Genomic DNA, 70,292 nt, shown 5'->3' on the forward strand with positions numbered 1-70,292 from the left:
GGAGACCTCTCTGGGGGCTGAGGGTCAGGTGGGCAAGGATGGCAGAAAGCAGGGGAGGGCAGACGTAAGAGGCTGGGTTGGGGTGAGCATCATTTATAATTTGAAAGTGAACAAGGTGAATGGTCAAAAACATGTCCGTTTTTGTTTTTTTTTTTTGGCTACACTGCATGACACATGGGATCCTGGCTCCTTGACCAGGGATCGAACCTGTGCAAGCATGGTCTTAACCACTGGACCGCCATGGAAGTCGCAATTTGGATTTTTGACTAACTTTGGATTTTTGACTAGCCATGAACTCTTATATAAGCCCAACACCTGGCCTTTGCCCACCACACCCCCAGAGTCCTCCCGAGGGCAGCTATTCCTACTATATCCCTCTTCTACCCCTGCTCAAAACCCTCTCCCTAAATTCACCACATGTACTTCCACCCCAGGGCTCTCCTGCCCTCCTGGAGGACTTCAGTGCCTGATTCTCTCTATGTCCAGCCCACCCTCATACTCTCTTCCAAAGCCCTGGTGCAAACGTTCCTCTGCCAACAATTCTAACAGCTCCCTTCTCGCCGAAACCTGAGCCCCCAGAGCACTTGGGACGGTTTAAACCCATGGCAATTTGCAATTCTACATCCCATCCTCAAGTCAGGCCTCAGGAGTGTGTGAAGTAGAAAGTCTCAGTGAGTGAAAACTGGAAGACCTGCCCCTGTGACCCACGGTCTCTCCACCCAGCTGTGCACACAGAGGCAGGGATTAAAGGAAACAAAAGAAACAAGAGGCAGGGCAGTTTCAAGATTTATTGAAGTGGGTGAGAGGACAAGATGCCCAGCAGAGACACCTCCAACAGGAACTCTTGGTTCTAAAAGTTACACCAGGAGCAGAGAGGGGGACATGGAGGCCACTGGAGGACCTGGTCCAGATGGAAGGAAACCAGTCTTCTGGGTCTGCCGTGCCCTGTGGCACCTGCTGAGGGGCGGGGGCAGAGCCAGCTGAAGGTCTCCGGCTGTGAATCCCAAGGTCCCAAGTCCCAGGGTCTCAGGCCTTAGCAGGCCCCTGACCTGGTCACATGGGGCCAAGTCCTTCCATACTGTGCTGAGGCAACAGGAAAAGAAGGTCTGGCGGTGGTCATGCAGCAACAACCCTCTTCAGTCTGCTATGCCAGTGTCTGTGATCAGACCCAAAACAACCTAATGGAGGAAATCAGATGAGGCTGGCAGCTTGCAACGTCTGTCTCAGAAACAGAGGCCGACTTAGCCCCTTGGCAGTAACTCACCATGAGGAGGCTCCTCCAGGGGAGTTGGAACCCAGGTCACCATCCTGAGAGGCCAATGCTCCCATCCCCGAGGTGTCCTCCAAGGCAGCACCCCCAGCGTGATGGGGAGGTCACAGGGCAGGAGGTCACGACAAGGGTTTGCTCTCCAATGTTACCTTGCCTTTCTTCAAGCCAACATCTGTGAGAATGCCTCCAAATAGTCAGGGATGCGCTGTGGCTTTTTTCACACCAAATTCAGCTCAAAAAGGAAATCTCAAAGCTCCCAGAGAAGAATCAAAAGGAACACTGTCTTTTAAAAAATGCACCTTCTGAGGGCAACAGAGCAAATGTAGGAACTGGCAGAGAGATGGCTGGAGAGCCTGCTCTCAGGAGGTCCTCGTACTCGGTCCACCCACCCTGTATGTCAGAGGGGGACCACCACGGCCCAGCAGCCCTCCCCCCACACATTCATTACCGGCCTGCACACCTGACTCCCAGGTGCGCACACTCACCCTGGCCTCAGATCATCCTCATGTTCCTCCCCCCACCCGAAGTCCCTCCTGTGGTCTATCACGTCTCAGTCCTTCCAAGGCCGGTCCACCACTCCTCCAAACAGCTGATCCCCTTGACAATCTTACAGCAGTCCCCAAACACCCCCCCCCGCCCCGACATCACGCGTATTCTTTATGCGTAATGCAGCCTGGCTCCTTACACCCTCTAACATCTTGAAGCCTGACACGGACATGGCCTGGCTCTGGTAACAGGAGGCCATGCTGAGATGGCCTCACTGCCCATCACAAAGGAGCCCCCAGCGCCTGAGGGGGAAGCTCGGGCAGGGGTGGAGCAGGGGTGAGAGGAGCAGGGGTGTGGGAAAGCGCCAGCATTTGAAAGGGACAGGTGCGGACCCTCCAAACTCGGGAAATTGCTTTCCACAACTTCTCTCCCTGCATTGTCAATGACCAGAGCACGGACAGCCCGTGGTCTCTTTTGAATGCAGGTGCATACGGGGCAAAGAGCACTCTGGAAAGAGAAGGCCAACACTGGGCAGAAGCACTGGGAAAATACTACAACTGGAGGTTACAGGACTCACGTGGTCTTGGGTACCATAAAGTCACCCCCGACGTAGCTGTGGTTTTTCAAATGATGGAAACAAGGTTCTGAATAGGATGCTGACTGAGACGGCGGTCAAAGGAGACTCAAGCCCAGGGGCAGAATCTCTGGCGCCCAGGTTCACGTGCTTCTGCCTACACTCCGGGGAGGAGGGCAGATACCCCATAACTCTCAGTGCCCTAATGGGACTCGAGAGGTGCCATCCCTGCAGCAGCCACTGAAGACAGTGACGCGCCACATGTGACCCAGGCTGCCAGGGGCTGGGGTAGTGCGTGGACCTGGGGACTCGTGGATGCTGCCTTCATCCCACCTCTCAGCTCCCCTACATCTTCACCAAAGCCCCTGGGGACACACATACGACCACTGTGTGGGAGGACCCAACACTCTAGAGAACGGACCAGAGATCTTACCTCAAGGACAGTGCGGTCTAGAATGCTCCTGACATGACAGCTTCCATGACGCCTCTGCACGCAGTGGACTCGTCTGGAACAGACCAGAAGCAAAGGGTGAGCGCTCGACTTGCCCCTGCTCACAGGAGGGCAAAGGCACCAGGAAAGGCCTTAGCACTAGAGTTACCAGACAGTAAACATCCCCCAAGTGTCGGCTGTTGTTATTTCCTGATAAGACATGCTATTTCTTCACACAAAAAACAGTAGTTAACTCTGAAGAAGGAGACAGTGGATGCTCTGTGGCAGGGTGCCAATGCCAATGGATGTGTAATTGATCAGGGACAGGCAGAAAAGGATGTCATCGCCAGATTTATGGGAATGTGCCATGGCTGACTGACAGCAACTGAAGCAACTCATAAAATGAGCCTGTTTCCCAACAGCAGGAGCCAGAAGGACACGCCCCAGCAATGACACTAACACACCCGAGCAGACCTGAGGCCCTGGAGGCCCAAGGGGTGGGCAGAAGAGACACAGAAGTGTAGAAATCTCCCAGAACTAGGGAGCAAGGGTGCGAGACAGCCCTACTGCGTTTCTTCTGTCTGCACTACCAATAAGCAAGCCACGGGCAGCCCAGCATCACTTCCAAGTGCAGCGGCAGCAAAGGACAGAGGGCTTACTGAAAACGGAGGCCAGTGGCAGAGGCTCAGAGCAGTCAGCCGAGTTGAGCATGAGAACCCAGTATCTGCTTCTAGTCATGCTTTTTAAAAAGCCTTCCACATGGCCCAGAAGGGACAGACAAAGGGAGGACACCTCTGAAAGTAAAGTGACAGAGTTCTTAGGTTGTAACAGCCAGGGATGACATGAGCTGGAGACAAATAGCCTCACTGCAGTCCTGCTTTCTGGAGGATGAAACCAGAGACAGGAGAAGGTCCCAGAGTCAGGAGGAGACAGAGAAGTGACACACGAGTACAGATGGACATGTCAGAATCCTTTCCCTGCTCTACACATTCTGCTGCCAAAGTGACAATCTGAGGAAGGGCTCCCCAAGGGCTCTCAGGACCAAGCACACAAAGAGAACTGGGTGGGTCCTCAAAGACCCCAGAGAGGGTGAAGCTGAGTGCGAGGACCAAGTCACCCTTGTCTCTCTCCTATCTCTTCCCAGACCACATGGGGACCTCATGCACCTTGCGGGGGGCAAAGCCCCAGATCTCCAGGGAACAGGACTCACCTGGGCCAGCTGTCTCTTGACAGGATGGGGACACCTCTCAGGGACCCCTGTGCACCGTGCTGCTTCCTCTTCAATGATCAAGAAGCCCTGGATGAGCAACCTGGATGCCACCTGGTCACCACGTGTCCTGGAATCCAGGCAGAGTGCCTGGGTTCTCGGAGATGCTGGCTGCTTCACAAAGGTGGGCTGTGTTCCCAACCCACGAGCCACACCTTTTATTCCCAGGACAGAAGTTCATTACTCCACACAGGACAACAGCTCATCTGCACCTGACACAGAGACGGCTTTTCAGATATCTTTTGTGCAAACTCAGATGACTCCATACAGATTCTGGAAGCTGGATCCTGAATAGAAAGAGAAAGTCCAGGACAGATTTGCGAGTGTGTGGCACCTGACAGGCCATGCCTGGCCTGGGCAGGGGGTGGGGGCTTACGGGGTGGTGGTGTGTGTGAGGAGGTAAAGGCACCTCAGGCCTCCTGCAGAGGTGAGGTCTGGTGTCTCTTTAAGCCTTGTCCAATTGCATTACTTCTGTGATTCCTGTTATATAAGCCTTGTCCAAGGGCATTACTATTCTAGTTCCTGCCACCGTAACCACAGGTCATGGGGAAACTCTCCCTTAGTAGACTGGGCTCTGTCTCACGCCAAGGAACCTCCAATGGATAAATACTGGTCAACAGGAAGAACAACTCCAAGAAAAGAAAACACAGGAAGTACCTCCACCTCTCCCCAGGCTGGCTGGCCACAAGCAGTCTTTCTCTGATTCTCCATGACATGATGGGCCACACCACCTCACTGGGATGTGTCTGTCCTGTCCTCTCCTGCTGGGCAATTGTTCCACAGCTGCTGCGCACCAGACACCTGCCAGGCACTGAGCAGATGACACTCAGGTACTGGCCTTGAGATCGGAGCAGAGAGAGGCAGAAAAGACAAGAAAACCCATGATTCCCATGAAGTATGATTAGTGTCCTCACCACTCTCCAGACCACAAGCCGGACTAAGGACCTGGAAACGGGGAAGAGGGGAGGTAGACCTGGCTTTCTAGAGGGAAGCTCCTGGTGAAAATTACCCAGTGGCTCCACAACCAGCCCCAGCTTCTAAGAAACAGCCCATGCTTTATCTTCCTTTTTTTTTTTTAAACACATTATTGACCAGAGACTTATTATTAATACATCTTTTTTTACCCAAACATTTTTGACCACCGATGTATCAATATCACTTCCATAACAAATCACTGGCACCAGACATTAGTTTCCTGAAAACATCCCCTGGTCAACAATGAGTTAAAAGCTTCTCAGCAACTAGCACTGAGACTGGCATAGGGAGCGCTTAGTAAGCTGCACACCAGGTGCCAGGAGGCAGATCTAAAAAGGCAGCTCCCGAGTTCAGAAGGGACAGGACGGACCCTCCAAACACGGGGAAAACGCCTTCAGCAATTCCTCTCCCTGTGCTATCAATGACCAGGGCACCGGCAGCCCACGATCACTTTCGAATGCAGGGGCAGAGAAGGGCAGATGGGGAATCAGGCAGAGGAGCCCGGGGTTAGCAGCTGGCTCTCCACCCAGGCAGGGGAAAGCTGCCTAGCCAGGCCCAGGACCCCAGGCACTAGCCTCACTTCCTGAAAAGGTTCCACCGCCCCCCATCAAAAGAAGCCAGGGGAGACCAACTTCTGGTTTAAAAAAAAAAAGCCTCAATTACTCATCCACCCCACAAATACCAACTTAGCACTCACTACATGCCAAGTACTGTGAGTTCAAATAAAAAGAACACAGACCAGGCCTCTGCCCTTCCGGAGTGATTGCCATTTTCCCCCTTGAAGGAAAGGAAAGCTCAGGAGAATAAAGGAACTCACCCCAGGTTCCCCGGCTAATGAGGGGCTGACTCAGGATCCGAACTCTGGCCTTTCTGGCCCCCAAACCCACCCCCATCCTCCTGCACACGCGCTTTGCAAGGCAGGTCCCAGAACCCTCAAGCCCAGGAACCACCCGCTCTGCAGTAGGGCAGGAAGGCCACAGCTCCAGCACTGCCCCAGGGGACAGCTCAGTCCCTGGACACTGCGGGAGCGCGGGTCAGGGTCCTGCAGGAGGGGAAGGAGCGCCGCCTGAGGCAGGGTCTTCAGCTGCGCAGGGCCTGGCTCGGCAAAGCGAGGGGAAGGCCTTCAGTGCGAAGCAGGGGCCCAGGAAGCCAGACTCTGCTCTCCTAGAGCCCTGGGGCGCCCTCAGTTAAAGTGGAAGTTTGAACACTTTTACCTTAGAAGTTAACCGAGGGAAAATGGGCTAATGGTCACGAAGATATTTGCCCGGCAACCGACAAGCGGCTTCAGGGGATGAAACGTTGGAGTCGGAGGTGATGGGATGTGATCGGGGGCCTCTGGCGCAGCGCGGGTGCGGTTCACACCGGCTCCGCACGAACTTCCCTGCGAGACCTTGGGCCCACGCATCCCCGGACCCGCTTCTCGCCGTCGGTGGGCCCAAGTCTCCCCACCGGGCGAGTCCCGGGACCCGACGCTCCAAAACGGCGCCGGCCGGTAGTGCGGTGACCCGAGGCCCCTTTGTCAAGAACAGGAGTGCAGAGAGGTCCACATGCAGCGGAGGGAACCGGCTCAGAACCCAGAGTGGGCCTGGGCTTGGAGCTGACCTGCACTCCCCGACCCCAAGGGCCTCAGTTTCCCTCCTGTCGGGGGCAGGCGGGGACGGAGAACCTTAGAGGCCTGCGGGGGTTCCGGGGCAGCGAGGTCCTGCAGTGACTCACCCGGGGCGCCAGGAATGTCGGCTGCAGGTCAAACTGGACGACGTGAGAAGATGCTGGACGGTTCCCGGCGACTCGGAGACAGGACCCGCCCTCCATCTGTTGGGCGCTGGCGGAACTGCAGTTGAGAGACGGGCTAGGGCCTAGAGCGGCGAATCCCCGGATGCACCCCGCGCAAGCAGTCTCTTCGCGCCCCCTAGTGGATCGGAGTTGAAACTGACCCGCCAAGTATTCAAGCATTCTTTCATCTCCCCAACCATCCATCCGACTATTAAATGGTTAGGATGTCTGTAGTTTTGAGCTGTCTATTCTTTCTCTCTGATTTTCTGTGGCATTCACTCTTCCTATTGAATTCAGTCTTGCTGGGAACGTCAATTATGGTGTCCTGCCTTCTGACAAAGTGTGTGTGGGGCTGAAGCTGGGGAAACTATACTTTCTTCTTTAATTTTGCATCTCGAGTGTGAAAGACTGTGGGTCCTAAAGAGCTTGGAGGCTAGTTGTGGGGCTATGAGTAGAATCATACTTCAACCAATTTCCAAATTAAGATGGCTTCATGGTGGAGGTGTGCCTTACTGGGGTTCTGAAGGACTCAAACAGAAGAGGGAAATGGGAAGATGTTCCGAAAAGGGAGGAAGAGAAAGACTAAAAAGCTGATGTTGGGGTAAGGATGGGGGAGTGGATGCATGTGCTGGGACGTGAATAAGTTAGAAACTGGATGAGGCATCTCATTGCATGATCTTTAAATACTGATGCAAGAGAAGAAACAGAAATTTTCAGTGTTGCAATGCGAGAGGGGCTCACTAGATTCCGAAGTGTAAGAAAAATTCCATGTGTCTCAGTCAGCTCCTGGCTCCTGAGGGCTTAAAAAATGAGAAAAAGGACAATTGAAAGGATCTAAACAAAGTGAAAATCAATAAAACAACAAGAGCAGAAACTAAAATAGCAGAAAATGAGCATAATCATATGTAGAGCAACAGAGCCAATTTTAGCAATGAGGAAGTTGGTACAGTCAGAGCAGAAAGTAAAAAAATGAGAGAACAATCTACTTGATTTTTTGCTTGTAAAATTTTAAACTTAGGTAAAATGAGCACTTTTCTGGAAAATATTTAACAGAATTGTCTTAAGGAAAAAATAGAAAACCCAAATAATTTCATAACACTGTAAGCAATTGAATCAGTAGTTGAGTCTTCCCACAAAGAAAACATCATAACCAAGCGTCTTAATAAGTAAGTTCTACAAAGCTTTACAATATTATACAGCCTCCTGGATAAGAGAAAAAGAGAAAACCATTCTAAGTTCACATAATTCCCAAATTAGAAAAGGTCAATAAAAGAAAAAATAAATTATAGGTTAATTTATTTAGGAATGTAAACATCCTAAAAATATATTGGTAAATCTCAGGTAGAACCAGGCTTGGTCAGTGATAACAGGCAGACAAAGGACCCAGCTCAGATTCGACTACCTTTCGACTCCTCTTCCTTTCACTGTTGTTACCCACCCTCCACCCACTGTATCCCTGGGTATGGCCTGCCTGCCCAGTGAGCTCACCCAGGAAGGAGCAGGGTCTTGGCCAAGCATGCCAAGCAAGGCAAGCCACAGAGACCCTGAGATGTATGCATGCTCAACAACTAGGCATCTCTGCACGGTCAGTACCTCCCAAGCCACGGATGAGACACCTCCCAGATGCGTGACTCTTCCCCCAGCTACAGAAAGGTGGAAGTGCCTGTCCTTTGGTCTAGAAAGTAACTGAGAATTGAGAGTTTCAAGATTGTGGAGTTAAGGATTGCATTTCTCAGAAGGTCCCTCTACTTGCAAACCTTTCTCTTATTCTAGTGGACATTCATGGCTTACACTGTCACAGGTTTAGTTATTAATATCTTCCACTTGTTGTCATGAAGCTTGTGGGAAAATTCCCCCCCAGGTGTTTCTCTTTAAAGATATTTCCAGGGACTACTCTGGTGGTCCAGTGGTTAAGACTCCAAGTTTCCTAATGCAGGGACCAAGGTTCAATCCCTGGTTGGGGAGCTAAGATCCCACATGCTGTGCAGCATGGGAGGGGCAAAAAAAGATAATCCCAAGAGTCTTCATTAGAAGGGCCCACCATTTAAGGATTAGAATGGAGATTTTTTGAATTCCCCCCTCCTTCAGGATGGTAAAAAATAGGGTGACTCTGCTGGGCCAGAGAAGGATGTGCTAGGAAAACATCAAGTGTTTTCTATGTTCAACCAAGCATCCCTAACATCTCTGCTTCTCAGCAAGAGACTATAATATGAATGGCATGTCCATGAGTTGGACAGTGCATGACCATATGTGGCAATCCTGCCTCCCTTCGGTGGAAGGTGGATGGATGTGCACTTCAGGGCACACCCAGCATGTGTCCACCTGCTACCTCACGTGCAAGAAATGGAGTAAATGTAAAGTCGGAAGTCCACACACAGGGAGAGGGGGAGATACAGGACAGAGTGTCCTGGGAGCATTTAAGTCCCTGGTGTTTGTCACCTTGGAAGCTCAGTTCCACCTCTGCCCTTCCTCTTGTTCGATTATATAAGCTTCCCAATAATGTAATTCTTTGTTAGCATAAGTTAGGTTTCTGTCTCCAACACTCCTGGCTAAAAGCCCGTAAGTGGCCGATTATTAAGGTATTCCACCAGTGGCCTGGAGCATGGGAGGTTGGCAGCTGCCTGATGCACTGTGTGTGCTTATCTCAGATGACTTTCTCCTCTATGGCACTGGCCTACCTAACTGGAGACTGCAGCAAATGGCAGCATGTTGAAGTCTCGAAATAAAAGTATTGTGACAACCTTTGCTTGGGGCATTCAGATAACAGTCCATGCTCAGTGGCTTGGCCTTTTTTGTCAGTCAGTGATGTGTCTGCAGATGTTAAAAACAAAACAAAATTTCAGTGCATGCTCTGCAAGCTCCTGAAGGGATGGATGTTTCAAGTGAGTCTACTGCTGGCGGGGATGTATTGAGGACCTATCCAGAAGAGGAGTAGGCTGATGATTAGGTCTGCCTGGAACAAGGCTCTTTCAGGAGTGGACACAGTGGGCTTAAGGAGGCTCTAAGGGGAGGAGAAGCCACCAGCCACTTGCTACTGGTCATCAAAACAGAACAGTCGCAGCAAAAAGGGGGCAAGGGCACTGCTCTGCCAGTGAACCTTCTATCCATTCATTCATTCGATACACGGTGAGTGAGTGCTTCCACTCTGTGCCAGCACTGTGCTGGTGGGTGTGGCCAGCAGATGACAATCGCAGCCTGACTGGCAGGAAATTTAAAAAGGAACAACGAAGACTACCACCTAAACAATTCCCCAAACAACTGTTAATGATTTTTTCCCATAAAGGCACTGGAAAAGCCATGCCCCTTTTCAAATGCTGCTTTTTGTTTTTCTGTTTGTATAATGACTGGGACTTCCCTGGTGGCTCAGACAATAAAGCGTCTGCCTGCAATGCAGGAGACCCAGGTTCAATCCCTGGGTCAGGAAGATCCTCTGGAGAAGGAAATGGCACCCCTCTCCAGTCCTCTTGCCTGGAAAATCTCATGGATAGGGGAGCCTGGTAGGCTACAGTCCATGGGGTCACAAAGAGTCGGACACAACTGAGTGACTTCACTTTCACTTCTTTCGCTTAATGACCGGGAGGTATAGGGATGAATGAAAGAAACCCTTTGTGTCTGCCTCGTTCCAAGCTTATGGTCTAATAATCCACCAATATCAAATTAGCTCTGTCCCACAAATGCAAGCATGGTTTTCTTTTGGGAAGTCTAGTAATTCATCGCAGTGACGGCAAAGTGTGGTCGATATCACAGAATCAGGAAGAAGATAAGATATGATGGATTGAGTTATGACCCCTCAAAAGGTGTTATGTTGAAGTTGTTTAACACCTGGTACCTGGCAATGTGACCTGCCGTGGAAACAGTCTTTACAGATGTAATTAAGAGGTAAGTTAAAATGAGGTCATGTTGCAAGAGGGAGGACCATGAATCCAATACGACCGGTGTCCTTACAAGTAAGGAGAAAGGTACTCCAGGAGAATGCCGTGTGACTCCCAAGGTTGATGGGCACCACCAGAAGCTAGGGAGAGGCAAGGAAGAATCTTGCCCAAAGTTCCAGAGGGAACATGGCCCTGCCGTCACGTTGATTTTGGACTTCTAACCTCCAGAATAGTGAGAGAACACATTTGTGTTTTAAGCCATCCAGTTTGTGGCACTCTCTTATGGCAGCCCTGGGGAATAAATTCAATACACATAAAAAATTTTTTTCTCTTCTACATTTTACCTGTGTTAGCAAGCTACTTAATCTTTCTGAGTCTCAGTTTCTCAACTCTAAAATAGATCAAATATGCAAAATGGAGCAGCTACTGTGTGAAAAAAAATTTTTTTTGGCTGTGCCATATAGCTTGCAAATTGTTAGTTCCTTAACCAGGGATTGAACTCAGACCACAGAAGTGAAAGCGCTGAATCCTAATCACTAGGCTACCAGGGAGCTCTCTGGTGCAGCCGCTAGGGCAAATAGTATGGTGGTTGCTCAAAATATTAAAAATGGAATTGCTGTAGGATCCAACGATTTCACTTATGGATATATCCTCGAAACAACTGAAAGCTGGCTCTTTAAGGGATGTTTGTCCACCCACGTGCATGGCAATATATTCACTATAGCCAGAAAGTAGAAGCCACTCAGATGTCCATTGATGGATGAATGGATAAATATGATGTGGTCTATCACACAATGGAATACTATTCAGCCCTCAAAAGGAAGGAAATTCTAACAAATGCTACAACATACATGAACCTTAATGATATTATGCTAAGTGAAGTAAACCAGTTATAAAAGGACAAATACTGAATGATTCCAGGCTTCCCTAGTGGCTCAATGGTAAAGAATCCATCTGCCAATGGCAGAGACGCAAGAGATGTGGGTTTGATACCTGGTCCGGGAAGATCCCCTGCAGAAGGAAATGGCAACCCACTCCAGTATTCTTGCCTCGGAAATCCCATGGACAGAGGAACCTGACAGGCTGCAGTCCATGGGGTCCCAAAGAGTTGGCCATGACTTAGCAACTAAAGAACAACAACTGGATGATTCTACTTATGCAAGTTTCCTTGATTAGTCAAATTCGGAATCAGAAAGTAGGATGGTGGTTGCCAGGGGCTGGGGAAAGTGGAGTTGCTATTGGATGGCTGTAAGTTTCAGTTTGAAAGATGAGAAGAGTTCTGGGGATTGACTGCATAACGAGGTGAATGTACTGGACAGTACTGAGCTGAATACTTAAAAATGGCTAAGATGGTAAATTTTGTGTTATGCTTATTTTACAATTCAAAAATTTAAGAGGGTTCCCTGGTGGTCCAGAGGTTAAGAATCTGCTTTACAAGGCAGGGGACACAGGTTCGATTCCTGGTCGGGGAACTAAGATCCCACATGCCTTGGAGCAACTAAGCCTTCAAGCCACAGCTGGAGTCAGTGCCCCGCAAAGAAAGATCCCACATAATGCAATGAGGGTCCCGTGTGCCACAGCTGAGACTCGATGCAGCCAGATAAATATATAAATATTTTTTAAAAATTAAAATAGGTAAAATAATGCATTGAAATATGTTAGTACCATAAGAGCTTTTTTCAGTAGTTGATATCTTACATTAAATAGTAAACTAGTAATACATTTTAGCTATTACCATGGTTATCATAATTTGATTAAAAGTTAATATTCATAACTATAAAAATTCTTGGAATTCTAAAAATAGGATATACATCATAAAACATTGTGCTTAGTCACTTCAGTCATATCTGACTCTTTCCGACACAGTGGAGTGTGACCCGCCAGGCTCCTCTGTCCGTGGGATTCTCCAGGCAAGAATACTGGAGTGGGTAGCCATACCCTCCTCCAGAGGATTTTCCTGACCCACGGATCGAACTCTCATCTCTTATGTCTCCTGCATTGGTAGGCGGATTCTTTACCACAGAGCCACCAGGGAAACCGTCAGTCAGTATCATACATAATGGTGAAATCATAGAAGAATTATTCTATTTTTATCCTAGAAGCTCCAGAAAAATAGTCAGGGATGTCTGCTGCCCTTGGCCAGGATGACCCAAGGTCATAAAAATAAAGAATTGGGGACTTCCTTTGTGGTCCAGAGGCTAAGATTCTGCGCTCCCAGTGCAGGGGGCCCAGATTCCATCCCTGGTCAGGAAACTAGATGCCCCACACCACAACTAAGAGTTCACACGACACAGCAAAGACAGAAGGTCCTGTATGCTGCAACTAAGACTCAGCACAGCCAGATAAACAAAGGCATAAATAAATAAATATTTAAAAAGAGTAAAGAATTGATATCATCAACTAGCATGGTGGGAGAGAATGAGCCGAAGTCAAATATTGTTATCCTGGTTGCTCAAGTATTCAGGCAAGATAGTTGATGATTCTCAAGTCAGGAAAGTTTAAGTTAGTTAGCCACAAACATCTCAGTTATTTAGTTAGCAAAGGAGGCCCAAAACTGTTGTTCAGGGAAACAAGTTAAATAGCTAAGACCATCCAGAGTCATTAGTCAAGAAGGTTGTATTCAAGGACTGTCCACCGTCGAATGAAGGAAAGTCCAATGTCACCAACCAAAGTTATCAGTCTTTCTCTTGGACTCTGGTCCTCCAGGGCCCAGCCTGCCAGTTTCTGCAGGGAGAAAGCCATCTCTTCTCCTGTTTGCTCCCATGGCAGAGGCCTGAGCTATATAAACCCTCAGTGAGCTCACACTGACCCCCTCTCCAGCATCAGTGGCCTTCAGCCCAGGACAAAAATGAACCAGAAGCAAGTCTAGTAACAGAGAGGTTTGGGAGTCAGAGAACCCAGCTAGGGGACCCAGGGAAGTGGGGGTGCTGAGACCTCGGTGGGAACTGACCCTGGTGGAGAGACCCTCTGTCTCATCTCAGTCTGTCCGAGCATCCAGTGAGGGCTAGGGGCTGCTGGAGACCCCCAAACAGGCCCAGACCTGGGCCACAGGACAGCAGAGGCCCTGGGCGGCTGGACTGGCCAAGGCTACCACTGGGCCTCAGTCCCAGCCTGCAGAAGCCCAAGCCTATTCCTCCTGAAAGACGTAGTAACAGAGCATCAGTAAGATGATGATGAGGAAGAGGAACATAAAAATAAAAACCGCCAGGATGTTGTTCATTCTTAGTGTGGGGTTGGAGCCTGGAGCTCCTGCAGGGCTCACCAGGCCAGCTGCTGACTTCCGGCCTAGACCCTGGGCATCACTTCCTTGGTACAATCTGTTTAGTCAGCTGAGACCTCATCTCCCCACCCCAGCGCCCCCCCAAGTCCAGGCAGCAGGAATCTCTCAGCCACTGTGAGGTCACAAACTCCAAGATGGCAGAATGTTGGCCTCCCAGTCACAGCCCTATCCTTTATAAATGCGATCAGTATTTTGAAAGTGAGACTTTTCGTATGTCATCGTAAAACATATATATTATATATATATATTTTGCCTCTCTCTTTAAACTTTCTAAATGGAAATATCTTTTCCCTATCCTTGGAAAAATATCAGGCAGTCCTCATAACTTCTCTGATCCTTCTTAGGTAATAAGTATTGTGTTACTAAAAATAGCAAACATGATTTCTATTCCATTAATTTAAATGTTCATCTCATATATTCATCATGCTTTCAGTGACTGTTGATAGTTAAGACTTCTCTGCTCTCCACCGTCTGGGACCAAGCATAGGGTGGGCTGCTGTCTGCTAGGAGGGAATGGGAACCTTCTCCCTTTACTTGGCCAGATGTATTTCTAGTCACCAGTTTCTGCTCAGTCCCCCTACCCCCCCACTCCCAGTACCTCCAGGATCAGGTGAAATGAAGAGTGAGATGGGGGAACATCTCTCCCCAGGCTGGACCTGAAATTAAGGCTGTGCGTTCTCCCTCGGCCCCTGTTTCAGGGGTTCTTCAGCGAGTCTCCTCCTGGTGCCCTTTGAGTGAACCCCACGTGATGTGAACAGGCCCTCTTCTTGGGGGCCCCCTCCCCCTAGCGGGCTCTGTTTAAAGTAGAACCTCTTGGGCAGCAGGTAGCCAGTCCTAGCCCAGATCCTACACCTGCTAAAGGAGACAATGTACCCTTGACTGAGGAAGGGGTTGGTCATGGGTCACCTGGGCTTTCCAACGCTAGGTGACATTAATCAAGTTCCGGGGTGTTCCTGCTGGAGCTCCCAGGTATGAAGTTCACCAGAGCAAAAGGAACTTCCTCCTACTCTTCCTCTTGGGGGCAAAGGAGGAGGGAGTGTTTTAAGACATAGAGCCCATAATTCCCTCTTTTTCATGCCTAACACTGTACTTTAAAACATATATATATATATATATATATATATTTATGACTGTGCTGGGTCTTCATTGCTTTGCACAGGCTTCCTCTCATTGCAGAGAGAGCGGGGGGCCTCTCCTTGTGGTGGTTTCCCTTGTCGCAGAGCACAGCTCTAGGGCATGTGGCTTCAGTAGTTGCTGTGCGCGGGATCAGTAGTTCTGGTGCACGGGCTTAGTGGCTCGGCAGCACGTGGGATCTTCCCGGACCAGGGATCGAACCGGTCGCCCCTGCATTGCAAGGCAGATTCTTAACCACTGGACCACCAGGGAAGCCCCACTATACTGTTAATACCCTCGGATTAGAAGAGAGGAGTGAGTCACAAGCAACCATTTTCCAGTTATTTCTTCCTAAATTCGACATCTAATCCAATACCCTCTTTGGAAGGTAGCTGCCATTTTATCAGGTGGAACCTTCAAAAATTACAACCATGACTTGTTGTTCAGCTATTCTTTCCTGTATTTTGGTGCCTCCTTGGTACCTCGGCTGAAATATCTATTTTAATATCTTGTTACACTAACAACAAGCATCAACCACACCTTTTAGATGGCCAGCCTCCTCTAGAGACTGGGGATGCAGAAATGAACCCGCCCAGATTCCCTCCCTGGCATCACGGGCACAAAGATGCAGATTATCTAGGCTGGAATCATGGCTCTGGCCTTTCCCAGCCTTCTGAAAGCAGCTTTCCTTTACTCTCCAGCTTAGAACTATGAGGCTTCTCATCTGAGTGGTGCAGGAGACCCAGCCCCTCTCAGGCGGTCCCAGGCTCGTGGGTGGGGCCTGCGGAAGGGACTTGCTGTCAGTTTCCTACTTGCTGTTTCTGTCCTCTGGCTCCAAAGGCTTGATTAAAGCCAGATGGCCTGAGACCTGGGCTGATGGACACAGTAGCCACCAGGCACACATGGCCACAGAGCACTGAAAATATCACCAGTCCCAGTTGCAATGTGCTGTCAGCATAAAACATGCACTGATTCCGAAGACTATGTGCAAAGGAAAAGAAATAGTAAATATCCTATTAATAATTTTAAAATATTGATTACATATTGAAATAATATTTTGATTATCTTGTATTAACTAAAATATAGTATTAAAATTAATTTCACCTTTTCGGTACTTTAAAATTTTTTATTTATTTTTATTGAAGTATAGTTGATTTACAATGTTGTGCTAGTTTTTGGTGCACAGCAAAGTGACTCTCTCTCTATATATATATTATTTTTAAAATTTTATGTATTTATTTATTCGGGCTTTCTCCAGTTTTGGTGAGCGGGGGCTACTCTCTAGCTGTGGTGCGCCAGCTTCTCATTGCGGTGACCTCTCTTCTTGTGAAGCATGACTCTTAGAGCACCTGGGCTTCAGTAGTTCCAGCACATGGGCTCAGTAGTTGTGGCACACGGGCTTAGTTGCCCCACCGCATGTGGAATCTTCCTGGACCAGGAATCAAACCTGTGTCCTCTGCATTGGCAAGCGGATTCTTAACCACTGGGTCACCAGTGAAGGGCCCTATATATTTTTTTTTATACTCTTTTCCATGATGGTTTATCACTGGACATTGAATATAGTTCCCTGTGCTATACGGCAGGACCTTGTAGTTTGTACATTCTACACATTTGGTACCTTTTTTTTTTTTTTTTTTTTTTTTACCTTGGTGCTGGTTTAATCGCTAAGTTGTGTCCAACTCTTACAACCCCATGGACTGTAGCCTGCCAGGCTCCTCTGTCCATGGGATTCTCCAGGCAAGGATACTGGAATGGGTTGCCATTTCCTTCTCCAGGGGATCCTCCTGACCCAGGAATCGAACTCAGGTTTCCTGCATTGTAGTCGGATTCTTTACCAACTGAGCTATGAGAGAAGCACCTCCCCCTTTTTAATCTTTCTTTTCTTTTTTTTTATTAAGTTTTATTGGAGTATATAGTTGCTTAACTTTTTTAATGTGGCTCCTGGGAAATTTAAAATTACACATTCAGCCAGCATTGTATTTCTACTGGATAGCGCTGCCTTTAGACCCTTCAAATATGGCGCAGTCTCTCTGCCTCATAAATAATCCCATGGTGTCCTAAATAATCCATGGTGTCCTCACAGTGACAGAAACTGGACTTTTAAAAAAATACTTACGTAGAGCAACTACCACGCTTGGCCATCTGCTCTGCCCTGTGTCCTCGACGTGCACTGTTTGATTTAATCCTCACAGCAACGCTATGGGGAGGGGAGCTCTGACTCTGCCCATTTTCCAGAAAGGAAAACGAAGGCTGGACAAAGTTAGGTCATAGCCAGAGGGAGAGTAAGGGCAAAAGCAGGAGGCAGGAGGACACCAGCGCTGTGTTCTCACCCAGCTCCTTTGACTCGTGTCCTACCAGCCACAGTATCCCCTGACCCCTCCCCTCAGGAGACCCCCAGGGTTCTGACGTCTTAGAACTGCACCAGCTCTTCCCAGCTACAGAAGATGGAGTGTTTTCACCCTCAGAGACCACCCCAAGCCATCTCCCTCTTTGTTGTATCAGTCAATGCAAACATGATTAAGTCCTTCTTGATCAAAAGCAGCTTCAAGGCTAGTTTTACTTTTAGGATGACCTTTTAGTAAAGCACCTGCCTACCACGCTAGGCTTATCTCCTTGTCATCCTCACGTTCCAGTTGCAGGTCATCGGAACACTATTTTAGTCTGGTGAGGTCCAAATGAATACACAGTCAGAATTCATTCATTTGTTCCACTGAGCCAGCCACGAAACTAGGTACTCTGAATACAATGGTAAATCAGATTAAGACCCCTATTGTCCAAACTCAACACAATCATCATGAGCTCTTGCTAATAACAGTTCCTGTCTTAGGCTCCCTGGTAAAGACATCTGCCTGCCAAGCAGGAGACGGAAGAGAAGCAGGTTAAATCTCTGGGTCGGGAAGATCCCCTGGAGGAGGAAATGGCAACCCAGTCCAGGATTCCAGCCCGGATAATCCCAGGGACAGAGGAGCCTGGCAGACTACCAGTCCATAGGCTTGCAAAAGTTGGACACGATTTAGCGACTAAACAACAACAGGTAGAAAAGTAACCATTCCTACAGATTAATGACAAATCAGTGACAACAAACAGAACACAAAGAAAAGCAGAGCAGGTGAGGAAACGTTACTGCCAAAATTCCAGGCTGCTTCTGGAAATTACCCAGTCATGCAGACGCAGAACTTGGACTCCGCTTCACAAGAGGGCGCTGCAAAACCGGTTGCGCGGGATCCACTCCGGGCAACGCCGCTCTAGGCCGCAAGCCCTGCTTCAGCTGCATTTCCGCCGTCGCTGTGCGTGTGGAGGCGGTTCTTGCCTCTTTGTCCACGTTTCGTCGTGGATCCCGCGTTGTCTGCACGTATCCGGGGACATCCGCGGACACCGGCATCTTCCCGCACTGTCGGCTTTGTCTCCGCCGCTCTCCCGCGCCGTCTGGTCGTGGGGCACCCCGGGTAAGTCCTCTGCGGGGAGCGCTGGGCACGTGGTCTGCTCCATCCCCAGCCCAAGGGGAAACAGACCCGAGTGGGGAGCACAGGCCGCAGGTCGCCTCGGAGCCCATAGCCGCTCCCGGTTCCGAGCCCGTCCCCTGAGCGTGTGGGTCTCTCGGGACTCGTCTTCTCGACAGAGGGGCCTCTGGTCGTCTGGCCTCCGGTCGGCGCCGCTTCGGAATATGGGGGTTCCCTGGCCTCCCCATCTGTGGGGAGACTTGGGCTGGCCGACGGTGAGAAGCGGGTCCGGGGATGCGTTGGCCCGAGGTCTTGCAGGGAGGTTCGTGCGGAGCCGGTGTGAACCGCACACGTGCTGCGCCAGAGCCCCCCGATCACATCCCATCACCTCCGACTCCAGCGTTTCATCCCTTGCAGCCGCTCGTCGGTGCCGGGCAGATAACCTTCGTGACCATTAGCCCATTTCCCCTCGGTAATCTCTAAGGGAAAAGTGTTCAAGCCTCCTCTTTGAGAGCCTCCCCAGGGCCCCAGAAGAGCAGTGTCTGGCTTCCTGGGCCCTTGCTTCGCGCTGAAGGCCTTCCCTTCTTTGCCTGGCCAGGCCCTGCGCAGCTGAAGACCCTGCCTCGGGAGGCGCCCCCTCCCCTCCTGCAGGACTCTGACCCGCACTCCCTGCCGCGCTCCCGCCGTGTCCAGGGACTGAGCTGTCCCCGGGGACAGTGCTGGAGCTGTGGCCTTCCTGCCCTACTGCAGAGCGGGTGGTTCCTGGGCTTGAGAGTTCTGGGGACCTGCCTTGCAAAGCCCATGTGCAGGAGGATGGGGGTGGGTTTGGGGGCCAGAAAGGCCAGAGTTCGGATCCTGAGTCAGCCCCCTCATTAGCTTTAGCCGGGGAACCTGGGGTGAGTTCCTTTATTCTCCTGAGCTTTCCTTTCCTTCAAGGGGGAAAATGGCAATCACTCCGGAAGGGCAGAGGCTTGGTCTGTGTTCTTTTTATTTGAACTCACAGTTTTTGGCATGGAGTAGGTCTTCAGTTGATATTTGTGGGGTGGATGAGTAATTGGGGCTTTTTTTAAAACCAGAAGTTGGTCTTCCCCTGGCTTCTTCCCCTCCCTGAGGGGAGGTGGAACCTTTTCAGGAAGTGAGGCTAGTGCCTGGGGTCCTGGGCCTGGGTGGGCAGCTTTCCCCTACCTGGGTGGAGAGCCGGCTGCTAACCCGGGCTCCTCTGCCTGATTCCCCATCTGCCCTTCTCTGCCCCTGCATTCGAAAGTGATCGTGGGCTGCCGGTGCCCTGGTCATTGATAGTGCAGGGAGAGGAATCGCCGAAAGCCTTTCCCCGTGTTTGGAGGGTCCATCCTGTCCCTTGCAAACCCTGGCGCTTTCGCACATGCCTGTCTTTCCCCTGATTTGTGTTGCTTCCTGGCACCCAGTGCGTGTGCGCACTGAGCGCCCCTCTTCCGGAGCAGGCCCCTGCCTTGGGTCTGTGGGCTGCGGGGGAGGGCTCTCCTCCTGGAAGCTTTCTCTGCTTCCTGCCCGCACCCCTTCCCACGTCCTCAGCCCCACCACCCAGCACTAACCCCACCTGGGAAACTTGATTTGCTGGTCGTGCCCGTTATGCTGTGATCTTGAGGGCAGTGCCTCTTTGCGTTGTGTCTGATGCCTGACTATAGCAGCTGATCATAAAAGGAGGGGTGGGGGGACAAAGAGGTAGAGATGCTTATCTGTTGCAAGGAGATCGGAAACCTCCCATTGCAGAGGGTCAGGGCACCATGCCCTCCGGCAAGCCAGCCTGCTGGGTCAGCCTCCTTTCCTTCTCCCCTGGGTGTGTTGTTTCTCTAATGAAAGGTAGACTTACTGTTACCTGCCTTTAACCCTGCTGGGGGTGATTTTCTAGTAATTGACTGGACAGAGTACAGGGTCATCGAGGATACATATGTACTTATCCCTTATACTAGATGGTGGCCCCACGGCCCTCCCTGTACAGCTGTTAGCCCTCCCGGTCCATTCTGGTCGCTGCCAGTCGGCCATGGGCTGCTCCGCAAACCCTGACCGCAGCATGTTGTTTTTAACAAGACGGATGCGCTGCAGATCGATTGCCCCATAGGATGACGTCGGGGTTAGTCCTGTCCCAGATGACCTGCACACCCCTTCTAGAGTCGCCTTGTCCTTGTTCCTGCGACAGTAGTGTGGCCGTTGAGGGACTACAGTGACCGCCGCCCGTGAGGGTGCTGGAGTCCACCAGCCGCTGTGCCAGGTGGTTCGCTGTGAGCCCCAGGCCCTGCTCTGCGTGCCCGCTCACGGCTTTTCTCTTGCAGGTGGGTCTGTGTGCACAGAGGTTCCACGGGAGGCACCATCTTCATGCCAGCTGGGCGCTAGGCCCTGGGGCCTCAGGTAAGGGGTTTGGACCTTTCTGTGGAATTCTGTGTTTTGTAAAGTCTTCTTCGTGTTTCCTGGGGCTTGGGTGATCATGTAAGGGGAAGTGGGGTGACAGTGGCATCCTGGTGTGAGGCAGTCTCTCCCATGTACACAGGGGAGGGCCCTGAAGAAACCTGCTTGCCGGGCACCTCCCTTCCGAGTCTTGTGATGGAGAGCATGTGGGTTTACGCACCAGAGACTCTGGTTCCACCTCTGGACCGTTTAGCCCTATGACCTCCATCTCAGACTCCGCTTGCCTGAAAAGGGAAACTAGGACAGCAGTGATGGTTTTAAAACAGGTCTCACGGCTGTGTCCTGACCAACATCCTGATCGTTTTCAGCCAGAAAGCTGTTTTTTATGCTGGACGTGTGTTGACTCCCCCTGGCAGGGATGTCTTGTGGGGTCTTGGCAGGGTGCTACAAAGCTGCCGGGACTTGATGCGGCTGGGCTGGGCTGCTCCCCTGACTCGGGCATCCCCCAGGCCCCTGGCGCCAGTCTCCTGTCCTCTCTGGCTCCCCTTCTGCCCTTTTCTGCTCCTGCATCGAAAGTGATTGTGGGCTGCCCGTGCCCTGGTCATCGATACTGCAGGGAGAGGAGTCTCTGAAAGACCTTTCCCCGTGTTTGAAGGGCCCAGCCGTCCCTTCCAAACCCTGGAGCTTTCACACACTAGTTTTTTTCTCCTGCCATTCTCTTCAGAGCTTAGACCTTTGCTGGTCCCTGGACTTGTAGGGGTTCACTTTGTCTTTGAAGTTCAGGGGCCTCTTGGCAGAAACCAGTCAACACATTTATACCTGGTCTTCACACTGGAATAAGTCCACGTAGTGCGAAAGAGCATGGGGTGGGGAGGAAGGGCTGTAAACCGTGGCTTCTGCTCTGTGGACTTAACAGGAGTGGAGGACAACCTGCAATGTGTTATTCAAGACAGCCCGTGACTGACGCGCTTGCTGGTGTGGCTGACAGAATCCCCAGCCCTGCCGTCAGCAGAGGGCTGACAATCCACCTTTTGTCCTGTGCTGCAGATGTGTTTGGGGGAGGCAGAAACCCTCCACCAGTGCCCTTGCTTAATATACTCCGAAGATGCAACATGGCACCCCAGGAGGTGTGTCCAGCTCCCAGATAAAGGTGAGGTGGGGTCCCATTCACCATTGCCCCCCCCTGCCTTCCCCCACATTTGGTCTGAGGGCTCATGTCTAGTTCTCTCCCATCTACATTCGTGTTTGATCCTGTTTTGCTAGAAGTTTCTATTCGCATCTCATAATGTGAAGGTAGTGAGACTATTAGATGTGAGCCACGGGGTACTTGGTAGGCATCCAACAGCCTGAGCATTCCGTTGGCTTTCAAACCTGCCCTCTGCCCCTGACGTGCATCAGAGGCTTGTCCTGTCCAGTCCCTGGTCCTGGGGCTCCTCAGCCAGCCTTTCCATCTTTCTTGGCTGGCCAAATTAAGTGGCTCTTTGCAGAATAGGGGCTTCCCTGGTGGCTCAGGCGCTAAAAGCATCTGCCTACTATGTGGGAGACCCGGATTCGATCCCTGGGTGGGGAAGATCCCTGGAGCAGGAAGTGGCACCCTACTCCAGTACTCTTGCCTGGAAAATCCCATGGACAGAGGAGCCTGATAGGCTACAGTCCATGGGGTCGAAAAGAGTCGGACATGACTGAGCCACTTAACTAACTTTAACTTTTGCAGAGTAGGATGACGGTGGGAGAGCCCCTGAGGGTGGCGGTCCCTCCTTTGATGAAGATGCAGTGGGAGCTTGGTGTCACAGCCCCTCATAGCACTAAAGTCTAGTCCGTCTGCCCAGATCTGGAAATGCTTGAAAGAAAATCCTTTGTTCTAAAAACCAAACCTTTGATGTGTTTTTCTTTGTTACTGCATCTATTCTGGTGATTTCTAGTTGAGCTTGCATAAATTGGAAGCTTGGGCCTGGTCGATTGGAACCCTCTCAGTGATGGCTGCCTCAGGAGAAGATGGTGCTGGAGACTACATGCTTGTATGGTTCTTCCCTCCTAGGTCAGCCTTAGATCTGGAGGTGGCTGAGGAGGTCCCAAGGTCCTGAGTCAGTGACCTTGGGGTCACCTGGAATCTGGAATGGCTGGTATTTCTCCCTGAGGTGGGAACCGAGCCAGCTGGGAACCGACCCCCTGCGGGTTGGCTGGTGAGTTAATGCCACTGGCTGGGAACCACCCCCTGGAGGGTTGGCTGGTTTAAGTCTGTGCAGATGGGAGCTCCCAACCATTGGTCTTGCCTGTCCTTTCCTGTAGATCCCTATTGTTTGCGGGCACCAGTGGAGCAGAGCATGGAGCGTGCCATTCCCACGTGAAGAGCTGTCTGCTCACGGTGTCACGGGAGCCGTGTTCACTTAGCACTAGAGATGCGGGGCAAAGCTCTGGGACTGGCGGCCTGGATCCCCTTCAGCCGCTCTGACTCCTGACAGCGGTGCCCTCGGAGGCCGTAGACCGAGAAGGCTGGCCCTAGTCCCTTGGTGACTTCAGTGACCAAGAGTTCTTCTGTTGAGTTGGCAGCTGTTTATGATTTTCCTCTCCACCTGCCCATTCAATAAACTGTATACACCCACCTCACCTGTGTTTTAAATCCTCAACAAGCCACATGCCAGCGAGGCGGGGCAGCGTGGGTGGGTCATGGGCCGGGTCCTGTTTTCACCCTTGAAGTCCTTCCATCCTGCTCCTGAGGCTAGGCACGCGGGCTGTTGTTTGAGGTGTTGTGTTAGGACAGAGGTGAACAAGTGCTGGTGGTTGGCTCAGGTTAGGGCCCGTGAGAGTCGAGGGCTGTGACAGGAAGCAGAGTGCCAGAGTGAGGCAGGTGCTGATGTCATTGGAAAAGCTGCTCAGTATGGGGGTAGGCTCAGCATGCACCTGCTTGTGTGGCCAGCTGGCCTAGCTTGCATGGAATTGGGGGGTTTCCCAGGACATAGGACTTCGGTTGCCAAAACCAGGAAAGTCCTGGGCAAGCTGGAACAAGTTGGTCAGCTTGTCTGGGGTGTAAAATACACAGTATTGGGACTTCCCTTGTGGTCCAGCGGTTAAGAATCTGCCATCCAACAGGGGGACCAGTTGGACCCCTGGTGAGGAACTAAGATCCCACATTCCTTGAGGCAATAAGCCCATATGCCAGTCAAACTGGGTGTCTGTCACTACAAACCAAAGCATCGCTGACTTTTCCTAAACTTGTGAGGTACGATGCTTCTTATTAGGGTATCCTGTGATGGGCCTGCCCCTGGCAGAAGCCCAGCAGGTGGTGTACTTCATAAGGAAGACGCCCGCTTGTGGTGCTGGCCTAGATAACCCAGGAGGCCAGAAGCAAGGGGACCTGCTGAACTCCAGTCAGTGTGTGGCATCCTTCACTCAGCTTCCAGACAACGGTCCCTTCTCAGAGGTATTTGTCAGGTGTCTGCTGACATTAAAAATAAAGCAGCAGCCCCTGCACACTGCAGCCAAGAAAGCCTGCATGTCGCAACAAAGACCTAGAGCAGCCAAAACTAAAAATTTAAAGCCATAGGCATGCCTCCTGCAGGCAGGAGCGGGTGTGTGTGTGAAGTGGGCCTTTTTGGTGGGATTTTCCCTGAAAATATGGGAAAGTAGGTTTGTCCAATGACCTTGGCCAGGAAAACCCATGAACGGGAATCCTTTGCTGCCAAAAGATGCAGAAGCAGAGAATGAGGTTTTCGTAATCAAAAACAGCCTATGATTAGAACAATAAACAGTAATCTGCAGGAAAAATGGTAACTTTCTTTGCTAACTAACCAAGCATTTCAGGATAACACTTGGCTTTGGTTCATTACCACTTTCTGGGGAAGTCCTCTCGTGCTATTTTAAAATTGAGGAATCTGGGGTTTGGAGAGATGTAATAGATTTTTGGTAAGAGACCAAAGAGGTGATGGAACCACAGTCATAAAGCAGGTCACACTTGCCCCAAGTCTATGCTCTTTATTGTAACTGAGTATATGTTAGTAAATTTCCTAATTGTATTATAGATCAGGGTTGCATTCATGGTGTAAATCCCTTTTATTGGTGGATTATTTTAGACCAGGGGTTTGTACATTATGGCCCATTGCTCAGATCTGGCCTGCTGCCTGTTTTGTGTGTGTGTTTTTTTTGTTTTTTTTTTTAATAAAGTTTTACTGGAACACAGCCACATGCACTCTAGCAAGCTGTTCTCTGTTAACAACAGAAGTGTTGAGTAGTTACAACAGAGACAATATATTCAGCCAAGACTAAAAGATGTGCTTTCTGGCCCTTTACAGAAAAAAATCTGTTGGTTCCTGTTTTTGGCTGTAAGCTTGATGTAGGCAGAGACTGTGTTTTTCTTATTCTGATCCCACCTCTTCTAGCACTCAGCCCAGGGACAGAAGCCAGTGCAGGCAACTCAAAAGTGAAATCATTTATCGGATAGATCTGTAGTCCGTGTAGGAGCTGGGTGGTCTGTGGTCTCAGTGAGTCTTCTACACCAAGAAAGTAGTAGCTGCTGCTGCTAGAACAAGGCTTTAAGCCCATTTCTGTCTGACTTGCTCCTTTAACCATGACAACAAATAACATCTACAAAGTTGCACATGTATGTTTAATGTTGAGCAGGATGCTTTGGGCTACATGGTGGTTGAACACTGCTCATATTTTTTTCTGTCATTGAAGTTTTCTCTAGGGGACCACAGGCAAGGAGTTGGAGTTGGTTCCCCAGAGAAAGGCTGAGGACAGCTGAAAAGTATAGGGACACGGGAAGGGGTGGAGGAAGTCAGGTGTGTCTTCAGGCAGCAGACTGAAGACATGAGGACAGAGGACACCCACGGGAGAAGAGGCAGCTTCGTCGACGCAAGGTCAAGGGCAGTCCACTTGTGTCGTCCACTCCTCCAGCTGCAGTTACTCTTCCATCGTCAGGCTAATCAACATCAACATTGGCCCCTAAGAACAAGAAGTTCTGTAGAGAAGGCAAAAAAGACGAGAAAGATCATTTTCTGAGCCGCACGGCATCAGAGCTTCCTGAAAGGGAAGCCTTTACAGGAAAATACAAATTGTCACTTGAATCAAAAACCGTCAGTCTACAAGCCAAGCCCTTGGAGGCCTTAAACACCGTGCCCCTCAGCTGCCTGCCCCTAGGAACTTGTCTGCAATTTCCCAATCTGACTTCTGGAAGACATCCATGAATGTCCCTTTTCTGCTTCATTTTTTTACCCCCCTGGGAGAACCATGTGCACACGAGTGCTGGTTGAGTTTACTCCCCTCACATAATTAATTTCTAAGGCTGTAGCCCTTACCTTGGAGGGCATATTACACAGTGACGACACGGGTGAACTAGTACTTCTGGATTTACGTCAGGAAATCCTAGGCTTGTGCCTGGCTTGTCCTAGGCCTGTGCCTGGCTCTGCCCCTGGTATGTTTCTTCCACCAGAAAGCATAGTCAGGTTTTCTCCAGGCCCACCCATCCACGGTGGGAAGCCTGGTCAGGGGCCTAGTCGGGGCTCACAGCCATGGACATTCTGGGCTTTTCAGGTGGCCCCTTAGCTCAAGTGGTCTATCTAATCTGACCCCTTTACACCCTCATCCTGCCTTCAATGGCTAACAGGCCTTGTACATTGAAGATGCTCCATTATCATGTTTGAACTGAATTATTGGGAACTGAGCTATTTGAAGCCAAGATTCCAGATCATCAAAACGTGTCATTTATACTCCAAAATTTAAAACAAAAATTCTTTTCCTATGAGGATTAGGTTCAGGATCTACATGAGGGTCAGGGACTCCCCCAAGTATCCATCAGCCCTAAAGAAAATATCCTGGAAGGTCTAGAGCTCCCAATTCAGACACCACTTCTCACTGACCTCGTGGATTTGGAACTCCAAGCTGTTGAGGTAGGTGTCCCTTGGCAGAGGGAGTGGGATGCCCTCCTCAAGCTTTGCTGAAATAAAGAGCAGAGAGCAGTGGGCTGGTCAGAGGAGATGAGGGAGATGTGAAATGCAGAACATCGCATTTGCAGCTGGCTAAGGAGAGAGCGGGCTGCTTTGACATGTGGTAGGCTACTGGATGCAGGGCACATCTGTCCACTCTTCAGCCTCTTGAGCTTCTACTGGCCCCTTCAAGAGCCCCCTTTCATGCGCTATCTAAAGTGGCCTTGGCTGGGACATGCAGTGAGAGGTGTTTACATGCAAGGACTCAACCCTGAGGACCAGCATCTCCTCCACTTTATCTTTTCCAGGCCAGTTTTGCTGCTCTTATCTCTTGGTCATAAAAGCCAGATGGTGAGGCCAGTTGGAGAAGGCTCTGGCATCAGAGGAGGCACTCTGGGTTCACAGACAGCCACTATCCCAAGAACTACTTCCATCATGGTCATCCAGCAAGTCAGCGACCTCGCCTCACCCTAGGACCCAAATGTGCTAACTCCAGGACTTCCCTGGTGGTCCAGTTGTTAAGAATCCGCCTGCCAACGTAGGGGGCAAGGGTTCAATCCCTGGTCCAGGAAGATCCCCCATGCCATGAGGCAACTAATCCCATGCACCGTCACAACTGAGCCCACACTCTGGAGCCCACGAGCCACAACTACTGAGCCCACGCACTACAATTACTGAAGCCCATGTGCCTACAGCCTGTGCTCTGCAGCAAGAGAAGCCACTGCAATGAGAAGCCTGAGCACCACAACTGGAGAGCAGCCCCTGATCGCCACAACTAGAGGAAGCCCGTTCGCAACAATGAAGATCCAGCACAGTCAAAAATAAAAATGAAAATGTGCTAACTCCAGGTGCTCTCCACAGCGCTACCTGGAATGCGCAGCCTCCCTTGGGCTAACTCCTTGTGCTTTGGGACTCAACCCAGCCCTCTAGACTGACCTCCAAGTCGTGTTCAGCGCCTCCTCCTAGCTCCCACAGTCCTCTAGTTCCCACAGCTTTCTTCTGTGGTGTCATTTATCTAACCGTTGTCATTTACATGTCTGCCTTCCCAAAAACGTGTGAACTCCATGAGGGCAAAGATCATGCATTGCTAATCCCCCAGCCACCACAGAAGAGAGGCTCACCTTTTTGAATGAATGAATGAATGAACCATGAATCCCACAGAAAGTGTAGAATTCAGCTTTTGCATGGGCAGGCTGTAGCAACTATTCTTACCATTGAGAGAGGGGTATACAATGTGGAGTGCATAGTAATTGAAGATGGATTTCATCAAAGTCACCTGGAGCAGAGAAGGGGCCAGAGCAAAGGAATCAAGTAAGACAAGAATAAAAAAAATCCATGGGAAGAACATCTGACTCCCCACTCTGAAAACATCAGCCTGTTATCCCATTTACAAAATAGAGGTTGACAATGACCGTCACCATGACACATAAACGGTTCCTTGCTCACAATTCCCAAATCCCAGATCTCTGAACTTCATTCTCCACAGGTGTACACAGACACGTTTTGTAACAAAACATGACTTGAACTGTCCTGGTGCTATTTAGTGGATTTTTTTTTTTTTTTTTCTACCTTATTTTAATGTTTTAAAATTTTATTGCAAAACTATGAGTGTGTTTGATTATAGAATGCTGCCTCAGATCCAGGGGGGGCATGCTCCACAGTACCTCCTAAGAATTCCTAGTTCTGAAACTCATCAGTCTCGAGGGCTTTTGAGAAGAGATTGTGTCCCTGGCCTTTGTTATAGTGACATATCCTGAGAGTGTAATATTTGTGAGACATTTGGCCAAGGTGTCTTACTGAATTCATTGCCCCATTTCAAAGTGCAGTCCCCATTAGAGACAGATGCTATTATCATTCCCATTTTATAGTCAAAGAAATGGGCTCAGAAAGGTTAAGTGATTTGCCCAAGGTCACACAAGTAGCAAGTGGCAGAGCTGATGGGTGAGCCCAGACCCACAGTCCTCCAAAGCCCACGCTCTGAACGTCATGTCCTGCCACTCCTTTTGCCCTTCTTGGATGATTAACTTTTGGACGTGATATCCTGATTCCTGCAAGACTACAGTGCATCTTTTCTGGGATCTCGTTGCTTATCCTGGAGCCCTCCCATGAAGCTTCTTCCCAGGAAGCCCTGGTTGGAGAGGACATTCAAGAAACGCTGAAGGACAACAACTCACATTGAAGAAACCGATGTTGGAGTGCTTCAGTTCCAATTTCAGCTCACTGTGCAGAAAGAGGAGCACAGGTCACCCCACGCTGTGGCTGGTACTTTCTCCCAGGTTCCCCCACCAGTGGGGCGTGTGGTACTTGTGAGCAAGGGCATTTCTGGGGGCTGGACACCCAAGGGTTCCTCTGCAATGGGCTTGTGGATTTAAGCCTGTAAGCATGCACTGTGTGGGACTTCCCTGGTGACCCCGTGGTTGAGAGTCCACTTTGCAATCCCGGATTGATCCCTGGTCAGGGAACTAAGATCCCAGATGCCTCAGGGTGAGTCAGTCCTTGCGCCACAACTACCGAGTGATGAAATGAAGGTCCCATGGGCTCCACCTAAGACCTGATGCAGTCAGAGAAATAAATATGAAGCATGCATCATGACTTAAGAAGTGACATCATTAAAATAATGTTCGCTGAGGCTCTTTGATAACTTGAAGAAATTACGATAATGTAAATATTAACCGGAAAAAGTGGGATACAAAAAAGTAATGTATGCCTCCAATGATATAAAAATGTATAAAAAATCTGGAAGGAACCATGAATCTATTAATGGTGATGATCTCTGTGTGGCAAAATGATGGGGGATTTTGTCTTTTTTTTTTTAATACTTTGGTAATTTCCATTTTTTCCTTGCCATGAGCATGTGTGACTTTTACAGCATGGCAACAGACAATAAAAATGGGAAAGAGGGGCACCATGAATGATGCTGGCACGTTGACTCCATCGCTATAAAAGCCAAGTCTCACCCCCCACCTGCCATATTGATCTCCCTCCTCACAGGCTTTCCCTTGGCTGCTGACCTGGTCCCCTTGTTCAGAAATTCTAATTACCCTGGATCAGTCTCTCTGTTTTCTGCTCACAGGGCAGGGGAGTTTTGATAATTCCTTGGTAAAATTGTGTGAGGTCCTCATGAATCCTCCTTATTTTGCTGTCTCATACTCTAAGCCCTTGGCTGTCTTCTCTGACACTGCAGAGACCCCCAAGCCATATGCACAAACTCGAATTCCAGGACCTCCAAAAGCCCCGAATGCTCATTGTTAACTTTTTATTTCTGTATTTATTTATTTTAATTTGGCCACTTGGCATATGGGATCTTAGTTCCCTGACCAGGGATCAAACTGGTGCCCCCTGCATTGGAAGCACAGCCTTAACCACTGGACTGCCAGGGAAGCCCAGCTTCTCTTTTTAAAGGTCTCTTAAGGAGAGGTTCATTTTAACAGGGTCAGGGCGTTCTATGAGCCAACAGCATCTAACCCTGAGACCAGGAATTCCTTCTAGGGAACCCACTGCACGTGTACCTCAGCAGGGAGCAGAGCATAGAGTGGATGAAATGTCGGGCACAGGTGAAGGCTCCGAACAGAGGACACCGCTAGGACCAGTGCCAATCCATCCCCTTCTCTCCTCTTCCCCAACCCATGGCCTCTTACCTCCCTGTGGTCAAGGAACCAGTGATCCTGCTGGAGTTCACATTGATGGTGATGGAGATGTTGGTACTCTAGAAAAGCAAAACAGGATGATCCAGATTCTCGGCCCATGAAGACATGCTATTGGGTCCAAGAGCAAGAGACAAATCTCCAGAAATAGATACCACAGCTAGATGTGGGACATATGAGTGAAAAGCAGCTGCCTAAGGATTATGAGGAGGCAGGAGGCTGGTGGCTCCACAGATGACTTTAAAGAGAGGTGAGCTGAGGTTTCAGACATCTCCATCTTCATGGAAGCATCAGGAAGGGGGAAATAAGCCCTGACTAAAGACACAGAGCGTGTGAATGGGGAGACTGTCCATCTGTAAGCAGGCCACCAAAAGTTCAGAGTCCCCAAGCCCTAGGGACATTTAAAGCCACCAATAATTGACATCTATGTTTAATGATTAAGGTTGACCTGTTACAGATGTGGGGTTGAACCAGGTGACCATATCTGGAGGCTCCATAAAGCCTGTCCTATCTATGATGGTTAGCTGTTCTACCTGAGTCCATTTCCTCTTTCCAGGAGGTGAGATCTTACCTGCAACACCTGAATGAATGTTTGTGGCAACATCACCGAACAGCTCCACTTTGAAACCTGATTGATATCCCAGAGGCTTGTGGTAGGAAAAACGGAACACTGTTTGTGTCCCTACCAAAGGACAGAAGGCTGGCTGCTGCTTAGGTATAGACAAGGTCATTATCAGTTTGAACAGTGGCCGAGAACTATTGAAGATGAACAGGGAAGGGTCTATGGCAGAGTCGGCTTCAAGTTTCGTAAGACTACCCACTGAACTACATTTCCCAGCTTCCTTTGCAGTTAGGAATGGCCACGTGACTGAGTTCTGGCCAATGCAATGTGTGTCACTTCCCGACCTTATCTTGGATTTCCCAGTCTCCAGAACTATGAGAAATAAATTTCTGTTGTTTGAGTCAGCTAGTCTATGATATTTTGTCGTGGGAGCCCGAGCTAAGATAGCACTTGACATATATCATGTCTGGAAATTCCCCGGCAGTCCAGTGGTTAGGATTCGGCACTTCCACTGCAGGTGTGATCCCTGGTTGGGTAACTAACATCCTGCATGCTGAGTGACTCGGTCAAGAAAATGAAGGAAAAAACAAAAAAAAAGCGTCATTTTCTTTTGACCCCCATGTTTTCTGGTGAAAAACATGCTGCCACTGGAAAAGTTTTTCCCTTAGGGATAAGGTGTTTTTTTTCTCTTGCTGCTTTCAAGACTTTTTCTTTACCTCTAATTTTCGGAAATTTAATTATTACATGTCTTGGCATAGATTTCTTTGGGTTTATCTAGTTTGGAATGTGCTCAGCATCTTGAATCTGCAGCTTTATCTGTCTCTTGCTGAATCTGGGAAGTTTTCAGCCATTATTTCTTTGAGTACTTTTCAGCCCCTCCCACTTTCTCCTCTCCTGAGACTGATGGCCTGAATGTTAGATGTTTTGTTATAGTCCCACAGGTTCCTGAGGCTCTTTTCATATTTTTTCTTCGGTCTGTTTTTTCTCTGTAGTTCAGATTGGGTGATTTCTACTGTTCTATTCTCTAGTTCCCTTATTCTTTTCTCTCTGGAGCTTAGCAATAAGTTAAAAGTTAGTCACTCAGCCATGTCCGACTCTGGGACCCCATGGACTGTAGCCCGCCAAGCTTCTCTGTCCATGGAATTCTCCAGGCAAGGATACTGGATGGGTAGCCATTCCCTTCTCCAGGAGATCTTCCTGACTCAGGGATTGAACCCAGGTCTCCCTCTGTGCAGGCAGATTCTTCATCATCTGAGCCACCAGGAAGCTATGGTAAAACAATTATTGTCTAAAAGTTTTCTATTTTACTAGACTTCGTTTTTCTGGTTCTTTGGGTGGAGAAAGGAGGGTTTTGTTGTTTGTTTATTTGTTTTTTTTGGCCCCACATACTGCCATGCAGTTCTCAGATCTCAGTTCCCTGATCAGGGATTGAAACTGCAATCCCTTCATTGGAAGCAAAAAAACTAGAGGGGATTTTGATAGGGATCGTGTTGAATCTGTGAATGAATTTGAACAATATTGCTATTTTAAAAGTTCTTTAAATTTTATACTTTCTTTAAAAAGGTAATTTGATAATTTTTATTTATAACATTTTAAATAGGTTTATGCAGGAGACACAAGAGACGAATATTTGATCCCTGGGTTGGGAAGATCCTCTGGAGTAGGAAATGGCAACCTACTCCAGTACTCTTGCCTAGAAAATTCCATGGACAAGGGAACCTGGAGGGCTATAGTCCATGCAGTTGCAGAGGGTCTGACATGACTTAGCAACTAAACAACAACAACAACACTTTAAATTAAATAAATTTTTAATTTAAGTAAATGTAACAATGAGGAAGCTAAAAATTTTCACCTCAGCTGGAGTGAATGACTTTTAAGGTTGCTTGCAACTCTGACAATGTTATGATTTGATTAGCTATATCAGGAAGCTTGGCTGTTCAGACCAAGTGTGCAAGACCCACTCACAACACACCAGAAATAAATAGCCTTCAGCTACTTTAGCTGTGTAGTCTCCCAGTCCTTTAGCCAAGGGAGGGGCTTCTACCCATAGCAAACATGACCTTTTATTGCTCTGGACAGATTCAGACTTACCGCCCTGATTTGGAAGAGGGGCTTGCGGCCAGCAGACTTTGGCCGCAAGTCTTCATCCAGAACGAAGGCCTGGATGTCCATCACTGGCATGAACGTTACATTTCCGGGAGTGAATGTCAGGAATGGAGCTGATTCAGGTGATGTCTCAAGCTCTAGTTCCATATTAGGATACAACCTGGCCAGCTGGAAAAATAGGCAGATACTAGGGGAGGATACGAGACAAACAGAGGGACCCTGAGCTGTATTAGGGAAGGCCAGATGGGCAGAACCCCCAAGACTCAAATCTTCAAGGGCCCTACACTGGCAGTGGAAAATCATAGGATGGTGGGAATTTTATATAATTTTATATGTATATATATAAATATATTAAGTTAAAAAATATATATAGTATATCAAATGGTTAATGTAGCAATTTAGTTGATAAGAAATACAAATGGCTATAAATAAATGCATACATGTTAAAATTCAATAGTGATGGGGATATGCACACAAAATGTAGTTTCGCATTATTCCATGAAAATGGCCAAAAATTTCATACATGTGACAATATCCAATTTAGGAGAAAAGACACTCAAAATAGTGAGAGAAAAAATTAGCGAATATTCTCAAAATATTTGTTAGTAGGGAATTATATTTTCAGAACTCTTTTTCAGTGGATGGCTTTATGGTTGGAAAGAGCACTTTGATAATGTATCAGAATGGGTAGAAATACACAATGGGCAAGCTCCAGTAACAGTGGATGGTCACTATACTGCCTCCTACACTGTGTTGACTAGCGTGCAAGTTTGGGGCCAGAGCTGAATTGCCTGGCTCAAGAGAGGGGAGGCTGAGAACTCTTCTCCACTCTGCCTCTGCTACTTTTCAGCTCTGCTCTACATAAACAGCAAACAAATAGTGATTATTGGTCTAGACCCCAGTTATTAGCCTGCCCAGTATGTCCCATTTGCACCCTGAAAGGATCCTGAATATTTGTCCTGGCTGAGTGTTATCTCCCATTTGATGACGACCAACCCAGCAGCAACTTAGTGGGGGCAGGTACTAGAGTTGTTCCATTTGATAGATGAAGAAACTGAGGCCCAACAAGATTGAGTTCCCAAGACAGGAAACAGCAGATCCCAGATTCAAACACAGGCAATCTGAATCTGGATCCTGTGTCTTTATGCCTTCAGAAGTCAGAGAATGATGGAAATTTTGAAGCAAAAAAAATCTTAATAACTTACTTAATAGCTTACTTTTATCCACTATGTTAATAAGCTATTTGTCTGGAGAAAGTTTATGCACAGCTCATAGATGTCCACACACAGTCTCAACATTTGGCCCATGTCAATGGGCTTGTCCTAAGGTCTTACCTGAGGAATAATGGCCCAGAATGAGCTGGTATTCAGCTGGATTGGGAAGTCCAAGGGAATCTGCAGCACACCAAGCAGGAAGCCACTTGAGAAGCAGGACACCAGAGTAGTTAGAGGCATGGACTTGGAGGTCAGGCAATGGGGCCTCAGATGCTGCTTCTGCCAGTTTTTGGCTGACTTATGGTTGATAAACTTCGTTAGGTTCTGTATCTGGAAAAGCAGGATGATCATAATAGTACTTGTACAGGGTGTGCGAGGACTGAACGAGATATTCTAAAGGTAAAGAGCTAAGTGCAGGGCCTGGAACATAGGAAGGGCTTAATAAATGTCTATGATTGTTATTCATCACTTCCCAGGATTCTCCCCTAAAGGGCCAACAAGAGCTGGTAACCACCACAGTCTGGATTTAACGTGCTTTCAGATATGGCTTTCTCCAACCCCAAACTCTTTTTCTGGCCAGAAGTCTCTCATGGTGCTATTCTCTACCCATGCCTTGGACTTGTTCATCTTTCAGCTTGGCGAGCCCTGCCTGTACCTGTCGACAGCACACCTTCCTCCATCTCTTCTCCCTTCAAGATCCTCACCCTTGGGACTTCCATGGTGGTCCAGAGGCTAAGACTCTATGCTCCCAATACAGGAGGCTCAAGTATGATTCCTGATCAGGGAATGAGATCCCAAATGCCACAACTAAAAATCCTGCATGCTGCAACTGAAATCTGGGGCAGCTAAATAATCAAATATTAAAAAGAAAGATTCCCACTGTTCATTTGGGCTGCTGGGAGTTGGTGATGGACAGGGAGGCCTGGCGTGCTGTGGTTCATGGGGTCACAAAGAATCAGACATGACTGAGCGACTGAACTGATACTGATTGTTGTTGTTTAGTCACTAAATTGTCTGATTCTTTGGGACCCCATGGACTACAACACTTCAGGCTTCCTTGTCCTTCACTATCTCCCGAAGTTTGCTCAAACTCATGTCCATTAAACTGGTGATGCTATCTAACCATCTCATCCTCTGTTGCCCTCTTCTCCTGCCCTCAATCTTTCCCAGCATCAGGGTCTTTTCCAATGAGTCAGCTCTTCGCATCAGGTGGCCAAACTATTGGAGCTTCAGCTTCAGCATCAGTCCTTCCAGTGAATATTCAGAGTTGATTTCCTTTAGGGTTGACTGGTTTGATCTCCTTGCTGTCCAAGGGACTCTCGAGAGTCTTCGCTAGCATCAGTTCTTTGGCGCTCAGCCTTCTTTACAGTCCAACTCCATTTAGCACTTATCACACTGGTGATAAGTGCACTGCTCAACTGGGAGCTGTGAGGGTGCCCTGCTCAGACCTCCTCACAGGCATAAGCTGTGAGCAAAGCAGCTGGTTGACAGGCCCCCACACCCCCTGCCTCACACTCAGGCCTCACACCATTCATGCTGGGACCACCCTCTCCCAGATAGCTCCCAGCCCCTGACTGGGCACAGCCCACATGGTAGAACTGGAGAATTTTGTCAGATTTCAGGATTCAAGGGGATCGCTTAAGACGTGTCAAACTGAAAGTCACAATCAAGGCTTCATTTGCTTACTGCAAGAGAGGAAGCAAGAGGGTAAACCGGAAAGGGCGCTGGCCCCGCTGTGTCCCCCTTTTCCCTGTGGCAGGACATAGGATACCATCATGGACCCAGTGGGAGCTGGTGGAGGAGACAGGGAAGGACCAGGAGGCCAAAAAGAAAAAGTACTGACTATTGAGTCAAACTGGAGAAAGCTGTCTTCAAGGCCCCCAGGAAGGGATCTCAGCTGAAGTTACCCCCCCTCTCCATCCACAAATAGGCCTCTGAACCGGACATATCAAGGCTAGGAATGCAGATTGACGGGTGAGGCATGGGCTTGAGTCCTTAAGGGTACCTCCCTCTGGAAACTAGCAAACACTGGCCATGAACCAAGTCTGGACTGGGTGAGACCTGCCAGGTAAAGCTTAATGTAATTGCCACAGGCAGACCTGAAAGATCACACATAGGACTTCACCTTGGAGCCAGACTCCTCTGAGGCCCGCCTGATATACACGCCTCTAATAAGCAAGCTCGGTGCTGTGGCTCTCCTTCAGCTTAGCTAGACTTAGAGACACAGCAGCACTTCTGCCACATCTGCCTGCCTTCCCTCTGCTTCGCAGTTATCTCAGGTGGCTCAGATGGTAAAGCGTCTGCCTACAATCCAGGAGACCCAGGTTCGATCCCCGGGTTGAGAAGATCCTCTAGAGAAGGAAATGGCAACCCACTCCAGTACTCGTGCCTGGAAAATCCCATGGACGGAAGAGCCTGGTAGGCTACAGTCCATGGGGTCACAAAGAGTCGGACACGACTGAGCAACTTCACTTCAAGGGCTCGTCCCGCCTGCTCCATCCTCCAATGCCCGTTATCTCCCCAGGTGTTTTCCTAATAAATCTCTTATAAGTCTGAGGTTGTCTTGGCATCTGCTGCTTGGAGTACCTGATACAACACACCAGAGCCTGTGTTATTTTTTGAAAATACTATCGAGACTTCACTGGCAGTCCAGTGGTTAAAACTTCAAGCTCGAAATCCAGGGGGTGCTGGTTCGATTCCTGGTCAGGGAACTAAGATCCTGCATGCTGCACGGTGCAGCCAAAAATCAAAATCAAAAAAAAAAAAAAAATACTGCTACTATAGCTAACATACATACATGCATCAGACTCCAAGTTCTTACAGGCTGTCTCATATAATCCCTGGGGAATAGGCACACTTGGGATTCACACGCACAAAGAGGGAAACTGAGGCACAGCCTGGATTCGAACCCCTATTTGGGAGGCTCCAAATGCCACATTCTTCTCCCGGCTCCCCAGAGCACTCACAGTGGATCTACTGTCCCATCTGATTTTCTCTCTGGGGACCCCCAGCCTCTTCCCTCCCCTACTCACATGCTTATTTTGGATGGTGAATTTCATTTGCCCGGCCTGATGGTAAACCCTGCTGGCCCTGTTGAAGACATATTCGGAGACGGCAAAGTAGATCATGTGGTCGTGTTTCTGGGGCAGCGTGATGGGTGGAGCATCGAAGGGGACTAAGGAGTTCCAGTTTCTGCCGAAGAATTCACCCTGCAGACAGAAGGACACATTGGCCACCAGGGTTCCTACCAGAGAAAATGTCAGGCCTGGGTGGTGGCTGGGCTGGCGATTCCTCTCTAGACTGTAGGGCTGGTGTCTTGGAAGATTCATCTGGCCCCACAGTATGAAGGCCCTAACAGCTACCTGAAATTCCCTGGTGGGAGCTGTGTCCTGTGTTCTTCCAGGCCCAGGATGCAGGGGAGGGAGCACTGCCCAGGGAAAAGTATGGACTCTGGAGCTTAACTGCTTGGTTTTGGATCCTGGCCTGCCACTTACTTGCTCTGGGATCTTGGGTAAGTCTCTGACTTCTTTGTGCCTCAACTCCCTCACCTGAAAAATGGAGATGATGCGGGACTTCCCTGGTGGTCCAATGGTGAGGAATCCGCCTTGCAATGCAAGGGATGAGAGTTCGATCCCTGGCTGGAGAACTAACACCCCACATGCCACAGGGGCAACTAAGCCCATTCGCCATAACTACGGAGCCTGCACTCTGGAGTGCTCATGCTCTGACTAGAGAGCCTGTGTGCCACAGGGATAGACCCCGCACGCTGCAGCAAAGATCCCGTGTCCTGAAACAAAGACCAACACCGCCAAAAACATTAATTAAAAAATTTAAAAAGTGGGGATGCTAATGGTTTCTACTTCATAGAGGCTGTAACATGCATTAACATTTGTACAAATACTTAAAATAGCACTTGGCTCATAGTGAGAGGAGCTTCCCGAGGTGGCGCTAGTGGTAAAGAATCCGCCTGCCGAGGCAGGAGACATAGGTTTGCTCCGGAAGATCCTCCGGAGGTGGGCATGGGAACTCATTCCAGTATTCTTGCCTGGAAAATCCCATGGACAGAGGAACCTGGCGGACTACAGTCCATAGCATTGCGAAGAGTCGGACATGACTGAAGCGACTTAGCATGCACACTCAGAGTAAAAAGCATGTAAAGAAAGTGTGAAGTTGCTCAGTCGTGTCTGACTCTTTGCCCCATGGACTGTAGCCTACCAGACTCCTCCATCCGTGGGATTCTCCAGGCAAAAATACTGGAGTGGGTTGCCATCTCCTTCTCCAGGGGATCTTCCCAACCTAGGGATCGAATCCAGGTCTCTCAAATTGCAGGCAGACACTTTACCATCTGAGCCACCAGGGAAGCCCTGTAAGTGTTAGGTGTTAGTTAAATAAATAAAACTGGAGAGGGGTGACACTCCAGGACCTGGCTCAACAGGGGTTGTGGGGAAGACCAGAATGAAGACAGAGTGTATTCTTTTCCTACTGCTGCTGTAACAAATGACCATAATCTTAGTGGTTTAAAACAGCAGAGACTGTAGTCCTTCACGTTTCTGGAGGTTAGAAGTTAAAACTCAAGATGTTGGCAAGTCTGCCTTCTTAAGGCTTCTGGGGTGAATCTGCTTCCTTTTCTACCCTGTAGAGGCCACCTGCATTCCTTAGCTTCTGGCCCCTTCCTTTCATCATTCTGACCTTTAGTTCCAAGCTCTTGCTTCTGTTGTCACATTGCCTCCTGTCCTTTATCACCTACCCCCTTATAAGGGGCTTCCCTGGTGGCTCAGATGCTAAAGCATCTGCCTGCAATGCGGGAGATGCAGGTTTCATCCCTGGGTTGGGAAGATCCCCTGGAGAAGGAAATGGCAACCCACTCCGGTATTCTTGCCTGGAAATCCCCACAGTCAGAGGAGCCTGGGGGCACAAAGAGTCGAACTCGACTGAGTGACTAAGCACAGCACATGAACAGCAACATGAAAGTGAAGTGAAGTCGCTCAGCCGTGTCCAACTCTTTGCGACCCCCTGGACTGTAGCCCGCCAGGATCCTCCGTCCATGGGATTCTCCAGGCAAGAATACTGGAGTGGGGTGCCATTTCCTTCTCCAGGGATCTTCCTGACCCATGGATCAAACCCAGGTCTCCCACATTGCAGGCAGAAGCTTTAACCTCTGAGCCACAGCTAGCCCACTAATCCAGGATAATCTTGTCATTTCAAGATCCTTCATTTAATTAAACATTTTACCGTATATTTCAAAATCCCATTTGCCATACACAGTAAAATGTTCAGATTCTGAGGACTGGGACACGGACATCTAAGGGAGACATTTTTCAGTCTACTAACGGAGTAAGGCAGGTAGTAATAATACTGTACCCATACACATACTACGTGCCAGACACTTGGCTATGCACATTATACACATCTCACTTAATTCCTGTAGTCCCTTTATGATATAGGCTATTATTATTCAAATTCCAGGGAGGCTCAGAAAAGTTAAGTAATTCTCCCAAGATTCTTCAGCACATAAGTGCTAAGGTCTTCTGGATTCCAGACAGATTTACTATGCTGGTTCAGAGACCTCATCTTAGGTTTTGTTCTTCCGTGTGTGCTGTGTATCACATCTTCCTACTGTGGGCACTGGTCAGGGACATGGACTGACAAGCAGATGGTCTGGAGGAGAGGAGAAGCCAACTCTGAGAGGGAGAACTGGATTTCTGCCACTCCCCGGCTCCAAGGCCCTTTCTCTACAGCCCCTTACCTTGAAGGGTGTATCCAGGCCTTGGGAGGTCACCTGGGGAGCTCCTACTAAACTGTAGTCAATGCCGGCAATCTGGTCAATCATTGAGGTGACTATGAGCAGGAAAGAGACAGCATTATGAACAAGGGAGCCAAACACAGTTGTTCAAGTTGTGCACTGTGCAAATCTACAGAGCTCTTTTCCCATATAGTCTTCAGAGAGTGAAAATGGGGTTGGTGCTGATCAATGGTAACTTCAGTCACAAAGACAGTGCTTCGTACACTCATTCATTCAATATTTATTGAGTACTTGCTATAAACCAGGCACAATGAATGCAAGAGGCTGATGAAACAGGTTAGTAGGAGAGTCAAAGTCTCCGTTCTTCTAGAGCTGGCAATCCAGAAGGGAAAAAAAGACAAGTATTTGAGCAAATAGATATAAAATCATAACTCTGCTAGGTAGCATAAAGTCACAGGATGATGCTAGCCATATAAAGGGGGTGAAACGGGGGATATAGAGTCAGAGGAGGTTTTGCTTGGGCCGAGATCTGAAGGAGGAATAGGTGTCAATTGGTTGGCAGGGCAGGCAGAAGGGGGGACTCGGGGAAGGATGATCCTGGCAGAGGGAACGACACATGCAAAGATCTTGTAGAAGTATGGGACATGGTGTATTAGTGGAATCACAGGGACCCATGTGGCAGCCAAGTTGCCCAGAGCAAGATGAAGCTGGCAGTCAGGCCTGCCCATGGGATGCTGTATCACCCACTGTGGGGTTGATATTCTGATAGTCAAGGGAGTCTTTGATGGCTTTAAGAAGAAGGGAGGATCTGACCTGATGTATGATTGTACAAGGTCCTGTGGACGCCAGATGGGCAAGGTTCAGGGGTGCATGGGAATCTCAGAGCACCCCTGTTTTGTTCAAGCAGCCAGTAGAGAGTCAGCATGTGATTCTCTCATGTATTTGTAATCCTTTGCCTACTGGTGCACCCAGCAGGTTGCTGAGTCCCCACCCTCGATCACCTTATGCCCCCGTCTCCAGACAGCAGACCCTCAGATGTCCAACCATGTAGGATGGAGAAATACTCGACGGGGAAAATTCTCCCAGGGTTCTTGGGAGATGATGGTGGTGTTTCCAGGGGTACTGGGTGCCACGGCCCCTGACAGCACCCAGAGAAGAGAGGAGGGCTCCAAACCTGGCAGAGTGCGGAGATAGGGCTCCAGGCGGAAGGCTGCTGACTCGTTGACCATTTTGCAGATCTGCCAAAGTGGACGAGACAGCCACGTGAGTCCTTCCCCATCTCCCTCCCAGGCCATGTCCCTGCCCACTTCCCCACCGCCACTTCAGGAACCGTGGGTCATATGCCCACCCTGTAGGCAGGTGAGTGGAGGGGAGGGAGAATATGGTGAAAATGGAGACAAGACCTCCATCAACCACAGCACTTGGTCACTGCCCATTTGTGTTTGCCCAGCTTAAGTTCCTAGACTTTTCTGGAACCCTCATTAAAAGCAGATGGTGGTCAAGTCAGCACTTCCCTGAAGTCTGCTATTGCCATGGTCTTCAGTTCAATGTCTTGGTTGCTAAGTGCCCAGAAGTGCAGTATGCATTTATTAAACAGCAGAGGTTGGTGGGGGGAACTTCCCTGGCGGTCTAGTGGTTAAGACTTCACCTTCCAATGTATGGGGTGTGGTTGGGGAGCTAGGATCCCAGGTGCCTCCTGGTCAAAAAGCCAAAGTATAAAACAAAAAGCAATATTGTAACAAATTCAATAAAGATTTTAAAAGTGGTCCACATCAAAAAATATTTTAGAAAAGAAAAAAGAGACAGAGAGATCAGAGGGACAAAACAGAAGAGCTTCTAGGTGCAGGAGGCAGCTCTTATATCAGAGGCTCCACCGCCGCATCCTCCTGCTCCTTTGCCATCTCTTCCTTCTGGGATTCCTTGCCATCTGGGATTAGCGAATCTGTGAAGGGGCTCCGTGCCTGGTCTGCAGGCAGTACTCAGCAGGGCCACCAGAGGGCGCCCCAAAGCACAGCCAGGAGCATTCCGTTCCTCAGCCAGCCACCAGCTTCCTCCTCCGTGTCAAGAATGGGAGAGACCAGAAGTTGGAAGCTTGTCACTTCCTAACGTTAGCCATATCTATACCATTTCTATGAATTTTCCCTTCTTACCTGTTAAAGTAATTAATATTTCTTTTATACCAAAAGTGAAAGTGAAAGTAAAGTCGCTCAGTCGTGTCCGACTCTCTGCGACCCCGTGGACTGTAGCCCAACAAGCTCCTCCATCCATGGGATTCTCCAGGCAAGAATACTGGAGTGGATTTCCATTTCCTTCTCCAAGTGGCCTTTTAAAAACTATATAGTCACTTAGTCATGTTAGACTCGTGACCCCATGGACTGTAGCCCCCCAGGCTCCTCTGTCCATGGAAGTCTCCAGGCAAGAATACTGGAGTGGGTTGCCATTTCCTTTTCTGGGGGATCTTCCTGATCTAGGGATCAAACCCCGGTCTCCTGCACTGCAGACAGATTCTTTACTGTCTGAACCACCAGGGAAGCCCCTAAAAACTACAGACGTTTAATAAAAAATACAGAAAACTACCACTGTTGTCAAAGGGAAACTGTTATCCCTTGGCATAAACAGGATATACCTGGGAAAAAGAGTCCAAGGGGTTGAAAAGCCGCTCTGCAAGGTGGGCTAGATATAGCTGCCCACAAGATAATGCCCCTTCTTTGTTAAAGGAAAGTGTTCAGCACATATTAACCCTAAATGGAGACTTCCCCTTTGACATGAGAAGAAAGAGAAAAGGGACAGCATAGGGAATCCCTTGTTCATTTTATCATTCTGCATAATTTGAATGATTATGGGGGAGCTGTCCCCACTTTGGGAACCACTGTTCAATGCAAACTCCAAGTCAGCCTGTGTCCGGTGCACCTGGCCTGGCTTCTCCTGAAGCAGAAGGTACAGGCAGCGCTCCTGGGCAGCCAGCCCTTCCAGGCCTGCATCCATCCACCCCCAGCCCCTCTCTCTGCAGAGCCACCTGGGGCTTTGCACTCACAGCCCCGTGGAGGCCGGTCAGTGACCGCATCCTTGGAAACTGTTCTTGTGCTTAGCCTCTCTGACACCTGCCCCGCTTCCCACTGGACACATGGCACCTGGATTTTTCTGGCCCATGTTTCCTGTGTTGATAGGGCAGAGACCACCCTTGCCTCTGGCCTCAACCTGCTGCACAGGGCTACAGGAGCATACATGTCTATGAAAATAAGCTTTCCCTCCCCTTTTTTTAAGCTTGCCCCCTTTACCTAGCTGCTCTTCTGTACTAGGCACTGGTCAGTGCCTGTAGCTATGATGTCGTATGGTCCTCACAATAGCCCTCCAAGGTAGGTGCTACGATTCTTTCTATTATTTTTTTGGCTGCACCTCACGGCATGCAGAACTTCCCCAATTAGGGAAGGAACCTGCAGCCCCACCCCCTGCAGTGGAAGTGGGGAATCTTAATCACCAGCCCACCAGGGAAGCCCTATTTCTATTTTATAGATTAAGAATCCTAAAGTCCAGAGAAGTTAGGCCAGTTAACCAAGGCATCACAGCCAGCAAAGTGGCAGAGCTGGGATTTAAACCCAAAGTATCTGCTTACAGAGTTCATGCGCTCAACAGTCCTCACTGTTGAAGGAGGTGAAACCCAGTTGGGAAATGACTCTGGAACAGTAATAACGTGAGTCCTCTGAACACACCCAGTGTACCTCTATCTAATCAAATCCTCAGAGCTCTCTTCAAAATAGGGGTTATTGTCTCCATTTAACCAATGAGAAAACTGAGACTCCGGGTGGGGGGGGGTCCCTCAATTTGCCCAAAGATACACAGAGGGAAAATGGAAGAGGTACCTCTTTGCCTCTAAGACCAAGGCTTTTTGTAGAGCTGAGAGTTACCAAGGGCTGACCTCACTGCTGTTTTCAATATGGTGCATTTTATGGGATCAGGATAGGGAACATTATTTGAGAAATATTTTCCTCTATTTGAGATAAGAAAGATATCCTAGGTTTTCTCCCTGAAACTCTTAGATTTATTTTGGCGTTTAAATCCTTAGACCACCTGGAGTTGATTTTTGTATATGGTGTGAGGAAAGAATTTAAAGTCACTTCTCCATATCTAACATTATTTATAACAAAGATATCACTTTATCAGTTCCAAATGCCAATTTAGCATGTGTGGTTATACAAATCTGGGAAAGCCTTGACATTTTCCTTTACATCATGAATGAAGAAGGTTTTGCTAAGCAAATTCCAATGACAACATATTTAAGAGCCAAGACTGTGTCTACACACCAAACGTGTACATGCCGATGATCTGCGTGTTAACTACAAATCTGCTCATCCTTTTGTTTACCTTTTGTTCCAAGATGGTTTTGACATTGTTTTCAATTCTTTCATGGAAGAGGTTCAGGATCCAGCTGGAGAAAAGAGGAAATCAGGTCAGAGCCCACTGTATGATTAGCTGAGACTCCTAAGAGAGGGCTAGTGGTGGCGCTAGTGGTAAAGAAACTGCCTGCCAAGGCAGGAGACACAGACGTGGGTTCAGTTCTTGGGTCGGGAAGATCCCCTGGAGGAGGGCACCAGCAATCCACTCCAGTATTGTTGCCTGGCGAATTCCATGGACAGAGGAGCCTGACCAACGACGAGTCCATGGAGCCCTAAGGAGCTGGACACAACTGAGTGACTAACACTTTCACTTTCACTTCCCGAGAGAAGGGTTACCCATGGATCTGAGCTTTCCCATGTGCTATTCCAAGAAGGGACCTGGCCACATGAATTTGATCTGAGGGATGGTGACCATAGTATGCTGCTAAATCAGAAATATAGGTGAGAGTAGGCTAGTTAGGGGTGTGGTATTAACTATACACATCAACATCGCCAATATTCTTTTCCTTCCACAAAATCCACTCATTTCCTATTTCCAGTCCTGGTGGTTCAGTGGGACTAACCCTACTCCTAACCCCTAGGTCTAGAGATGGGCCCTAGACCCTGGCTCAGCCAGTAAGAGTCCAAAATGATTGATCCAAGGAATGGTCTTGTCACCCCACATTGACCAACAAGAACTTGGTCAAAGTTCTTATTGGCCAGTGCTCTACCTGGAGCCCTATGGAAAAGGTTGCTCCTGCTTGCTGAGATGGTGGGCTCTAACTGACAAGGAAACCTGGCTTCCTGCAACCATCTCTGCCACTCTAAGAGTGGAGGACCCTGTCTGAGACTGAGCAGACCTAGACCCAGGAGACAGAGAGATTCCTGGCAATATCAAACACCTGAAGCCAATTGCAGCTTTGGCTTCCTCCATGGACTTTTGGGGCTTCCCTGGTGGTTCAGTGGTAAAGAACCTGCCTGCCAATGCAGGAGATGTGCTTTCAGTCCCTGGGTGGGGAAGATCCCCTGGAGGAGGAAATGGCAACCCACTCCAGTATTCTTGCCTGGGAAATCCCATGGCCAAAGGAGCTCGGCAGGCTACAGTCTATGGGGTTGCAAAATCCTCTGACATGACTTAGTGACTGAGCATGCACAGACTTTTTAGGTATATGTGAGCCAATCAAGTTCATTCTCAATGCTTAAACACCTGAGTTGAATTTCTGTAACGTGCAACTTAAAGGAGGCTGGTGAATTTGTATGTCAAAAATTTTAAACATTTCTTGGGGAGAAGGAACGGTGGACCGAGAAGAATAAGAATGGATATAAATAATCTGCTTAGAAAACATGAAATATGTGGCTCTTAAGGATGCACAGCATTATTCACAATATAGCACTCACTAAAACTGAGACACAGTTACCTTTCAGATTGGCAAAAAGCTTAATCTCTGATGATCTGCCCGTGATGGCGATTGTGCTTTCTTACCTTGCTAATGGATGTGAAAACTAGCAAGTCCCTTGGAGGGCAGTTTGTTGGTAAATATTAAAATTACAAAATGCACATACCAATTTAAGAATAAATCCTAGAGTTTGTTTGACTAGGTATAAAATGATATTATTCCCCAAGGTTATTCTTCTAGCATTATTTATAGTAACAAATGACAGGAAGAAACCCTCAGTCCCAAACTAAAAATGTATTTATAGAGGACTAACTATATATGTTTTGAAAAGTTAAAGTGTTAGTTGCTCAGTCGTGTCTGACTCTTTGCAACCTCATGGGCTGTAGCCTACTAGGCTCCTCTGTCCATGGAATTCTCCAGGCAAGAAGCTCCCCTGCCAACTCCATTCTGCTCTACTCTGTGTCCTGGAGGGCTGATGTCTAGAGATTCATCTCCCAAACTCTCTTGCTCTCTGGCTGCTGGTTGTTTTGGCTAATCGGAGGCACAGGCAGGAAGGAGAGAGGAGATGGGGTGCTTATACCAGGCGCCTCCCTGTTGGACACTATAGTCCGGTCCCCTGGCCCCTCCTCTGAGATTTCAGTTCTTTCCAGCTCTGGTAACTCCCTTGCCCCCTTGCCTCCCTTGCTGAACACTCCTTCATCCTGCCCACACTCCAGTTAATATTCCCCTCTTGTTTGCCACTGACTCTTGTCAGTTAAGCCTTTCGAGTTGCCCTCTGTGTCCTGCTGGGATCTGAGTGATGAAGTGCCAACCCAAACACAGTGAGAGGCTGTCACCCCACAGACCACCACCGTTCATTCCATATTCACTGAGCGGACCCTCCAGGGAAATCACTTTGAAATGCGGGCTTACCTTGAAAGACAGTCTTGCCCAGGCATTGGCAAACTGTTTCTTAAAGGGCCAGATCATCAATATTTTTGGCACTGCATGCCAAATGGTCTCTGCCAACTACTCACCACTGCTGTTGTCAGACTAAAGCAGTCCTGGACAAATGGGCATGGCTGTGTTCCAGTGAAACTTTGCTTACTGGTGGCTGTGACTTCCCTAGTAGTCTAGGGGCTAAGACTCCATGTTCCCAATGCAGGGGGCCCAGGTTCAATCCCTGGTCAGGGAACTAGATCCCATGAATCGCAACTAAGAAGTTGCTTGCCACAACTAAAGATCCCATGTGCAACAAGGATCAGTGATCCTACATGCAGAACTAAGACCTGGTGCAGCCAAATATACAAATGAATATTTAAAAATAGATAAATTTAAGCAATGGTTGGCAGGTGGATTTGGCCCCTAGGCCTTACTTAGTTCATTGACCTCTCATCTTGATGGATCCTCAGTTTTGCTCTTATGTCCCATCGGAGGTGTCCCTTGGGTGAGCTGGATGCTGAGGCAGCTCTGACGATCTCCAGCAAGTGTGTTTGGGGGTCACTTACCTTATGTGTCCAGAAATTTCAATGCTGACATGGCCGATGGAGTTGTGGCAGTAGGTCACGGAGACAGTGGGTCGCCCAGACTGGTCCTTGTCCAAGTTCAGAGAAACCAAGATGGAAATGCCATCCACACTCATATCAAACATACCATGTAAGGTGCTGGGTGAGAGAAATGAGAAGCAAGGGGTATGGAGTCAGTCACCTCCCAGAAGATGAGCCAAGCTTATGCAGACCCAGGTTTGTCTCTCAGTCCCCACGGGTTCCATCTCTGGGTCAGGAAGATCCTCTGGAGAAAGAAATGGCAACCCATTCCAGTATTCTTGCCTGGAGAATCCCCATGGACAGAGGAGCCTGGTGGGCTGCAGTCCATAGGGTTGCAAAGTTCAGACACAAGCAGTTTAGCATGCACACATAGCTGGTGTCAAGTATTTGCTGTGTGCCAGGCACACTGCTAAATGCCTTATAACTGTTATTTTATATAAGCTGCAACTGCACCTATGAGGTGGATTATTATTGACCCCATTTTACAGATAATGAAACCAAGGCTTAGGGATGATCAGATCTGTGTCATTTATTGACTGGAGAGGTTTCAGCCCAGAAAGGGAATTCCATTGGGGGAGGACATTTTGTTTTGTGTTATGCAGTCTCTAAGTCGCGTCCAACTCTTTTGCAACCGCATGGAGCCCGGCAAGGCTCTTCTGTCCCTGGGGCAAGAATACTGGAGTGGGTTGCCGTTTGTTTCTCCAGGGGATCTTCCCAACCCAGGGATGAAACCTATGTCTCCTACTTGGCAAGCGGATTCTTTCCCACTGAGCCACCAGGGAAGCCCAGGAGAGGATATGACCTTGCCCAAAGTCAAGACACAGTCTAACGCCAGTACTACTCACATGAAAGACTTTTTCACCTCCCAGTTCCCACTGACAGATACGTAGTTATTGGACAAGGAGGCTTTGATACCCTGTCCTGGGTGTAGACTCAGCTGGGAGTCCTGGAGTAAGAAGTGATGGATCCTCATTCTAGGGAAGGAAGACAGATCATGAGACTCAGAAAAACCAGGGGCACATCAGTCCTCTAAATGAATCTTGAGAGTCCCCTTCAGCCTCTCACACTCTTTCAAGTTTACCAACTTAAACTGAAAAGGACAAATCATTTCATTCACATCCTTCATGGTCTGCTCAGGTTTTACCTCCTCCAGAAAGCCTTTCTTCCCCAAGCTTCCAAGACCAAAGACCTTCCTCTTGCCTCTGACACCCACCCTCACGAGCTGCCCTTGTCTATCTTACTGGATTCTCACCACCTTGAGGACCTTGTGGATGGTCTGCCCCTGCCCCCATGCCGTCTGCCTGCTTTTCTGTAGAAAAACTTTAGTCAAAGAATACATTTAATCAGAGAAGTGAGAAAACACAGAAACAAAGGAAAATAGTCAAACCAGACCAAACAAGAATAGTTTAGTCATTAAAGAAAAAACCTTTAGTTCCTGCTCAAGGGCTTTAGATAATATTCTGAGCCATATCCTTTGAGCCGTTTTGTATATAGTGAAACCTCCACTATGTGGAAGAAGTTAACCATATGATGGCCAGAAGGTAGCTATGACGTAATTCCAAGAATCAGCCTCCAAGAAATGGGAACAAACCAACTCTGTAACTATAGACTAATTTTACTTAAAAAGAGTCAAGATGATGCTGATCAGACCACTGAATGGCCAATTCCAGGATGACTGGCGGAGCTGACTGTGCCGCTTCTGCATGCAGCTCGGTCCCTCCACCTACACACCCCTGAAACTCTTGCCCACTGATTGGCAGCGGGGAGTTGGCCTTTGGAACTGACTCCACCCTCTCCTTTGTTTGTGGCCTCTGAAATAGCACAAACTTTCCTTTCCACCAAACTTTCCCCTTTCAAATGGCAAGCATCTGGATCTCACTTGTGTAACACTGTGAGCTGGCTTTGCATTGTGTATCCTTCAGCTTCCCTTTTGTATTCCCACCCTAACCCACTTGGAATACAAATAAGAGCTCACTATTTAGATCCTGGGACCTGAGGGGCATACATATGAGAAATACGCTGTAGACACACTTTTCTTTTCCTATAGAGTTAAAAAAAAAAATTGTTCACTTTCCCTTACAGCCTCAATCAACTGCAGGTGAGTAGCAGTGACCCCTTTAAACAGGGCAGGTGCCTTCCAGGTAAACATTGCTCTGATCATTTGTTGTTTTTTTTTTTTGTTCACAGGTCCATTGCTTCTTCATCCCTTCTAAACATATGTTAGCTGGGAATGATGTGTGCAAACTACATTTCCCAGAATTCTTTGCACCTGGTGTCTGGTTAGGACTGGCCAATGGGATGCTTTGGGAAAAGATGAGTGGATAGGCAAAGAGGAGAAGCCAGGATATTTTTTATCCTCTCTGCCTCAGATTGTGTCTTGGTAGTGTTGGTTACATTTCCACATTGGGGCAGCTCCTGCAGACAGCCCGTTCCTTCATGATCTTAGCTCCTTCTAGAGATCCTGGATCTTGTACTCTGTTGATTTTGTCTTTTGTCTTGTCTTTTTCTCTCTAGCTTTTAGGGATGTTAGTAGCTTTTCATTGCTGCTAATTTTAGGTTGTGTCATCATTCTCAAAGTGGCTTTTCAACTCTTCTAACACTTTTGTAGCAAATTCCTTATATGCAGTTCCCTCCACTGAAGTTCCTGGCATGGGTTTTCTACTTTCCCAGCTAGTGCCTGATGGATACATTCACCCTGCCTGGGACACTCATCTTCATTACTCACTGTGGTCATTTAAGTTGGTGGTTTTTGTCAGATCAACACTTATTTGTCCACTCAACAAAAATTCATTGAGATTCTCCTGCTCTGTCAGACCTGGCTCCAGGCACAAAAGCCATAGAGATTCAAAACTCAGTCCTTGCCCTTGGAGAGCTTACAGTTGGTGGTAAATCTGGATGTTAACAGACTGCAGTAACTCACTGTGAACACCAACTGCAAGGGGGTGCTCTAGGGCTGCAGTAAGGAGCATCGCCCTGTAAGTGGCATGTCCTGGATATTTTCTGTCTGTGCATAAATTTAAAATGACTTCTTTTTGCCGACTGTCTCAGGGAAATTGTCTTGAGAGACTTGAGAAGGATTCCAAGAAGCAGCCTTTTCTGTCAGTGATGGACAAACAATCCCCAAGAACCTATTCTGGACACTGAGGAAGCTGGGGAAGGAGAATTCATATAATCAAAGAATGAATGAAAAAAGAGTAAGGGATGAGGACTCTAGGGCTGAATATGAGAAAGCTGGAAGGAGTGTAAGGTCAGTTACATCTCACAGGGAGGGAGAAGGGGAACCAGGGCTGTTAACCAGAGACCAGGAGGCTCCTGCTTCATTTCTTACTGGGGATATGTGTGGATGCTATATTCAAGGGGTAGTATGCAAATAAAATGTGGACAGGGTCCAGAAAGACTTAAAGTCCTTGATTGCAACCCCTAACAGGCTCTGAGGGGTGGATGGTACGTCTCAAACAAGCCTTGATCTGGAGAGTAGCCAGGGTTCCCTGTGTATTAGTCCCTCAGTCGTGTCCAACTCTTTGTGATCCCAGGGACTGTAGTCTCTCCCCATGGAATTCTCCAGGCAAGAATACTGGAATGGGTTGCCATTCCCTTCTCCAGGGGATATTTCTGACCCAGGGATCAAACCCAGGTCTATCGCATTGCAGGCAGATTCTTTACCATCTGAGCCACCAGGGAAGCACCCAGGGTTCCCTGGCAGAGGAAGAATCCAGAGCTGATCTTTGTAGGGCTGACATAGGAACTGATGAATGGTTTCTAATTCAGATGATTCAAAAAACACATAGCACCTTCCAAAAGTCCCACAAGAGCTGGCCACGATCCCTTTACCTTTAGTCCAAGTGATGGCTCAATGTTTATCCCCTTCCCCATGACCCTAGGTCCCCATTCTTCCCTTTCTGCTGCCCCCGTGGAGGAGAACAGAGACCTCACCCACTAAACACATAGTCCACGCTTCCAAGCCAACCAATTCCGTAGCTTCCTGACAAAGCAGGCAACTCGATGGTGGACAGCTCATTCTTCAGGGTGGCTACTCCATATTGACGGGCTGGAGGGACATAGAGTTAACACATTCAGTGGGAGGTAGCTAAGTATAACAGTTGAATGGCTGGGCTTTGGAGTCATGTGAACTGGGATGAAATGCAGGATTTACCACATACTATTGTAATCCCAAGCAATTTCCTTATACTCCCTGAGCCTCAGTTCCCCCATCTGTAAAATGGTAACAACAACAACAACGATGATGATGATACTAACCTGAGTCTGAGAATTAAATTAGATCATGAATGCAAAGTGCCAGGTTAGTGGCAATCATTGTTATTTATTCATCCAGATCAAGGTCGTGGAAGCAATAGTGGGATACAGTGGGGCTTTTGAGGAATACCTAACTGCAGTTTGGTCAAACCTTAGGGTTTTTGACTATTGCCTGGGTCATGTGAACAATGCAGATGTACAGATCCAATTTCATCCAGTCTTGAGTGGGTCTCTGGAATCTGTATTTTAATATATATCCCAGCAACTCTAATATGGGTGGTTCATGGACTACCCTGGGAAGAAATACTGATCTAGTCCTATCCTTGGCTTCTGTCATTCAAGATGAGGAATCTGAAGCCCCAAGGTTTCTAAGGCTGATATCCAAGGTTTCTAAGCCAAGCAGTGGCAGAACCCCAGCCTGTGACTCCTCGACCTGATGACCACACCACTTTGGTGGGCAGAAACGAGCCCCAGAGGAGTCACACCCCCCTCTTACCATATTCCAGGCCTTTTCTGGTGATCCTGGCCACGAACCCGGGATTAGGTGTTCCTTCTCCAAACCTGGTGAACTCTGCCAGCAACAGTAGGGCCACTACCATATAGTATGGTCTGGCCATCATCCTGTCCTCACCTCCTTCCTGGGCAGGGATGGGTCACAGTCTCTTTGTAGGAGCCTCCCTTAGTGAAGTTGATAGCAGAATCTTAGGTGCTTATAAAGCCAGCGGCCGGATGAGGAACTGAGCCAGCTAGGAGGGGCTGAGAAAGTTCAAGGCTTTGGGGCAGCCCAAGTTTCAGCAGCTTGAGATGCGGGGCAAAGGTTGCTTATGAAACTTTTTGAGGTTTCTTTCTGGCTTGAGAGCAGAAGTAGTAGAACAAACTCAAGCCGCTTCGTCTTCCAATAGCTGGTGCCCAGGGCTGCCAGTGGAGCCAGCCTCCCCACACCTCTCTCTCTAGCTGAACACCCTCCATTCATCCCCCATTATCTACAGACTGAAATCTAAACACCCAGCCTGGCAGCGAAGGCCCCCACAACTTGGTTGCGATCCGTCTTTCCAACTGGTCCTTCTACCAGCTCAGCTTGCTAAGACCACACTCTGGCTCTGTTGGAATCCACTGTTCTCCACTTGCATCGTGCAATACCATCTCAAGTCAGGTCATGAAAGCAACGAATGGCTTCCACAAATCTAGACCCCAGACACTTTTGGATTTTTCTTGCCCATGTTGTTTTTATTATTTTTAAACACTATTTTTTATGTGAATTTGTTACAATATTGTTTCTGTTTTATGGTTTGGTTTCTTGGCTGCGAGACACGTGGGATCTTAGCTCTGACCAGGGATCGAACCTGCACCCTCTGCACTGGAAGTGACAGGTGCTCAGCCGTGTCCGACTCTTTGCGGCCCCAGGGACTATACAGTCCGTGGAATTCTCCAGGCCAGAACACTGGAGTGGGTAGTCTTTCCCTTCTCCAGGGGATCCTCCCAACCCAGGGATCGAACCAGGGTCTCCCGCATTGCAAGCGATTCTTTACCAGCTGAGCCACAAGGGAAGGCAATGTCTTAACCACTGGACCACCAGGGAAGTTGCACCTATGTTGTTTTTAAAACAACCTTCTTAAGGTATAATTCATATGCAATAAAACACACATATTTGAAGTGGACATTTCAGTGAGCTTTGACACACGTGTATATCCATGGGATCATGTCGTAATCTAGTTAAAAAATTCCCATCACTCCAAGAAGTTCTCTTGGCTCTTCTCAATCTTCCCCCACCTTCTCTGATTCCAGAGAACCACTGATCTGCTTCCTGTTGCCACTGATTCCTTCTGCCTCTTCTAAAGCTTCATAGAAATCGATTCATACAATATGTGTTCCTTTCTGACTGACTTCTTCCATATAGCATTATGTTTTTGAGATTAAGCCATATTATTTTGTGTATCAGTAATTCATTCCTTTTTCTTTATTGTGGAGGAGTCCTCTGCACAGCAGCTAGAACAATCCTTTTATTGTATTTTTAATTTCTTGTAAGTAGGAGATACATTCACATGGTTCAAACGTCAATCAATATAAAAAGATGTACAGGGAAAAACCTTACTCTCATTCCTCTTTTGTGTCTTTCCAGTTCCTGTCTCCTCCCCATCAAATCAACAGATGTTTCTACGGTGATAAGTGCTAGGAAATATGGAGGGTGCTTTGACATCTTACCCTCTAGGGCCCAGGGGAGCACAGAAAGGAAATGAGAGAAGATGTGCTCAAGCTTGATTTTAAAGTACGTGTAGGAGTTTGGTAAACAGGCACAGAGAGGGAAGTTACCCCAGGCAGGGGGCACAGCACAAGCCAAAGCATCGAAGCCTGAAAAAGCACTGCACATTCTGGAAGGCACAAAGAATTTTTGGAGAGTAAAGCATGGGGGTGGGGATGGAGGAGAGTGCCAGACGAGGAGGCATGAGCATTGGTGGGGAATATCCTCTTAAAGGGCCATGTTATCCAGTCCTTGTATGAACATGGAATAGTTTTATTTTCCAGTAATTGATAATCCCTATGCTGTGTTAAGAGCTTCCCAGATGGCGCAAGTGGTAAAAAAAAAAAAAATTCCGCTTGCCAATGCAGGAGACATTAGAGTTGCCGGTTCAATTCCTGGGTCAGAAAGATCCCCTGGAGGAGGGTATGGCAACCCATTCCAGTATTCTTGCCTGTAGAATCCCATGGATAGAGAAGCCTGGCAGACTACCATCCATAGGGTCAAAAAGAGTCAGACATGATGGAAGCAACTTAGCATGTACGAATGCATGCTTTGTTAAATTCTCTATTTTCCCTGGAAAGGCAGCTGACTTCGTGACATCTCAGTCCTGATTCTATCACTTTTAAATCATGTTTGGTTTAATAAGGCTTGGTCTGGGACTTCCCTGGCAGTCCAGTGGTTGAGACTTACCTTCCAGTGCAGGGAGTGTGGGTTCGATCCCTGGAGGGGGATCTAAGATCCCACACGCCTCACAGCCAAAACTGTGAGGCATAAAACAGAAACAAAACATAAAACAGAAGCAATACTGTAACAAATTCATTAAGACTTTAAAAATGGTCCACATCAAAAAAATCTTTAAAAAAAAAAAAAGAGATGTGGTCCTGTCCTTGTAAAATCTCAATCTCATCTTCTACTTAATGTTTTCCCTCTATTTCTGTGCAGGTTTCCGTGGCTCTCATGGCTTGGAGCAAGCAAGTATGTATATGTGTGTGTGTATACATGTTTGTACACAAGCGTGTGCCTGCGTATGTGTGCATCTGTCTACGTGGAGGGATGGTCTTCTCTTTCACATACCCCTCCCTCTTCTCTGCTCTGTTTCTGTAAGGAAGAGGGAGGGGAGGCTAACTGGAGGAGTTGGGGCTCCTCTTTGCTTCTCTCAGTGGTGATGAAGGTGACCCTTCCTGAGGGTCACCACCACTGACCAAGCTCAATATCTGTCAGCTCCAGTGGAGGAACAGAGGCTCCGTAAGCTCAATCCATGTGGAACTCAATTCCAAAGAGCTGTCTAGATAAGAACCAGTCTGTGAGAGACTCATTCTCTACCTGCAGCCCCCAAATTCGTGCCTTCGACCCTATACTTGTGGCCAGTGTTGCAAGAATTTTGCATCCCTTTGGAAGATGGGATCATCTCAGAGAGGTGGTCCATGCCTCTTCTTTGTCTGCCCAGAGCATCTTTGCCTCCCTCACCAATGTTCTAGGCCACTAAATAGGGTCCCTCAGCAAGCCCTGGACTCAGCAGATAACCAATTAGGGAAGGAAATGTCAGTCTCTGCTAGTTTCCCTCTGCTTGGACTTTAATGGACCAGTCGAGAATCCTTTCTCCTCTTTCACAGGAAGAGGTGTGGGGAGGGCATAGCTGAGAGTGGGCAGGTCGTGTTTGGCTTCCGGATGGAGGTCCAGCAGCCCTTGGAGGATGGAGAAGATCTGCGTGAAGGATGCACAATGGGGTTGGACTCCAGAGTGATTTAGGGGACAGAACCTGCTGCCTGTACTAGTTTGCTAGGGCTGACATAGCAGGATACCAAAAGCTAATAGCATAAACAGAGATTTATTTTCTCAGAGTCGTGGAGGTCAGACATCTGAGATTGAGGTCTTGGCGGCATTACCTGCCAGAGCTGGGAGGGGTAATCAGGTACAGCCAGCCATTTCCCCCTCTTTCAGTGGTTTGCAGACAAGCTTTGGTATTTCTTGGCTTTGCAAACATATCACCCCAAATTCTGCCTTCATCTTCACATGGCATTCTCCTTGTGTGTATGTCTGTTTCCAAATGTCCTTTTTTTTAAAAAAAGTAAGGACACCAACATATTGCATAAGAGGTCCACCCTAATGACACATCTTAACTAATTACCTCTGAAATGACCCTATTTCCAAATAAGGTCACATTCTGAGGTCCTGGGGGCTTGGACTTCAATATATGCATTTGCAGGGGATACTGTTCAATCCATAACAATGTCCCAACTGCTATAAGGAGTAAGGATGGCAAAGTCATGGCGATGCTGAAAGTTGAGTCAGGGTCTTGTATGAATTGTGCCTGTGCCCATCCCCAAGACAGGCACAATCCTACAAACCTTTCAGGATCGTTGTGGGGATCAAATAAGACAACATTTGGGAATGTGCAGAGTGCCCAGACCTGTTGAGTCTGGGCAGTGAGGTCATCTGCCTTGAGGACCATCCTCTGAGATACCTTGTCTTGCTGGAAATGTGGAACCAGCAATAGAGGAAATCTTCTAATCATAGTTTTCACTTCTCCTTTGACTTGAAACTTGGGGCAGAGCCAGGAAATTGGAAGTTCACGTTTCTGAACTCAAGAGTTAAAGCTCCTCAAAAGCTGCGAGCTGAACACATGCCTTCGAGACATTTTTAAGGCGCTTTTTCCTCCAGCCCTTCCGGGCACCTGGATATGTTTCCTTTGCCATCTCATCCTGGAATTGATCTGCCCGCTGCTCTCCACACAAGTTCCTCTTCTCCTCAGGACTGGGAGCTCACTATAATCCATGAACACCCATGGGTGGCCTGGTCTTGGCATTTTTTCCTTCCCCTCAACAATGCGACAACTTGTCCTCTATTTGGGTTCATTCCTGGCCCAAATAGACCTCAATCTACAGCAAGGATGTTGTGTCTGTCTTTGGTCCTTTATCCAGGCTCAATTGCATTCACCTGTTTCTTCTAGGATGGGGGTAAATCTCTAGCTAACTTGATTAAAAACTATCTTCATAGGCAGTATCTGTACATGATAAAAAGTGGTACAAAAGGTTGAAAATAACCCTTCCTTCCCTGTTCCCGGTCCTCCATCTCCTTTCTCTAGGGGAGGGTCTTTCTTACCCTTCCAGAAGCCCTTCATGACCACAGAAGTATACACGATAACACAAATTCTCTACACCTTGTTTTTAGCACTGACCAATAAAGTTTAGAAGATGGTTTCATATCAGCAGATACTAATCCAGCTCTTCCATTTTAATAACTGTAGAATATTCTGTTATATCAAAATTCTAGAATCTGTTTAACCAGCCTCATTTTGATGGACATCTGAATTAGTTCCATTCTTGCTATGACAAACAGTGTTGTAAATAATATCATTGTGCAAATGTATTCGTGTGCAAGTGTGAAATGTCTGTGGGAATTAATCTTAGAAGCAACAGTGTCCCTATTTTGCTTAGGTTTAATTGAGCTTCTTGAAACTGCAATGCTATATCTTGCACCGAATTTGAGAAAAATTTGGCCTTTTCTTCTTTTTTGACTGTGCCTCGCGGCTGCCAGGATCTTAATTCCCAGCCCAGGGACTGAACCTGTGTCCCCTGAAGTGGAAGCATGGAGTCCTAACTGCTGAACTGCCAGGGGATTTGCAAAATTGGGGCATTTCTTTAAAAAGTATTTTTTTCTGGCTTATTCATTCTTTTTTTTTTCCTCTTTCTGGGACTACAGTTGCATGTAAGTTGAGTCTTTTGATGTTGCATAAGTCCTGAGGTTCAGTTCACTATTTTTTCAATCAGCCCCCTCTACCCCCCATTCTTCAGATTGGATGCTTCCTATTGAATTTGCTTACTCTTTTATTTTTTCTACCATATTTAACTTGCTGTTAGGTCCATTCAGTTTATTTTTTTTTAATTTCAGATATTGTTGTTTTCAGGTCTCGAATTTCCATTTGGTTCTTTTTCACAGTTTCTATATTTCTGCTGAGGTGTCCTATTTGTTCATGCTTCTTCAGCAGTTTTTCCTTATGTCTTGGAACCTAGTTACAACAAAAACTTTAAAATCCTTGTCTGCTAATTCCAACGGTTGGATCCTGTGGGTGTTGATTTCTTTGGGTTGTCTTTGCTTTTGAGCGTAGGTTGTGTTTTTCTGTTTTTCACACATTGAATGTTTTAACATGTATCCTAGACATTGTGAGAGGTGTGAAAGCAATTGATTCTGTTAGGTTCCTCTGAAGAGTATTAATTTTTTCTTTTTAAGAAGGCAGTCACTTTGATTGATCTAACTGAAAACTTGGCCTCCTCTTATTAGACAGCAAAGAAAATCTCAGTTCAGTTATTTTAGCCATAATCGGGCTATTTAGGGGCTTCCCTGATAGCTCAGTTGGTAAAGAATCCACTTGTAATGTAGGAGACTCAGGTTCAATTCCTGGGTTGGGAAGATCCTCTGGAGAAGGGATAGGTTACCCACTTCAGTATTCTTGGGCTTCCTTTGTGGCTCAACTAGTAAAGAATCCACCTGCAATACAGGAGACCTGGGTTTGATCTCTGGGTTGGGAAGATCCACCTGCAATGCAGGAGACCTGGGTTTGATCCCTGGGTTGGGAAGATCCCCTGGAGAAGAGACTGGCTACCCACTCCAGTACTCTGGCCTGGAGAATTCCATGGATTGTATAGTCCATGGGGTCGCAGAGTCAGACACAGCTGAGTGACTTTCATTTTGAGCTGTTTAGAGTCTGTGTTGTTCATGCACAATTGAGGAGTTGGCTAGAGATTTAGGCAGTTTATACACAGAATTTGAGGATCCTTTTGCTTTGAGAGGTTTCTTTCCTCACTTTCAACCACTATGGTTTCCCTAAACTCTGTCTTTGGGTTCTTCAAACAAGCTAGAGCATGGCCTTCCCTTATATTAAAAGTCATAAAAATGGGAAGCATCAAGTGCTGAGCCCTTATTTCAAGTTTTAACTTCCCTCAAGTATCTCCCCACTGTGGTTTTCTCTCCAGGGCCTTTAGAGAGTTGTTTTTCAGATTGATCCGATGTTTAGAGTTGTTATGTAAGGGAGGGTGGTCTAGGGGACTTCCATGGTGGTCTAGTGATTAAGAAGCCACCTTCCAATCAGGAGATGCAGGTTTGATCTCTGGTCAGGGAACTAAGATCCCACATCCTATGGGGCAACCAAGCCCATGAGCTGCAAATACTGAGCCTGTGTGCTTTGGAGCCAGAACACCACAATGAAGACCCAGCACAGCCAAACATAAGTAAATAAATAAAATTTTAAAAAATAAAGAAAGAGAAAGTGGTCTGGTAGGAGATGCTTGACCAGTTTTAGTGACGAAGAATCTCCATTCCCTTCCTTGCACTTAATGTTTAAAACTTGTTCTTGATGATTTATTTATTTAGGCCACATGGCATGCAGGATCTTAGTTCCCTGACCAGGAATTGAACCTGTGCCCCCTGCAGTAGAAGAGCAGGGAATTTCCATATTTTTAAAAATTATTTGTAATTGTCTGCCTTCCCATCCCTCTGTAAATGTCTTGCAGAGAGGTGGGGATGGAGGCCAATTTTGTTCATCGTTGTATCCACAACTCATTGTACAGAGCACATGATAGGGGCTCACTATATGTTTGTTGAATGTATTAATGAAAGTATACACAGTCCTTATCCTCATGGGACAGTCTGTTGGAGAAGATAGATAATAAACAAAATACGAGGTTAGAAAAGGGAAGCACAGAGTCAAATAATGTAAATAAGGATGACCAATGTTACTGTGTCCAAGCATTATGCCAAGTGTTTGACAAACATCATTTCATTTAATCCTCACCATTGCTTATAAGGTAGGTGCATTAGTTTTCTAGAGATGCTGCAAAAATTACTGCAAACTGGATGTCACACAACAGCAGAAATTTATTCTCTTACAGTTCTGAAGGCCAGAAGTCCAAAATCAAGGTGTCAATAGGAACACGTTCCCTGAAGACTCTAGGGAAGGAATCCTTCCTTGCCTTTTGTAGCTTTTGGTAGTTTCTGGCAATCCTCAATGATCTTTGGTTGCAGCTGCATCATGATAACTTTCTGTTTATAAGATATATTTATTTTTGCTTATTTCATTCTCTACATATTCTATCTATATATGGTTGTATATATAGAGATTATATATAGAGATAAAATATAGACAGACTTCTCCTCGGATTTCATTTTATCCCTTCCAAACTTAAAACAAGATGGGACAGTGCCCACTGAAATGCTCTTTCACCCAGCCCTGACTGTCTCCGTCTTGGTCACAAGACAGAAGACCACGTGCTTAGCTAAAATCATCTCTGGATTTGTCAGTCCGAGAGGAAAGCGAAGGTGGTCTTACACCTGTGTCAGCTCCATCAATCCCACAAAGACAGAGAGGGGAGCAGGGGAGAGGAGATGCTTAGCAGTGAAGAGGGTCATATGATGTGCAGGGAACACCGGCTCTGCCACAACTCAGTGTGGGATCTGGGGAAACTGTATCCCTTTAAGTGTTTGCAGTCCTTTTATAAAACCTGGATGATCGTGGTGACCTCCCAGGGTTGTGAAAGATGAAGGAGGTGGAAGTTTTAAACCCCAAAGAAAGAAACACTGGAAATCACACATTCTTATGAATATGAAGAAGAGGGATGGCATGGGATCTTAAGGGCTGCTGGACTGTGCTTTCTTGGGTTGGGTTTCCCCTGAGGACTGTCATGGTTGCCAGGAAGTTATTGCTTGTATGTGTCAGCAAGGTTTGTTGTAATTCCTCCTCAAGAGGAGGGATGGAACTTTGTCCTCTCACTGACCTGCAGAACAAGGCAGTGTGGAGGTTTCGGGGGCAAGTACTTCCTCTTCCTCTCAGGAAATCTGGAAGTCATCCAGGGCAGATGTAGGAACCACTGGGCCTGAGGCAGCTGCAGGATGGGAGGGCTGGAGCATGAGTTCACAGATGTGATTGGGCACCTGCTTTTCCAGAGAACTTCTTAGGAATTTCTGGGTCCCCTCATGGGATAGTTCACTGGGGGTGATCTTGTTTTTTTAATTTATTAATTCATTTTTGGCTGCACTGGGTCTTCATGGCTACACAAGGGCTTTCTCTAGTTGCAGTGAGTGGGGGCTACTCTTCACTGTGGTGTGCAGGCTTCTCACTGTGATGGCTTCTCTTGTTGGGCAGCATGGGCTCTTGGCATGTGAACTCAGTAGTCGTGGCACACAGGCTTAGTTGCTTCATGGTGTGTGGGATCCTCCCGGACCAGGGATTGAATCCGTGTCCCCTGCATTGGCAGGCAGATTCTTAAACACTGGACCATCAGGGAAGCCACTGAGGCTGATCTTAAACGACAAAAAAAATTTTTTAAAGCTTGGCAATGTGGGGCCAAACACAGGTTCCTGGAGTAATTTTGTTGCTGTTCAGTCGCTACTTGTGTCTGACTCTTTGTGACCCCATGGACTGCAGCATGCCAGGTTTCCCTGTCCTTCGCCATCTCCTGGAGTTTGCTCAAACTCATGTCCCTTGAGTTAGTGATGCCACCCAACCATCTCATCCCTTCTCCTCCTGCCTTCAATCTTTCCCAGCATCAGAGTCTTTTCCAGTGAGTCAACTCTTTGCATCAGGCCAAAGTATTGGAGCATCAGCTTCAGCATGAGTCCTTCCCATGAATATTCAGGATTGATTTCCTTCAGGATTGACTGGTTTGATCTCCTTGCTGTCTACAGGGACTCCCAAGAGTCTTCTTCAGTACCACATTTCAAAAGTGTAAATTCACATATTTCAGAGGGGTATAGTGGATTAAATAGTATGGCCCCCAAATTCCTACCGAAACCTTAGACTGTGATGTTATTTGGAAATAAGGTCTTTGCAGATATGATTAGGATAAGGATTGAGATGGAGTCATACTGGACTTGGTGGGCCCTAAATCCAATGAGAGTGTCCTTATAAGAAGACAGGATACACAGAGAGACACATAGGGAAGAAGGCCATGAGAAGATGGAGGCAGAGATCTAAATGATGCTGTCAGAAGCTAAGGAGCACCAGGAGTATTTCTGGTGAGTGTTTCTCACCAGAAGCTGAGAAAGGCAAGGAAGGATCCTCCCTGGAGTCTTTGGAGGGATTGTAGCCCTGTTGTCACCTTGATTTTGGACGCTGGCTTCCAGAACTGTGAGAGAATAAATTTCTGTTGTTGTAAGCCACCGTGTTTGTAGCAATTTGTTATAGCAGCTCTAGGAAGCTATTATAAAGGGCAACTGGATAATATTTGAGGACACTTAACACATTAATTCCACTGCCAAAAGATTATTGTAAGGATATGCTTTCATATCTATGCCAACGTATAAGGAGATGTTGGTTAGGAAATGAGGATGGAAATTTGCATACTGTAATTCAACTATGCAAGACTTTGTTTTGGTAGTTAAATATAGTGAAACAGCAATTGGGGAATTTTGGTGAAATGTATATAGGAGATCTTTGTTCTGTTTTTGTAACTGTCCTATAAATTTTAAATTATTTCATAATAAATCCCTACCAAATATGAAGTTGCATATTAATTGACATTGTACTTTGAAGGAAGAGTGTTTCCTTCTTATTTACTTATATAGTTATCTGTTTATATTAGTGCAGACTCATGGATCTTTATTTTATTCCTTGGGTTATAATTATTTAATATCATCATTTATTTTGATATTGAGTTATACCAGATTAGTCCAGTGGGAGTCCATTTAAGCTACATTGCATGTCCTTCTGACATGTCTCCATCTTTCTTAGAGCACTTCCTTACCTTCTGGGGGAAGAAGGTATTTCACACTCACCTTATACTTTGTCTGCCTCAGCCTTGAGATCCATCATTTCTGTAAGGATCTTGGTTTATTTTTATGGAAGAATAGTATTTAGAAATCAAGATCTGGACAGTAAGTGTGCTTATTGCACTCAAACGATATTATATAACTCTTGATTTGATGCTAACAGAAGCATACAGACACCTATAAGTATTTTGACACAAACTCAAATCTGAATCTGGCCAGCCTCTAAGTTTTATTTTTTTTAAGATTTTTTGATGATGTGGACCATTTTTAAAGTCTGTATTGAATTTGTTACAATATTGCTGTTCTTTTATGTTTTGTTCTTTTTTCTTTGGCCGTGAGGCATGTGAGATCTTAGCTGATGGACCAGGGATGGAACCTGCACCCACTTCATTGGAAGGTGAAGTCTTAACCATTGGACCACCAGGGAAGTCCCTGGGCTAAAGATATAAATATGAGAGGCTTCTGTATTTGGAGACATTGAAAACCTGCCAGGGTAAAGTGGCTGGATAGTCTCCACCGGCCTCTATAGATCTACCCTTCATCCTTCTCCACTCTGTTTGTGCCCTGGGATGTTGACCTCTGTGGATACAGAACCCATTGTTGAGGACTTTGCTTACAGGTTTCTTCTTTCTAAAGAAATGTGAGATGAGATAAAAGACCATTGGTCTTCCCACGTGGCGCCAGTGGTAATGAATCTGCCTGCCAATGCAGGAGACGCAAGAGCTGTGGCTTTAGTCCCTGGGTGGGACGATCCCCTGGGGCAACCCACTGCTGTATTCTTGTCTGGAGAATCCCATGGACAGAGGAGTCTAGAGGGCTACGGTCCATAGGGTTGCAAAGAGCTGGTCATGACTGAAGCAAGTTAGCATGCATGCAATGAACCATTGGGCTGGTAGGAGTTGAGGAAAACTTATTTTTGTTTTTTAGTTCATCGGACATTTGAACTCCAATGCTTGAACTCAATGTTCTCTTGACACATAGAGCCACTGGGAGGACAGAGGAAGAAATAGAATTGAGAAGGGTGATTATCAATAAAACAGAATCTTGAAGAGAGTAAGCATTCCAGTGGAGGGGTTTGCCTTGGAAAGGCAGAATAATCTATGTGGTTCTTGTAGGCTATTTGATTTGGAGCAGGTCTTTATGTTAATATGTTGACCATCCCCTTACCTGTACTAGCCAGGCTGTGAAGTGAGTTAACCTTTTGTTTAGCCACTTATATCCTTGGACACTTCCTTTCAAGTTCAACCTGACTGGGTCCCCAGAAATAATGGTACATACAATCACATCAGCCTTCCAAAGGAGGCGGCTGCCATTCAGTGGAAGGCACTGAATGTAAGTTTGTAGATATTGGAGACAATTGAACTTATTTACATTGTAAATGAGGGGGGAAATGGAAATTTCAGAACAGACTGAGTTGAAATGCAGAGGAGGGGAGGGACCAGAGAGGAACCAAAAGGAAGAGGGAGTTGAGTATGGTGAAAATGTATAAGAAAACTCAGGCTTCAAAGTGGCCACAAGGGACCTTTCAGAGTGGCAATGTTGAATATAGGTTGGAGAATATTTTTCTGGGTGGTGCATTATGTAATCTCCTCTGAACATCCCTTAACTCTTTGGTTAAGTCTGAGATGTTTAGGAATCTTTGTTTTAGTGGATTCCCTTTGGTTAAAACTGGCAGAGGAGCGGCACTAAACACTAAAAAAGCTTTTTATTGGAGAATAGTTGATTTACAACATTGTGTTAGTTTCAGGCATACAGCAAAGTGAATCAGGTGTACATATGTTGTAGCCACGTGTTCCAGGAAGCAAACTCACTCAGAAGGACAATGCAGACAGTGGAGTGCAGTTTAGGCCCAAAGCAGAGTCTCCTCTTAGCCAAGGACTCCGATAGTTTTTGTGAAAACCTTATATACCTTAAGCGTAGGTGCCCAAACCCACCTCCCCAAATTCCCTGAAACTAGTCTGAACAAAGGAAAAAGAAAGATAAAATCAAAGTTAACCTAAGCCTCAGTAGTTAACAGTGGACAATTATCAATAGGCTTGTGGTCACTCCCCAATAAGCATAATAGAATGTATGATTCTATTCGGTTACACAGATAATTAGGGTATTCTTTTAGGGATGGAGAGCCCTGGGGCTCTTCCTTCCGGGGGCCTGGTTTTCCAGTTGGTATGTTGTTTCCATAGATACTGAGCATATAGCCAAAGTCCACAGTCCGGCCCAAGGTGGAGTCCTGCTTTCAAGACAGAGCCTGTTCTGTTTTCTCCTTCACATATACATAGATCCCCTCTTTTTAAAGATTCTTTTCCCATCTAGGTCATTACAGAGCGCTGAGTAGAGTTCCCTGTGCTATACAGCCGGTACTTATTAGTTATCTGTTAATATGCATATGTTGGTGTGCTATGTGTCAAGCCCAGTCTCCCAGTTTATCCCTCCTCTCATTGCCCCCTGGTAACCGTAAGATTGTTTTCTACATCTGTGACTCTATTTCTGTTTTATAGACAAGTTCATTTTTACCATTTTTTAGATTCCACATATAAGTGATATCATACAATGTTTGTCTTACTTTAAACATTGTAAAGGATTGTGGGAAAATACGTTTTACATAACATGAAAATTACCACGTTGACCATTTGTAAGGGTACATACAGGTCTGTGGCAGGTGTGCGCATTCCCGTTGTAATGCAGCCGTCACCGCCGTCCATCTCCAAACGTTTTCATCTTCCCAAACTGAAATTCACTACCCATCAAACACCTTCCCAGCCTCTGCTCCTCCCAGCCCCGGTAACCACTATTCTACTCTCTGTCTTATGAGTGTGACTTACTCTAAGTACTTCATGCAGGTGGAATTATGCAATATTTATCCTTTTGAGAATGGTTTCTTGCACTTGTCATTACTGTATTCAAGGTTCATCCTTTTATAGCATATGTCAGTGGTAATCTTTTTTTTTTTTAATATTTTTGGATGAGGACCGTTTTTAATGGGCTTTATTGAATTTGTCACAGTATTGCTGCTGTTTATGTTTTGGATTTTTGGCTGCAAGGCATGTGGGATCTTAACTCCTCAACTAGGGAAGGAACCCACATCCCTTGCTTTGGAAGGCAAAGTCTTAACCACCAGGGAATTCCCTTTTAGGGTATTCCTTTTTAGAGCTGATTAGTATTCCATTGTTTGTATATACCATATTGTGTTTATGTGGCATTCATCTGTTGATGGACATTTGATGGATTCTACCTTTTGGCTATTTTGAATAATGCTGCTACAAGCATCGGTGTACAAATATCTGTGTTCCCACTTTCAGTTCTTTTGGTTGTATACCCGTAAGTGGAATGGCTGAATGACATGGCACTTTTAATAAACCAAAAACTTATTTTATTTTTGGTTGCGCTGGGTCTTCATTGCTGAGCAAGGGTTTTCTCTAGTTGCATCAAGTGGGATCTTCTTTTCATTGCACTGCGTGGGCTTCTCATTGCAGTGGGGCTTCTCTTCTCGTGGAGCACAGGGTTTAGGTGGGTGGGCTCAGTAGTTGTGGCACACAAGCTTTTTGCCCCAAGGCATTTGGAATCTTCCTGGACCAGGAAGCAAACCCATGTCCCATGCATTGGCAGGCGAATTCTTATCCACAAGACGTGACAATTCTACGTTTAAAAATCATTTCTGTTTTTTTAGGAACCAAGGAGCTGCACTTTATGTTTTGGGTTGAGGCGTGGCACCCCCAGACCCAGAGGGAGCAGGTTACACACTCAATGAAATGCAAGTTGGTTGAGTAAGTGAGAATTATCCAAAATCTTAGGGAGGAGATTTTGCTTTCAAAGACATTGGCCTTTGGGCTCAGATGTATTCAAGCTAATTTTTCCAGGTGCTCAAGATGAACTCTGGTCAATAATGCACCCCAGGCTCAAAGTGTTTTTATGTGTATAACCAATTCACTTAAATAGATTTTAAAGCAACTTACAAAAGGAATAACATGATAGTAAGCTGAAAATAAAGAAATCAAGGATGATAGAAAATACGGTGAGAAGACTGAGGTGAAGTCAAAAGAAAAGTCTGTGTGTAGGAGGCTGTTTCAAATCCTGAAAGATGATGCTGTGAAAGTGCTGCACTCAATATGCCAGCAAATTTGGAAAACTCAGCAGTGGCCACAGGACTGGAGAAGGTCAGTTTTCATTCCAGTCCCAAAGAAAGGCAATGCCAAAGAATGCTCAAACCACCGCACAATTGCACTCATCTCACACACTAGTGAAGTAATGCTTAAACTTCTCCAAGCCAGGCTTCAGCAATACGTGGACCGTGAACTTCCAGGTGGTCAACCTGGTTTTAGAAAAGGCAGAGGAACCAGAGATCAAATTGCCAACATCCGATGGATCATTGAAAAAGCAAGGGAGTACCAGAAAAACATCTATTTCTGCTCTATCAACTATGCCTTTGACTGTGTGGATCACAACAAACTGTGGAAAATTTTGAAAGAGATGTGAATACCAGACCACCTGACCTGCCTCCTGAGAAATCTGTATACAGGTCAGGAAGCAACAGTTAGAACTGGATATGGAACAACAGACTGGTTCCAAATAGGAAAAGGAGTACATCAAGGCTGTATATTGTCACCCTATTTATGTAATTTATATGCAGAGTACATCATGAGAAACACTGGGCTGGAGGAAGCACAAGCTGGAATCAAGATTGCTGGGAGAAATATCAATAACCTCAGATATGCAGATGACACCACCCTTATGGCAGAAAGTGAAGAAGAACTAAAGGGCCTCTTGGTGAAAGTGAAAGAGGAGAGTGAAAAAGTTGGCTTAAAGCTCAACATTCAGAAAACGAAGATCATGGCATCTGGTCCCATCACTTCATGGGAAATAGATGGGGAAACAGTGGAAACAGTGGTTGAATTTATTTTTCTGGGCTCCAAAATCACTGCAGATGGTGATTGCAGCCATGAAATGAAAAGATGCTTACTCTTTGGAAGGAAAGTTATGACCAACTTAGACAGCACATTGAAAAGCAGAGACATTACTTTGCCAACAAATGTCCGTCTAGTCAAGGCTATGGTTTTTCCAGTAGTCATGTATGGATGTGAGAGTTGGACTATAAAGAAAGCTGAGAGCCAAAGAATTGATGTTTTTGAACTGTGGTGTTGGAGAAGACTCTTGAGAGTCCCTTGGACTACGAGGAGATCCAACCAGTCCATCCTAAACGAGATCAGTCCTGAGTGTTCATTGGAGGGACTGTAAGCTGAAACTTCAATACTTTGGCCACCTGATGCAAAGAGCTGATTCATTGGAACAGACCCTGATGCAGGGAAAGATTGAGGGTAGGAGGAGAAGGGGACGACAGAGGATGAGATGTTTGGATGGCATCACTGACTCAATGGGCATGAGTTTGAGTAAACTCTGAGAGTTGGTGCTGGACAGGGAGGCCTGGTGTGCTGCAATTCATGGGGTTGCAAAGAGTCAGACACAACTGAGTGACTGAGCTGAACTGAGGAGGTTATTAGAGGTAGACTCTGAGTTTCCCTGCAGCCAAAGCAAAGTGGCAAAACAAGACTTACATATGGCATAGAAAAAGTACCAATTGCTCATAAGAAGCAAAGCATTTATTTCCTGGCTGCAGACTTGAGGGACTTTTCCCCCTGGCACTTACACAGGGGACACAGTTGGCATAGGGCTGGTGTCATTCATTGCATCACTACTAGACTGAAGATTTTTCCATATGCTTCTTTTTTAAAAAATTATTTATTTTTAATTGAAGGATAATTCTTTACAGTATTGTGTTGGTTTCTGCCAAACGTCAACATTAATCAGCCATACATAGCATCAGTTCAGTTCAGTTCAGTTCAGTCGCTCAGTCGTGTCCGACTCTTTGCGACCCCATGAATGGCAGCCCGCCAGGCCTCCCTGTCCATCATCAACTCCTGGAGTTCACCCAGACTCACGTCCACTGAGTTAGTGATGCCATCCAGCCATCTCATCCTCTGTCGTCCTCTTCTCCTCCTGCCCCCAATCCCTCCCAGCATCAGAGTCTTTTCCAATGAGTCAACTCTTCGCACGAGGTGGCCAAAGTACTGGAGTTTCAGCGTTAGCATCATTCCTTCCAAAGAAATCCCAGGGCTGATCTCCTTCAGAATGGACTGGTTGGTTCTCCTTGCAGTCCAAGGGACTCTCGTGAGTCTTCTCCAACACCACAGTTCAAAAGCATCAATCCTTCGGCGCTCAGCCTTCTTCACAGTCCAACTCTCACATCCATACATGACCACAGGAAAAACCATAGCCTTGACTAGATAACCTTTGTTGGCAAAGTAATGTCTCTGCTTTTCAATATGCTATCTAGGTTGGTCATAACTTTCCTTCCAAGGAGTAAGCGTCTTTTAATTTCATGGCCGCAGTCACCATCTGCAGTGATTTTGGAGCCCAAAAAAATAAAGTCTGACACTGTTTCCACTGTTTTCCCATCTATTTCCCATGAAGTGATGGGACCGGATGCCATGATCTTCGTTCTCTGAATGTTGAGCTTTGAGCCAACTTTTTCACTCTCCACTTTCACTTTCATCAAGAGGCTTTTGAGTTCCTCTTCACTTTCTGCCATAAGGGTGGTGTCATCTGCATATCTGAGGTTATTGATATTTCTCCTGGCAATCTTGATTCCAGCTTGTGTTTCTTCCAGTCCAGCGTTTCTCTTTGAAAAAAATTTTTTTCCTTTTTTTTAACGTTAAAAAAGAAGCTCCAGAAGTTTGTAAAGAAAACAAAGGTATTTCCGACTTTATGTTTAGGATTAGATAAGGAGGGGTTTCTTCTTAACTCATGTCTTTATTTCTGTTAATTTAGAATTAGAAGTCTCTATGGAAGAGGAAAAGGATACTGGAGATATAAAAGACAGATCCCTACTGAAAGCAAAAAGAAAGCATAAGAAAAAAACATAAAGAGAGGCATAAAATGGGAGAAGAGGTTATTCCATTACGAGTACTATCAAAGTAAGTCACCGGTACAAATTATATTGTTGGCAAATGACACACTCCTTAAAAAATTTTTTTAATTGGTGGAAAATTGCTTTAAAATGTTGTATTGGTTTCTGCCATACAACAATGCGAATCAGTCATTATATATATATATATATATATATATATATATATACCTTCCCTCTTGTGCCTCCCTCCCCCTTACTCTCCATCCCACCCCTCAGGTCATCACAGAGTGCCAGGCTGGGCTCCCTATGTTACACAGCAGCTTCCCAGTAACTGTTTTCCACATGATGGTGTATATATGTCAGTACCACTTTCCTAACTCATCCCACCCTCTTCTCTCGCCGTGTCCACAGGTCCATTCCCTGCCAGCTTCTGCTGGCAGACTGTAGATGTATGCTCAAGGAGACTTAGCAGGAAAGGAAAGTGCAGGAGGACCAGTTAGTCCTTTTTATTCAGACAATTCATATAACTAGCTTGCCTGAAAGTAAGGGGAGATAAAAAATATAAGAAAATAATCTCTAATGATTTCCCATGTATAGGCTTAAGTTTCCCTCAAGGCTGCTTGGGAAAAATTGTAGATGGCCTTTCCCTTAAAGAAGGAGGAAATAGAACAGAAATGAAATGTGTTGGAGCATCTGGACACATGCGGCCTCCTGCTTCTCAGAGTACATCCAGAGATTCTGACATTCAGAAGCCTGGGCAGTGATTTCTCATCCAGCTTTAAGAGGGCAT

At 47.1% G+C, this 70,292-nt stretch overlaps 1 protein-coding gene, 3 long non-coding RNA genes and 4 other non-coding genes across 12 annotated transcripts in view; 4 read left to right on the forward strand and 4 right to left on the reverse strand.

Annotated features, from left to right (window-relative positions):
* Positions 1–774: 774 nt before the first annotated feature.
* LOC102389189 lies at positions 775–6,940 on the reverse strand. Of its 5 annotated transcripts, XR_006544382.1 has the most exons (7): positions 6,719–6,940; positions 4,685–4,865; positions 3,971–4,314; positions 2,764–2,836; positions 2,334–2,487; positions 1,265–1,442; positions 775–1,178 (listed from the first exon to the last, which is right to left on the reverse strand). It is a non-coding gene; the product is annotated as an uncharacterized LOC102389189 (long non-coding RNA). The 5 variants fall into 5 exon arrangements; XR_006544383.1 differs by lacking the exon at positions 2,334–2,487 and having other exon boundaries at positions 3,971–4,239; positions 6,719–6,928; XR_003103023.2 differs by lacking the exon at positions 2,334–2,487 and having other exon boundaries at positions 6,719–6,922.
* LOC112579004 lies at positions 2,109–2,242 on the reverse strand. The gene has a single exon (XR_003103436.1). It is a non-coding gene; the product is annotated as a small nucleolar RNA SNORA71 (small nucleolar RNA).
* Positions 5,331–5,467, reverse strand: LOC112579006. Its single transcript, XR_003103438.1, has one exon. It is a non-coding gene; the product is annotated as a small nucleolar RNA SNORA71 (small nucleolar RNA).
* A 10,116-nt stretch (positions 6,941–17,056) lies between the features above and the next one.
* Positions 17,057–31,393, forward strand: LOC102415752. The gene is made up of 5 exons (XR_006639918.1): positions 17,057–17,064; positions 18,201–18,486; positions 20,790–20,865; positions 21,910–22,012; positions 30,984–31,393. It is a non-coding gene; the product is annotated as an uncharacterized LOC102415752 (long non-coding RNA).
* Positions 19,730–19,862, forward strand: LOC112579003. Its single transcript, XR_003103435.1, has one exon. It is a non-coding gene; the product is annotated as a small nucleolar RNA SNORA71 (small nucleolar RNA).
* LOC112579005 lies at positions 21,425–21,556 on the forward strand. The gene has a single exon (XR_003103437.1). It is a non-coding gene; the product is annotated as a small nucleolar RNA SNORA71 (small nucleolar RNA).
* Positions 25,460–52,269, reverse strand: LOC102394430 (lipopolysaccharide-binding protein). The gene is made up of 15 exons (XM_045162618.1): positions 52,099–52,269; positions 51,282–51,396; positions 48,194–48,322; positions 47,310–47,465; positions 44,415–44,478; positions 41,227–41,290; positions 40,056–40,147; positions 37,342–37,518; positions 34,430–34,639; positions 33,081–33,263; positions 30,422–30,489; positions 28,958–29,003; positions 27,996–28,059; positions 26,718–26,794; positions 25,460–25,819 (listed from the first exon to the last, which is right to left on the reverse strand). The coding sequence occupies exons 1-15, from the start codon at positions 52,220–52,222 to the stop codon at positions 25,781–25,783; spliced, it is 1,608 nt and encodes a 535-aa protein (XP_045018553.1). The 5' UTR covers positions 52,223–52,269; the 3' UTR covers positions 25,460–25,780.
* A 17,028-nt stretch (positions 52,270–69,297) lies between these two features.
* Positions 69,298–70,292, forward strand: part of LOC123464879 — a 3,134-nt gene continuing 2,139 nt past the window's right edge. Inside the window, exons 1-2 of the long non-coding RNA XR_006639941.1 lie at positions 69,298–69,346; positions 69,424–69,569. This is a non-coding gene — a long non-coding RNA (uncharacterized LOC123464879). The remainder of the gene's footprint in view (positions 69,347–69,423; positions 69,570–70,292) is intronic.

The sequence above is a fragment of the Bubalus bubalis genome, chromosome 14 (genome assembly GCF_019923935.1).
Source record: "Bubalus bubalis isolate 160015118507 breed Murrah chromosome 14, NDDB_SH_1, whole genome shotgun sequence".
Taxonomy (NCBI): domain Eukaryota; kingdom Metazoa; phylum Chordata; class Mammalia; order Artiodactyla; family Bovidae; genus Bubalus; species Bubalus bubalis.

Excerpts from the sequence above, each read along its gene's own strand:
- LOC102394430 (XM_045162618.1), bottom strand. The coding sequence starts at position 52,222 with ATGATGGCCAGACCATACTATATGGTAGTGGCCCTACTGTTGCTGGCA. Across the intron at positions 29,004-30,421 it reads GGTTCCTTGACCACAGGGAG|TGAGCTGAAATTGGAACTGA; the intron begins GTAAGAGGCCAT and ends CTTTCTGCACAG. Across the intron at positions 28,060-28,957 it reads CCAACATCGGTTTCTTCAAT|GTGACTTTGATGAAATCCAT; the intron begins GTGAGTTGTTGT and ends TCTCTGCTCCAG.